Source organism: Taudactylus pleione, unplaced genomic scaffold, assembly GCF_031769625.1.
Source record: "Taudactylus pleione unplaced genomic scaffold, aTauple2 ptg000016l, whole genome shotgun sequence".
In the NCBI taxonomy this organism is placed as follows: Eukaryota; Metazoa; Chordata; class Amphibia; order Anura; family Myobatrachidae; genus Taudactylus; species Taudactylus pleione.
In genome coordinates, this window is record NW_028284418.1 from 8,135,730 (window position 1) to 8,207,818 (window position 72,089).

Sequence of the window (72,089 nt, forward strand, 5' to 3'; positions counted from 1 at the left end):
CTTCTACTGCTTCCAGCATCACTGCTGCGTACTGAACTGTTACACAGTTCTGCTACTACTGCATCCAGCATCACTACAGCGCACCACAGTGTTACACAGTTCTGCTACTACTACATCCAGCATCACTGCTGCACACTGCACTGTTATACAGTTCTGCTACTACTGCATCCAGCATCACTGCCGCACACTGCACTGTTACACAGTTCTGCTACTACTACATCCAACATCACTACTGCGTACCACACTGTTACACAGTTCTGGTACTACTACATCCAGCATCACTGCTGCGTACTGCACTGTTACACAGCTCTGCTACTACTGCATCCAGCATCACTGCTGCGTACAGCACTGTTACACAGTTCTGCTACTACTGCATCCAGCATCACTACAGCGCACCACAGTGTTTCACAGTTCTGCTACTACTGCATCCAGCATCACTGCTGTGTACTGCACTGTTACAAAGTTCTGCTACTACTGCATCCAGCATCACTACAGTGCACCACAGTGTTACACAGTTCTGCTACTACTACATCCAGCATCACTGCCACATACTGCACCATTCCTCCCGTTTTTCTGGGACTGTTCCGCTGTCCCGCCCCTGGGCCGCAGTGTCCCACAGTGTGGGGGGGGAGTTGGGGAGAGCACACCCGCTGCTCTGCCTAGCAGAGCAGCGGGTGTGCAGAAGGTGAACTGATGCCTTCGGCACGCACCCTGTCCCTCCTTCCCGTTCTGAAAAGTTGGGAGGTATGCTGACCTGTTACACAGTTCTGCTACTACTACATCCAGCATTACTACAGCGCACCAGAGTGTTACACAGTTCTGCTACTACTACTTCCAGCATCACTGCTGCACACTGCACTGTTATACTGTTCTGCTACTACAGCATCCAGCATCAGTGCCGCACACTGCACTGTTACACAGTACTGCTACTACTACATCCAACATCACTGCTGCATACTACACTGTTTCACAGTTCTGCTACTACTACATCCAGCATCACAGCTGCACACTGCACTGTTAGACAGTTCTGCTACTACTGCATCCAGCATCACTACAGGGCACCACAGTGTTACACAGTTCTGCTACTGCTACATCCAGCATCACTACAATGCTCCACAATGTAACACAGTTCTGCTACTACTGCATCCAGCATCACTGCCGCACACCACAGTGTTACACAGTTCTGCTACTACTACATCCAGCATCACTGCTGCGTACTGCACTGTTACACAGCTCTGCTACTACTGAATCCAGCATCACTGCTGCACACTGCACTGCTACACAGTTCTGCTACTACTACATCCAGCATCACTGCTGCACATTGCACTGTTATACAGTTCTGCTACTACTGCATCCAGCATCACTGCCACACACTGCACTGTTACACAGTTCTGCTACTACTACAACCAACATCATTGCTGCATACTACAATGTTACAGAGTTCTGCTACTACTACATCCAGCATCACTGCTGCACACTGCACTGTTATACAGTTCTGCTACTACTGTATCCAGCATCACTACAGCGCACCACACTGTTACACAGTTCTGCTACTACTACATCCAGCATCACTGCTGCGTACTGCACTGTCACACGGCTCTGCTACTACTGCATCCAGCATCACTGCTGCGTACTGCACTGTTACACAGTTCTGCTACTACTGCGTCCAGCATCACTACAGGGCACCACAATGTTTCACAGTTCTGCTACTACTGCATCCAGCATCACTGCTGCATACTGCACTGTTACACAGTTCTGCTACTACTGCATCCAGCATCACTACAGCGCACCACAGTGTTACACAGTTCTGCTACTACTACATCCAGCATCACTGCCTCGTACTGCACTGTTACACAGCTCTGCTACTACTGCATCCAGCATCACTGCTGCGTACTGCACTGTTACACAGTTCTGGTACCACTGCATCCAGCATCACTGCCACGCACCACAGTGTTACACAGTTCTGCTACTACTGCATCCAGCATCACTGCCGCGTACTGCACTGTTACACAGTTCTGCCTCTACTGCATCGAGCATCACTACAGTGCACCACAGTGTTACACAGTTCTGCTACTGCTACATCCAGCATCACTACAACACTCCACAGTGTAACAGAGTTCTGCTACTACTGCATCCTGCTTCACTGCCGCACACCACAGTGTTACACAGTTCTGCTACTACTACATCCAGCATCACTGCTGCGTATTGCACTGTTACACAGCTCTGCCTCTACTGCATCCAGCATCACTACAGTGCACCACAGTGTTACACAGTTCTGCTACTGCTACATCCAGCATCACTACAACGCTCCACAGTGTAACACAGTTCTGCTACTACTGCATCCAGCTTCACTGCCGCACACCACAGTGTTACACAGTTCTGCTACTACTACATCCAGCATCACTGCTGCGTACTGCACTGTTACACAGCTCTGCTACTACTGAATCCAGCATCACTGCGGCACACTGCACTGCTACACAGTTCTGCTACTACTACATCCAGCATCACTGCTGCACACTGCACTGTTATACAGTTCTGCTACTACTGCATCCAGCGTCACTGCTGCACACTGCACTGTTATACAGTTCTGCTACTACTGCATCCAGCATCACTGCCGCACACTGCACTGTTACACAGTTCTGTTACTACTACATCCAGCATCACTGCTGCACACTGCACTGTTACACAGCTCTGCTACTACTGCATACTGCATCACTGCTGCATACTGCACTGTTACACAGTTCTGCTACTACTGCATCCAGCATCACTACAGCGCACCACAGTGTTTCACAGTTCTGCTACTACTGCATCCAGCATCACTGCTGCGTACTGCACTGTTACAAAGTTCTGCTACTACTGCATCCAGCATCACTACTGCGCACCACAGTGTTACACAGTTCTGCTACTACTACATCCAGCATCACTGCCACATACTGCACCATTCCTCCCGTTTTTCTGGGACTGTTCCGGTGTCCCGCCCGTGGGCCACAGTGTCCCACAGTGTGGGGGGGGAGTTGGGGAGAGCACACCCGCTGCTCTGCCTAGCAGAGCAGCGGGTGTGCAGAAGGTGAACTGATGCCTTCGGCACGCACCCTGTCCCTCCTTCCCGTTCTGAAAAGTTGGGAGGTATGCTGACCTGTTACACAGTTCTGCTACTACTGCGTCCAGCATTACTACAGCGCACCACAGTGTTACACAGTTCTGCTACTACTACATCCAGCATCACTGCTGCACACTGCACTGTTATACTGTTCTGCTACTACAGCATCCAGCATCACTGCCGCACACTGCACTGTTACACAGTACTGCTACTACTACATCCAACATCACTGCTGCATACTACACTGTTTCACAGTTCTGCTACTACTACATCCAGCATCACTGCTGCACACTGCACTGTTAGACAGTTCTGCTACTACTGCATCCAGCATCACTACAGGGCACCACAGTGTTACACAGTTCTGCTACTGCTACATCCAGCATCACTACAATGCTCCACAATGTAACAGAGTTCTGCTACTACTGCATCCAGCATCACTGCCGCACACCACAGTGTTACACAGTTCTGCTACTACTGCATCCAGCATCACTGCTGCGTACTGCACTGTTACACAGCTCTGCTACTACTGAATCCAGCATCACTGCTGCACACTGCACTGCTACACAGTTCTGCTACTACTACATCCAGCATCACTGCTGCACATTGCACTGTTATACAGTTCTGCTACTACTGCATCCAGCATCACTGCCGCACACTGCACTGTTAAACTGTTCTGCTACTACTACAACCAACATCATTACTGCGTACTACAATGTTACACAGTTCTGCTACTACTACATCCAGCATCACTGCTGCACACTGCACTGTTATACAGTTCTCCTACTACTGTATCCAGCATCACTACAGCGCACCACACTGTTACACAGTTCTGCTTCTACTACATCCAGCATCACTGCTGCGTACTGCACTATTACACAGTTCTGCTACTACTGCATCCAGCATCACTACAGCGCACCACAGTGTTACACAGTTCTGCTACTACTACATCCAGCATCTCTGCCGCGTACTGCACTGTTACACAGCTCTGCTACTACTGCATCCAGCATCACTGCTGCATACTGCACTGTTACACAGTTCTGGTACCACTGCATCCAGCATCACTGCCACGCACCACAGTGTTACACAGCTCTGCTACTACTGCATCCAGCATCACTGCTGCGTACAGCACTGTTACACAGTTCTGCTACTACTGCATCCAGCATCACTACAGCGCACCGCAATGTTTCACAGTTCTGCTTCTACTGCTTCCAGCATCACTGCTGCGTACTGAACTGTTACACAGTTCTGCTACTACTGCATCCAGCATCACTACAGCGCACCACAGTGTTACACAGTTCTGCTACTACTACATCCAGCATCACTGCTGCACACTGCACTGTTATACAGTTCTGCTACTACTGCATCCAGCATCACTGCCGCACACTGCACTGTCACACAGTTCTGCTACTACTACATCCAACATCACTACAGCGTACTACACTGTTACACAGTTCTGTTACTACTACATCCAGCATCACTGCTGCACACTGCACTGTTATACAGTTCTGCTACTACTGCATCCAGCATCACTGCTGTGTACTGCACTGTTACACAGCTCTGCTACTACTGCATCCTGCATCACTGCTGCATACTGCACTGTTACACAGTTCTGCTACTACTGCATCCAGCATCACTACAGCGCACCACAGTGTTTCACAGTTCTGCTACTACTGCATCCAGCATCACTGCTGCGTACTGCACTGTTACAAAGTTCTGCTACTACTGCATCCAGCATCACTACAGCGCACTAGAGTGTTACACAGTTCTGCTACTACTACATCCAGCATCACTGCCACATACTGCACCATTCCTCCCGTTTTTCTGGGACTGTTCCGCTGTCCCGCCCGTGGGCCGCAGTGTCCCACAGTGTGGGGGGGGAGTTGGGGAGAGCACACCCGCTGCTCTGCCTAGCAGAGCATCAGGTGTGCAGAAGGTGAAAAGATGCCTTCGGCATGCGTCCTGTCCCTCCTTCCTGTTCTGAAACTTTGGTAGGTATGCTGCCCTGTTACACAGTTCTGCTACTACTGCATCCAGCATCACTACATCCCACCACAGTGTTACACAGTTCTGCTACTACTACATCCAGCATCACTGCTGCACACTGCACTGTTATACAATTAAGCTACTACTGCATCCAGCATCACTGCCGCACACTGCACTGTTACACAGTTCTGCTACTACTACAACCAACATCATTGCTGCGTACTACAATGTTACACAGTTCTGCTACTACTACATCCAGCATCACTGCTGCACACTGCACTGTTATACAGTTCTGCTACTACGGCATCCAGCATCACTGCCGCGTACTGCACTGCTACACAGTCTCGCTTCTACTGCATTCAGCATCACTACAGTGCACCACAGTGTTACACAGTTCTGCTACTACTGCATCCAGCATCACTGCCGCGTACTGTACCATTCCTCCCAACTGTCCCGCTTCCGCAGGACAGGCCCATTTTTCTGGGACTGTCCGGCTGTCCCGCCCGCGGGCCACAGTGTCCCACGGTGTGGGGGGGGAGTTGGGGAGAGCACACCCGCTGCTCTGCCTAGCAGAGCAGCGGGTGTGCAGAAGGTGAACTGATGCCTTCGGCACGCACCCTGTCCCTCCTTCCCGTTCTGAAAAGTTGGGAGGTATGCTGACCTGTTACACAGTTCTGCTACTACTGCATCCAGCATTACTACAGCGCACCACAGTGTTACACAGTTCTGCTACTACTACATCCAGCATCACTGCTGCACACTGCACTGTTATACTGTTCTGCTACTACAGCATCCAGCTTCACTGCCGCACACTGCACTGTTACACAGTACTGCTACTACTACATCCAACATCACTGCTGCATACTACACTGTTTCACAGTTCTGCTACTACTACATCCAGCATCACTGCTGCACACTGCACTGTTATACAGTTCTGCTACTACTGTAACCAGCATCACTACAGCGCACCACACTGTTACACAGTTCTGCTACTACTGCATCCAGCATCACTGCTGTGTACTGCACTGTTACACAGCTCTGCTACTACTGCATCCTGCATCACTGCTGCATACTGCACTGTTACACAGTTCTGCTACTACTGCATCCAGCATCACTACAGCGCACCACAGTGTTTCACAGTTCTGCTACTACTGCACCCAGCATCACTGCTGCGTACTGCACTGTTACAAAGTTCTGCTACTACTGCATCCAGCATCACTACAGCGCACCACAGTGTTACACAGTTCTGCTACTACTACATCCAGCATCACTGCCACATACTGCACCATTCCTCCCGTTTTTCTGGGACTGTTCCGCTGTCCCGCCCGTGGGCCGCAGTGTCCCACAGTGTGGGGGGGGAGTTGGGGAGAGCACACCCGCTGCTCTGCCTAGCAGAGCATCGGGTGTGCAGAAGGTGAAAAGATGCCTTCGGCATGCGTCCTGTCCCTCCTTCCCGTTCTGAAACTTTGGTAGGTATGCTGCCCTGTTACACAGTTCTGCTACTACTGCATCCAGCATCACTACATCCCACCACAGTGTTACACAGTTCTGCTACTACTACATCCAGCATCACTGCTGCACACTGCACTGTTATACAATTAAGCTACCACTGCATCCAGCATCACTGCCGCACACTGCACTGTTACACAGTTCTGCTACTACTACAACCAACATCATTGCTGCGTACTACAATGTTACACAGTTCTGCTACTACTACATCCAGCATCACTGCTGCACACTGCACTGTTATACAGTTCTGCTACTACGGCATCCAGCATCACTGCCGCGTACTGCACTGCTACACAGTCTCGCTTCTACTGCATTCAGCATCACTACAGTGCACCACAGTGTTACACAGTTCTGCTACTACTGCATCCAGCATCACTGCCGTGTACTGTACCATTCCTCCCAACTGTCCCGCTTCCAGCAGGACAGGCCCATTTTTCTGGGACTGTCCGGCTGTCCCGCCCGCGGGCCACAGTGTCCCACAGTGTGGGGGGGAGTTGGGGAGAGCACACCCGCTGCTCTGCCTAGCAGAGCAGCGGGTGTGCAGAAGGTGAAAAGATGCCTTCGGCACGCACCACCCTGTCCCTCCTTCCCGTTCTGAAAAGTTGGGAGGTATGCTGACCTGTTACACAGTTCTGCTACTACTGCATCCAGCATTACTACAGCGCACCACAGTGTTACACAGTTCTGCTACTACTACATCCAGCATCACTGCTGCACACTGCACTGTTATACTGTTCTTCTACTACAGCATCCAGCATCACTGCCGCACACTGCACTGTTACACAGTACTGCTACTACTACATCCAACATCACTGCTGCATACTACACTGTTTCACAGTTCTGCTACTACTACATCCAGCATCACTGCTGCACACTGCACTGTTAGACAGTTCTGCTACTACTGCATCCAGCATCACTACAGCGCACCACACTGTTACACAGTTCTGCTACTACTGCATCCAGCATCACTGCTGCGTACTGCACTGTTACACAGCTCTGCAACTACTGCATCCAGCATCACTGCTGCGTACTGCACTGTTACACAGTTCTTCTACTACTACAACCAGCATCACTGCTGCGTACTGCACTGTTACACAGTTCTGCTACTACTGCATCCAGCATCACTGCTGCACAATGCACTGTATACAGTTCTGCTACTACTGCATCCAGCATCACTGCTGCGTACTGCACTGTTACACAGTTCTGCTACTACTGCATCCAGCATCACTGCTGCGTACTGCACTGTTACACAGTTCTGCTACTACTGCATCCAGCATCACTGCTGCGTACTACACTGTTACACAATTCTGCTACTACTGCATCCAGCATCACTGCCACATACTGCACTGTTACACAGTTCTGCTGCTACTACATCCAGCATCACTGCTGCGTCCTGCACTGTTACACAGTTCTGCTATTACTACAACCAGCATCACTGCTGCGTCCTGCACTGTTACACAGTTCTGCTACTACTGCATCCAGCATCACTGCTGCGTACTGCACTGTTACACAGCTCTGCTACTACTGCACCCAACATCACTGCTGCGTACTGCACTGTTACACAGTTCTGCTACAACTGCATCCAGCATCACTACAGCGCACCACAGTGTTACACAGTTCTGCTACTACTACATCCAGCATCACTGCTGCACACTGCACTGTTATACAGTTCTGCTACTACTGCATCCAGCATCACTGCCGCACACTGCACTGTTACACAGTTCTGTTACTACTACATCCAGCATCACTGCTGCACACTGCACTGTTATACAGTTCTGCTACTACTGTAACCAGCATCACTACAGCGCACCACACTGTTACGCAGTTCTGCTACTACTGCATCCAGCATCACTGCTGCGTACTGCACTGTTACACAGCTCTGCTACTACTGCATCCAGCATCACTGCTGCGTACAGCACTGTTACACAGTTCTGCTACTACTGCATCCAGCATCACTGCTGCGTACTGTACTGTTACACAGCTCTGCTACTACTGCATCCAGCATCACTGCTGCGTACAGCACTGTTACACAGTTCTGCTACTACTACATCCAGCATCACTGCTGCACACTGCACTGTTATACTGTTCTGCTACTACAGCATCCAGCATCACTGCCGCACACTGCACTGTTACACAGTACTGCTACTACTACATCCAACATCACTGCTGCATACTACACTGTTTCACAGTTCTGCTACTACTACATCCAGCATCACTGCTGCACACTGCACTGTTAGACAGTTCTGCTACTACTGCATCCAGCATCACTACAGGGCACCACAGTGTTACACAGTTCTGCTACTGCTACATCCAGCATCACTACAATGCTCCACAATGTAACACAGTTCTGCTACTACTGCATCCAGCATCACTGCCGCACACCACAGTGTTACACAGTTCTGCTACTACTGCATCCAGCATCACTGCTGCGTACTGCACTGTTACACAGCTCTGCTACTACTGAATCCAGCATCACTGCTGCACACTGCACTGCTACACAGTTCTGCTACTACTACATCCAGCATCACTGCTGCACATTGCACTGTTATACAGTTCTGCTACTACTGCATCCAGCATCACTGCCGCACACTGCACTGTTACACAGTTCTGCTACTACTACAACCAACATCATTGCTGAGTACTACAATGTTACACAGTTCTGCTACTACTACATCCAGCATCACTGCTGCACACTGCACTGTTATACAGTTCTCCTACTACTGTATCCAGCATCACTACAGCGCACTACACTGTTACACAGTTCTGCTTCTACTACATCCAGCATCACTGCTGCGTACTGCACTGTTACACAGTTCTGCTACTACTGCATCCAGCATCACTACAGCGCACCACAGTGTTACACAGTTCTGCTACTACTACATCCAGCATCTCTGCCGCGTACTGCACTGTTACACAGCTCTGCTACTACTGCATCCAGCATCACTGCTGCGTACTGCACTGTTACACAGTTCTGGTACCACTGCATCCAGCATCACTGCCACGCACCACAGTGTTACACAGCTCTGCTACTACTGCATCCAGCATCACTGCTGCGTACAGCACTGTTACACAGTTCTGCTACTACTGCATCCAGCATCACTACAGCGCACCACAATGTTTCACAGTTCTGCTTCTACTGCTTCCAGCATCACTGCTGCGTACTGAACTGTTACACAGTTCTGCTACTACTGCATCCAGCATCACTACATCCCACCACAGTGTTACACAGTTCTTCTACTACTACAACCAGCATCACTGCTGCGTACTGCACTGTTACACAGTTCTGCTACTACTGCATCCAGCATCACTGCTGCACAATGCACTGTATACAGTTCTGCTACTACTGCATCCAGCATCACTGCTGCGTACTGCACTGTTACACAGTTCTGCTACTACTGCATCCAGCATCACTGCTGCGTACTGCACTGTTACACAGTTCTGCTACTACTGCATCCAGCATCACTGCTGCGTACTACACTGTTACACAATTCTGCTACTACTGCATCCAGCATCACTGCCACATACTGCACTGTTACACAGTTCTGCTGCTACTACATCCAGCATCACTGCTGCGTCCTGCACTGTTACACAGTTCTGCTATTACTACAACCAGCATCACTGCTGCGTCCTGCACTGTTACACAGTTCTGCTACTACTGCATCCAGCATCACTGCTGCGTACTGCACTGTTACACAGCTCTGCTACTACTGCACCCAACATCACTGCTGCGTACTGCACTGTTACACAGTTCTGCTACAACTGCATCCAGCATCACTACAGCGCACCACAGTGTTACACAGTTCTGCTACTACTACATCCAGCATCACTGCTGCACACTGCACTGTTATACAGTTCTGCTACTACTGCATCCAGCATCACTGCCGCACACTGCACTGTTACACAGTTCTGTTACTACTACATCCAGCATCACTGCTGCACACTGCACTGTTATACAGTTCTGCTACTACTGTAACCAGCATCACTACAGCGCACCACACTGTTACGCAGTTCTGCTACTACTGCATCCAGCATCACTGCTGCGTACTGCACTGTTACACAGCTCTGCTACTACTGCATCCAGCATCACTGCTGCGTACAGCACTGTTACACAGTTCTGCTACTACTGCATCCAGCATCACTGCTGCGTACTGCACTGTTACACAGCTCTGCTACTACTGCATCCAGCATCACTGCTGCGTACAGCACTGTTACACAGTTCTGCTACTACTACATCCAGCATCACTGCTGCACACTGCACTGTTATACTGTTCTGCTACTACAGCATCCAGCATCACTGCCGCACACTGCACTGTTACACAGTACTGCTACTACTACATCCAACATCACTGCTGCATACTACACTGTTTCACAGTTCTGCTACTACTACATCCAGCATCACTACTGCACACTGCACTGTTAGACAGTTCTGCTACTACTGCATCCAGCATCAGTACAGGGCACCACAGTGTTACACAGTTCTGCTACTGCTACATCCAGCATCACTACAATGCTCCACAATGTAACACAGTTCTGCTACTACTGCATCCAGCATCACTGCCGCACACCACAGTGTTACACAGTTCTGCTACTACTGCATCCAGCATCACTGCTGCGTACTGCACTGTTACACAGCTCTGCTACTACTGAATCCAGCATCACTGCTGCACACTGCACTGCTACACAGTTCTGCTACTACTACATCCAGCATCACTGCTGCACATTGCACTGTTATACAGTTCTGCTACTACTGCATCCAGCATCACTGCCGCACACTGCACTGTTACACAGTTCTGCTACTACTACAACCAACATCATTGCTGCGTACTACAATGTTACACAGTTCTGCTACTACTACATCCAGCATCACTGCTGCACACTGCACTGTTATACAGTTCTCCTACTACTGTATCCAGCATCACTACAGCGCACCACACTGTTACACAGTTCTGCTTCTACTACATCCAGCATCACTGCTGCGTACTGCACTGTTACACAGTTCTGCTACTACTGCATCCAGCATCACTACAGCGCACCACAGTGTTACACAGTTCTGCTACTACTACATCCAGCATCTCTGCCGCGTACTGCACTGTTACACAGCTCTGCTACTACTGCATCCAGCATCACTGCTGCGTACTGCACTGTTACACAGTTCTGGTACCACTGCATCCAGCATCACTGCCACGCACCACAGTGTTACACAGCTCTGCTACTACTGCATCCAGCATCACTGCTGCGTACAGCACTGTTACACAGTTCTGCTACTACTGCATCCAGCATCACTACAGCGCACCACAATGTTTCACAGTTCTGCTTCTACTGCTTCCAGCATCACTGCTGCGTACTGAACTGTTACACAGTTCTGCTACTACTGCATCCAGCATCACTACAGCGCACCACAGTGTTACACAGTTCTGCTACTACTACATCCAGCATCACTGCGGCACACTGCACTGTTATACAGTTCTACTACTACTGCATCCAGCATCACTGCCGCACACTGCACTGTCACACAGTTCTGCTACTACTACATCCAACATCACTACAGCGTACTACACTGTTACACAGTTCTGTTACTACTACATCCAGCATCACTGCTGCACACTGCACTGTTATACAGTTCTGCTACTACTGTAACCAGCATCACTACAGCGCACCACACTGTTACACAGTTCTGCTACTACTGCATCCAGCATCACTGCTGTGTACTGCACTGTTACACAGCTCTGCTACTACTGCATCCTGCATCACTGCTGCATACTGCACTGTTACACAGTTCTGCTACTACTGCATCCAGCATCACTACAGCGCACCACAGTGTTTCACAGTTCTGCTACTACTGCATCCAGCATCACTGCTGCGTACTGCACTGTTACAAAGTTCTGCTACTACTGCATCCAGCATCACTACAGCGCACTAGAGTGTTACACAGTTCTGCTACTACTACATCCAGCATCACTGCCACATACTGCACCATTCCTCCCGTTTTTCTGGGACTGTTCCGCTGTCCTGCCCGTGGGCCGCAGTGTCCCACAGTGTGGGGGGGGAGTTGGGGAGAGCACACCCGCTGCTCTGCCTAGCAGAGCATCGGGTGTGCAGAAGGTGAAAAGATGCCTTCGGCATGCGTCCTGTCCCTCCTTCCTGTTCTGAAACTTTGGTAGGTATGCTGCCCTGTTACACAGTTCTGCTACTACTGCATCCAGCATCACTACATCCCACCACAGTGTTACACAGTTCTGCTACTACTACATCCAGCATCACTGCTGCACACTGCACTGTTATACAATTAAGCTACTACTGCATCCAGCATCACTGCCGCACACTGCACTGTTACACAGTTCTGCTACTACTACAACCAACATCATTGCTGCGTACTACAATGTTACACAGTTCTGCTACTACTACATCCAGCATCACTGCTGCACACTGCACTGTTATACAGTTCTGCTACTACGGCATCCAGCATCACTGCCGCGTACTGCACTGCTACACAGTCTCGCTTCTACTGCATTCAGCATCACTACAGCGCACCACAGTGTTACACAGTTCTGCTACTACTGCATCCAGCATCACTGCCGTGTACTGTACCATTCCTCCCAACTGTCCCGCTTCCGCAGGACAGGCCCATTTTTCTGGGACTGTCCGGCTGTCCCGCCCGCGGGCCACAGTGTCCCACGGTGTGGGGGGGGGAGTTGGGGAGAGCACACCCGCTGCTCTGCCTAGCAGAGCAGCGGGTGTGCAGAAGGTGAACTGATGCCTTCGGCACGCACCCTGTCCCTCCTTCCCGTTCTGAAAAGTTGGGAGGTATGCTGACCTGTTACACAGTTCTGCTACTACTGCATCCAGCATTACTACAGCGCACCACAGTGTTACACAGTTCTGCTACTACTACATCCAGCATCCCTGCTGCACACTGCACTGTTATACTGTTCTGCTACTACAGCATCCAGCTTCACTGCCGCACACTGCACTGTTACACAGTACTGCTACTACTACATCCAACATCACTGCTGCATACTACACTGTTTCACAGTTCTGCTACTACTACATCCAGCATCACTGCTGCACACTGCACTGTTATACAGTTCTGCTACTACTGTAACCAGCATCACTACAGCGCACCACACTGTTACACAGTTCTGCTACTACTGCATCCAGCATCACTGCTGTGTACTGCACTGTTACACAGCTCTGCTACTACTGCATCCTGCATCACTGCTGCATACTGCACTGTTACACAGTTCTGCTACTACTGCATCCAGCATCACTACAGCACACCACAGTGTTTCACAGTTCTGCTACTACTGCACCCAGCATCACTGCTGCGTACTGCACTGTTACAAAGTTCTGCTACTACTGCATCCAGCATCACTACAGCGCACCACAGTGTTACACAGTTCTGCTACTACTACATCCAGCATCACTGCCACATACTGCACCATTCCTCCCGTTTTTCTGGGACTGTTCCGCTGTCCCGCCCGTGGGCCGCAGTGTCCCACAGTGTGGGGGGGGAGTTGGGGAGAGCACACCCGCTGCTCTGCCTAGCAGAGCATCGGGTGTGCAGAAGGTGAAAAGATGCCTTCGGCATGCGTCCTGCCCCTCCTTCCCGTTCTGAAACTTTGGTAGGTATGCTGCCCTGTTACACAGTTCTGCTACTACTGCATCCAGCATCACTACATCCCACCACAGTGTTACACAGTTCTGCAACTACTACATCCAGCATCACTGCTGCACACTGCACTGTTATACAATTAAGCTACCACTGCATCCAGCATCACTGCCGCACACTGCACTGTTACACAGTTCTGCTACTACTACAACCAACATCATTGCTGCGTACTACAATGTTACACAGTTCTGCTACTACTACATCCAGCATCACTGCTGCACACTGCACTGTTATACAGTTCTGCTACTACGGCATCCAGCATCACTGCCGCGTACTGCACTGCTACACAGTCTCGCTTCTACTGCATTCAGCATCACTACAGCGCACCACAGTGTTACACAGTTCTGCTACTACTGCATCCAGCATCACTGGCGTATACTGTACCATTCCTCCCAACTGTCCCGCTTCCAGCAGGACAGGCCCATTTTTCTGGGACTGTCCGGCTGTCCCGCCCGCGGGCCACAGTGTCCCACGGTGTGGAGGGGGAGTTGGGGAGAGCACACCCGCTGCTCTGCCTAGCAGAGCAGCGGGTGTGCAGAAGGTGAACTGATGCCTTCGGCACGCACCCTGTCACTCCTTCCCGTTCTGAAAAGTTGGGAGGTATGCTGACCTGTTACACAGTTCTGCTACTACTGCATCCAGCATTACTACAGCGCACCACAGTGTTACACAGTTCTGCTACTACTACATCCAGCATCACTGCTGCACACTGCACTGTTATACTGTTCTTCTACTACAGCATCCAGCATCACTGCCGCACACTGCACTGTTACACAGTACTGCTACTACTACATCCAACATCACTGCTGCATACTACACTGTTTCACAGTTCTGCTACTACTACATCCAGCATCACTGCTGCACACTGCACTGTTAGACAGTTCTGCTACTACTGCATCCAGCATCACTACAGCGCACCACACTGTTACACAGTTCTGCTACTACTGCATCCAGCATCACTGCTGCGTACTGCACTGTTACACAGCTCTGCAACTACTGCATCCAGCATCACTGCTGCGTACTGCACTGTTACACAGTTCTTCTACTACTACAACCAGCATCACTGCTGCGTACTGCACTGTTACACAGTTCTGCTACTACTGCATCCAGCATCACTGCTGCACAATGCACTGTATACAGTTCTGCTACTACTGCATCCAGCATCACTGCTGCGTACTGCACTGTTACACAGTTCTGCTACTACTGCATCCAGCATCACTGCTGCGTACTGCACTGTTACACAGTTCTGCTACTACTGCATCCAGCATCACTGCTGCGTACTACACTGTTACACAATTCTGCTACTACTGCATCCAGCATCACTGCCACATACTGCACTGTTACACAGTTCTGCTGCTACTACATCCAGCATCACTGCTGCGTCCTGCACTGTTACACAGTTCTGCTATTACTACAACCAGCATCACTGCTGCGTCCTGCACTGTTACACAGTTCTGCTACTACTGCATCCAGCATCACTGCTGCGTACTGCACTGTTACACAGCTCTGCTACTACTGCACCCAACATCACTGCTGCGTACTGCACTGTTACACAGTTCTGCTACAACTGCATCCAGCATCACTACAGCGCACCACAGTGTTACACAGTTCTGCTACTACTACATCCAGCATCACTGCTGCACACTGCACTGTTATACAGTTCTGCTACTACTGCATCCAGCATCACTGCCGCACACTGCACTGTTACACAGTTCTGTTACTACTACATCCAGCATCACTGCTGCACACTGCACTGTTATACAGTTCTGCTACTACTGTAACCAGCATCACTACAGCGCACCACACTGTTACGCAGTTCTGCTACTACTGCATCCAGCATCACTGCTGCGTACTGCACTGTTACACAGTTCTGATACTACTGCATCCAGCATCACTACAGCGCACCACAGTGTTTCACAGTTCTGCTTCTACTGCATCCAGCATCACTGCTGCGTACTGCACTGTTACAAAGTTCTGCTACTACTGCATCCAGCATCACTACAGCGCACCACAGTGTTACACAGTTCTGCTACTACTACATCCAGCATCACTGCCACATACTGCACCATTCCTCCCGTTTTTCTGGGAATGTTCAGCTGTCCCGCCCGTGGGCCGCAGTGTCCCACAGTGTGGGGGGGAGTTGGGGAGAGCACACCCGCTGCTCTGCCTAGCAGAGCAGCGGGTGTGCAGAAGGTGAACTGATGCCTTCAGCACGCACCCTGTCCCTCCTTCCCGTTCTGAAAAGTTGGGAGGTATGCTGACCTGTTACACAGTTCTGCTACTACTGCATCCAGCATTACTACAGCGCACCACAGTGTTACACAGTTCTGCTACTACTACATCCAGCATCACTGCTGCACACTGCACTGTTATACTGTTCTGCTACTACAGCATCCAGCATCACTGCCGCACACTGCACTGTTACACAGTACTGCTACTACTACATCCAACATCACTGCTGCATACTACACTGTTTCACAGTTCTGCTACTACTACATCCAGCATCACTGCTGCACACTGCACTGTTAGACAGTTCTGCTACTACTGCACCCAGCATCACTACAGGCACCACAGTGTTACACAGTTCTGCTACTGCTACATCCAGCATTACTACAATGCTCCACAATATAACACAGTTCTGCTACTACTGCATCCAGCATCACTGCCGCACACCATAGTGTTACACAGTTCTGCTACTACTACATCCAGCATCACTGCTGCGTACTGCACTGTTACACAGCTCTGCTACTACTGAATCCAGCATCACTGCTGCACACTGCACTGCTACACAGTTCTGCTACTACTACATCCAGCATCACTGCTGCACATTGCACTGTTATACAGTTCTGCTACTACTGCATCCAGCATCACTGCCGCACACTGCACTGTTACACAGTTCTGCTACTACTACAACCAACATCATTGCTGCGTACTACAATGTTACACAGTTCTGCTACTACTACATCCAGCATCACTGCTGCACACTGCACTGTTATACAGTTCTGCTACTACTGTACCCAGCATCACTACAGCGCACCACACTGTTACACAGTTCTGCTACTACGACATCCAGCATCACTGCTGCGTACTGCACTGTTACACAGTTCTGGTACCACTGCATCCAGCATCACTGCCACGCACCACAGTGTTACACAGTTCTGCTACTACTGCATCCAGCATCACTGCCGCGTACTGCACTGTTACACTGCATCCAGCATCACTACAGTGCAACACAGTGTTACACAGTTCTGCTACTGCTACATCCAGCATCACTACAACGCTCCACAGTGTAACACAGTTCTGCTACTACTGCATCCAGCTTCACTGCCGCACACCACAGTGTTACACAGTTCTGCTACTACTACATCCAGCATCACTGCTGTGTACTGCACTGTTACACAGCTCTGCTACTACTGAATCCAGCATCACTGCTGCACACTGCACTGCTACACAGTTCTGCTACTACTACATCCAGCATCACTGCTGCACACTGCACTGTTACACAGTTCTGCTACTACTACAACCAACATCACTACTGATTACTACACTGTTACACAGTTCTGCTACTACTGCATCCAGCATCACTACAGCGCACCACAGTGTTTCACAGTTCTGCTACTACTGCATCCAGCATCACTGCCGCACACTGCACTGTTACACAGTTCTGCTACTACTACATCCAACATCACTACTGCTTACTACACTGTTACACAGTTCTGCTACTACTACATGCAGCATCACTGTTGCACACTGCACTGTTATACAGTTCTGCTACAACTGTATCCAGCATTACTACAGCGCACCACACTGTTACACAGTTCTGCTACTACTACATCCAGCATCACTGCTGCGTACTGCACTGTTACACAGCTCTGCTACTACTGCATCCAGCATCACTGCTGCGTACAGCACTGTTACACAGTTCTGCTACTACTGCATCCAGCATCACTACAGCGCACAACAATGTTTCACAGTTCTGCTTCTACTGCTTCCAGCATCACTGCTGCGTACTGAACTGTTACACAGTTCTGCTACTACTGCATCCAGCATCACTACAGCGCACCACAGTGTTACACAGTTCTGCTACTACTACATCCAGCATCACTGCTGCACACTGCACTGTTATACAGTTCTGCTACTACTGCATCCAGCATCACTGCCGCACACTGCACTGTCACACAGTTCTGCTACTACTACATCCAACATCACTACTGCGTACTACACTGTTACACAGTTCTGTTACTACTACATCCAGCATCACTGCTGCACACTGCACTGTTATACAGTTCTGCTACTACTGTAACCAGCATCACTACAGCGCACCACACTGTTACACAGTTCTGCTACTACTGCATCCAGCATCACTGCTGCGTACTGCACTGTTACACAGCTCTGCTACTACTGCATCCTGCATCACTGCTGCATACTGCACTGTTACACAGTTCTGCTACTACTGCATCCAGCATCACTACAGCGCACCACAGTGTTTCACAGTTCTGCTACTACTGCATCCAGAATCACTGCTGTGTACTGCACTGTTACAAAGTTCTGCTACTACTGCATCCAGCATCACTACAGCGCACCACAGTGTTACACAGTTCTGCTACTACTACATCCAGCATCACTGCCACATACTGCACCATTCCTCCCGTTTTTCTGGGACTGTTTCGCTGTCCCACCCGTGGGCCGCAGTGTCCCACAGTGTGGGGGGGGAGTTGGGGAGAGCACACCCGCTGCCCTGCCTAGCAGAGCATCGGGTGTGCAGAAGGTGAAAAGATGCCTTCAGCATGCGTCCTGTCCCTCCTTCCCGTTCTGAAACTTTGGTAGGTATGCTGCCCTGTTACACAGTTCTGCTACTACTGCATCCAGCATCACTACATCCCACCACAGTGTTACACAGTTCTGCTACTACTACATCCAGCATCACTGCTGCACACTGCACTGTTACACAGTTCTGCTACTACTACAACCAACATCATTGCTGCGTACTACAATGTTACACAGTTCTGCTACTACTACATCCAGCATCACTGCTGCACACTGCACTGTTATACAGTTCTGCTACTACGGCATCCAGCATCACTGCCGCGTACTGCACTGTTACACAGTTCTGCTACTACTACAACCAACATCATTGCTGCGTACTACAATGTTACACAGTTCTGCTACTACTACATCCAGCATCACTGCTGCACACTGCACTGTTATACAGTTCTGCTACTACGGCATCCAGCATCACTGCCGCGTACTGCACTGCTACACAGTCTCGCTTCTACTGCATCCAGCATCACTACAGCGCACCACAGTGTTACACAGTTCTGCTACTACTGCATCCAGCATCACTGCCGCGTACTGTACCATTCCTCCCAACTGTCCCGCTTCCAGCAGGACAGGCCCATTTTTCTGGGACTGTCCGGCTGTCCCACCCACAGGCCACAGTGTCCCACAATGTGGGGGGGAGTTGGGGAGAGCACACCCGCTGCTCTGCCTAGCAGAGCAGCGGGTGTGCAGAAGGTGAACTGATGCCTTCGGCACGCACCCTGTCCCTCCTTCCCGTTCTGAAAAGTTGGGAGGTATGCTGACCTGTTACACAGTTCTGCTACTACTGCATCCAGCATTACTACAGCGCACCACAGTGTTACACAGTTCTGCTACTACTACATCCAGCATCACTGCTGCACACTGCACTGTTATACTGTTCTGCTACTACAGCATCCAGCATCACTGCCGCACACTGCACTGTTACACAGTACTGCTACTACTACATCCAACATCACTGCTGCATACTACACTGTTTCACAGTTCTGCTACTACTACATCCAGCATCACTGCTGCACACTGCACTGTTAGACAGTTCTGCTACTACTGCATCCAGCATCACTACAGCGCACCACACTGTTACACAGTTCTGCTACTACTGCATCCAGCATCACTGCTGCGTACTGCACTGTTACACAGCTCTGCAACTACTGCATCCAGCATCACTGCTGCGTACTGCACTGTTACACAGTTCTTCTACTACTACAACCAGCATCACTGCTGCGTACTGCACTGTTACACAGTTCTGCTACTACTGCATCCAGCATCACTGCTGCACAATGCACTGTATACAGTTCTGCTACTACTGCATCCAGCATCACTGCTGCGTACTGCACTGTTACACAGTTCTGCTACTACTGCATCCAGCATCACTGCTGCGTACTGCACTGTTACACAGTTTTGCTACTACTGCATCCAGCATCACTGCTGCGTACTACACTGTTACACAATTCTTCTACTACTGCATCCAGCATCACTGCCACGTACTGCACTGTTACACAGTTCTGCTGCTACTACATCCAGCATCACTGCTGCGTCCTGCACTGTTACACAGTTCTGCTATTACTACAACCAGCATCACTGCTGCGTCCTGCACTGTTACACAGTTCTGCTACTACTGCATCCAGTATCACTGCTGCGTACTGCACTGTTACACAGCTCTGCTACTACTGCATCCATCATCACTGCTGCGTACTGCACTGTTACACAGTTCTGCTACTACTGCATCCAGCATCACTGCTGCGTACTGCACTGTTACACAGTTCTGCTACTACTGCATCCAGCATCACTGCTGCACACTGCACTGTTACACAGCTCTGCTTCTACTGCATCCAGCATCACTGCTGCACACTGTACTGTTATACAGTTTTTCTACTACTGAATCCAGCATCACTGCTGCATACCACAGTGTTACACAGTTCTGCTGCTACTGCACACATCATCACTGCTGCGTACTGCACTGTTACACAGTTCTGCTACTACTACATCCAGCACAGTGGCGTCCCTCCCTGTGGTGACACCCAGTGCGCATAAGATTGTAGAACGAGCGGCAAATCTGCACACCGGCAAAAAGTGGGCATGGCCTCGTAGGTTGGGCATGGCCTCACAGCCTGAACCCCTGTTTTAGATACTCTGGGTGTCCCGGAAATGCAGACTGCCCCCAGGGACCAGTCTGTGTGCCATGCCAGCTCCCTCACTGTGTGAGAAGCCGAGTGCTGCACTTAATGCTACAGTGCAGAACCTGGCTCCTGTCACTGAGGAAGAGTTGGCATTTTGGTGTCACCCCTCAGGGGGTAACACCCGGGTGCGCCCTCCATACCCCTTGTGACGCCACTGATCCAGCATCACTGATTTTTCTATATGTTATTACAGAGAATTGAACAGTTAATCAAATAAGTCCATTACTTTTTATCCATGTTTGATGTTTGACCCTCTTCAGTAGTAGAGAAATCTTAGGGGTACATCAAGCAATCTATTACTCTTTCAACACAGAAGCTTCAAGGTACATGCCTGCAGTTTCTGAGGCAAATGCAGGATTTCTAGAGGGAGGCTCCAAAATACTTGATTTCAGAACAAGTGTGTCCACTTTACAAGATATAGGGGGGGTATTCAATTTGGAGCGAAAAGGTCTGTGCTGGACTTTTCGCTCCACATCGGAGATTTGACGGGGATAAAGTATCGGGCGCGTGCCCGCTTTATCCCCATATTCAATTAGTAATCAGTGATAACGGGAGCCGGCGGAAAGGTAAGTATCGCAAAAATCAGGAATTTTTCGGGAATTGTTCCTGGGACCCCGCTAAAGATGTCTAGATATGGGGGATAACTATGGGTACCCCCATTTATTCCTGCTTAAGGAAGTCAGGGTTTGTAATAGCCACGGCAGGTGCATAAAATGCGGCTTAAGAAGAAGGGGTGAAGAATAGCATCTAGATTTATTTATTTTTTTAAACTAGTTCCATCAAATTTGGGGTACATGAAAATGGGTGACAACATATTTTTAAGTCCCTAAAGTTATTTTTTAAAATTCTTCAAAAATGCACCTGTCGCTACTACCCGCAATGAAGAAAACACTTGTCGCATACATGGGGACCCCTGTGGAATCTATTTCGCTACTTTAGGATTTTGTCCACCATATTTTATTTTTTTTACCCCAAAATTCAAGTACATTTTTTGGGGTGTCCCGATTTTTTAAAAAAACTTTTTTTGACACTCATTAATTTTAGGGGCCATTCCCAGGGGTGCAGGCTATTTTTTTTAAGCCTGCACCCTTAAACCCCAATTCTGCACTTTTTTTCGCCGTGTAAAACATGGTTAAAAGTTATCCCTATTTTTTTAGCACCGGCGAAAAGTCTTTGAAATTGAATAAGGGGGTAATTAAAGTAGGGTTTTCATAGCCAAATTGAATACTGCCCTAAGTTTGCCTTTTACAAAGTGCAGTGTTTGTAATACTTCAGACATATACAGGGACAGCGATCACAGTAAGCCATTACATGTAAGACCAGTTGAATGTTTCTTTCAACATTCCACAATCCAAGTCACCTGCTCTGCAAAAGCAAGTCTGAGAGACTGGGGGAGCAGCAGAACTGCCCCTGGACATATATGTATCATTAGCCTACATCATACATGCCGACTTTCTGGCTGCCCCTTCCGTGAGGGGCTGCCAGGTCGGTGCAGCAGGGAGGGTGGGGGCGGCTGAAGTGGGTGGAGAGGGGGCATGTCCACACTATCACATCATCGTGGCCCGCCCTCGCTTTGTAATGCCAATATTACTGACATTACAAAGCAGGGTGGTGCTATGATGACGCAATTCAGCGTGAGTTGTGGCATCGCCCCCCCCCCAAACCACCCACTTTCACGTGCGGTCACGTGGGGTTGCGGGGGCTGTGGACGACATGGTGGACTTGCCTCCTCTTCCAGGGTGTCAGGAGCAGCACCCGATTTTCGGGAGGCTCCTGACAGTCCCAGGAGAGTAGGCAAGGGTCTACTTGCCTAGGTCTACTTGCAGTCCCGGGAGAGAAGGCAAGGGTCTACTTGAGTAGACGACTTGCACACTAGATTGTGTATGTAATACAGAATTAATAATTAACACTACAGTTGGTCTATAGAAGTGTTTCCTAAATTCAGAGCCGCTCGCTAGATGCGATCGCTCGCACGATGTGTATGCAAATTGCGTAGGCAGTGCCACCGCACAGCTATGCATTAGCACGCCCAGTATTTCTTAGAGAGCTATCACATAGTGTATGCAGACACCCACCAGCCTATTTTAAGATGCCCACTTGTGCACGTCATGTCCAGGAAGTGTATGCAACCATCGGTACATCGGATGCTATCACAGCGCTTGAGGTTGATCATTCCCTGCCACAAGCACTGCGAGCATTTCAGTGTAAAAACAAGGCAGGTGACGTGTACTATGATGCTGTCTTATAGTTATGCACACCTCTAAAACGCTGTTGAGATGCTCAGGCACGCCTGCGTTTGCACCTCCACGCCCCCGTTTTTAAAGGCCAGCCTTTGTTACCACCTACAAACGGCTTCCCCTGTCACTCATTCTGCTGGCCTATCTATGTGCAGCAAGCGAATGCATTGTGAACTAAGGTATGCACACACGCTCTGCGATGCGTACGCATTCGCATGCACACAATGCATACACACCTTCGGCAGCAGCGAGAGTATGTATCTTAGCGAGCGGGTCTGAATGAGCTCCTCAGTCTCTTATATTGCCACTGTCATTTTTACTGATATATCTGAATTCCAGTCTTTGCAGGTAGTAAATTGTCCTGAATTTGGTTATCTCTCCTGCTATCTGTCTTGCTCAGTACAAGTAGCTTAGTAAAAAATCAATGAGTTAATCATTAACATAGAGAGAGAGAGAGAGAGAGAGAGAGAGAGAGAGAGAGAGAGAGAGAGAGAGAGAGAGAGTTATTCACAATCAAATTTTCTGAAGATGCCATAACTGACTATTAGAGAGCTTTTGTACAATGACAAATCTCACTTGTAACAACATGGAAGTTTATTACATTTATTCTATCTCTGCTCCTTGCAGCGCATTTAAAATGGTTATCAACTTTTGGACACCATCACCTTTGCTTTTAATGTTGCTCTCTCCAGGACCCCCCAACCCCAAATTAGTTATTGGTGGTGGTAATGACTTAGGGCTCTTTTGACTACAATCCGCATTGGGAATGCAGATTGTAGTGTGATATCACTAGCAATGCGAATTCAGGCAATATTACAGGGATTTATTAAAAATCCCTTGCAGAGACAGAGCTTGCGATAAAGCTCTGACCCTGCAAATCCCCTCCGCAGCCTTATCACGGTATTTCCGCAAAAAATACAGTGACAAGTGCCCGCACATGCGCTGACCGGCCGTCGCTGCTACCCCCCCTGGTGCTAAGCCCCGCAATTGCGGACCCCTCCCCCCGTGACCCCCCCTCCCTTAATTGCACCTACCTGCATGATCCGGGCTCCGGTGATGTCCTCCATGACTCCGGTCAGCTGACATCCCATACTGCACTGGGACCCGGTCACCTGATGACTGCCCCGCAGTGCAGTATGGGAGGCCAGCTGACCGGAGGGAGGACATCACCCGAACTCCGGTCCCTGGACTCAGGTAAGTTAATTTTTTTTAACTATTTTTTTTCTTTGCAGTGTATCAGCGTGTGGTCTGTTTAGACCACACTGCTGATCACTGGGGCTGGCTCCGGGCTCTGTTCTGCATGTTAAAGCGGAGCAGGAGTCCGGTAACCGGGGGAGACCCTGTATAACGCCACCTCTAGGTGGCGTTATTATCACAGGGCCTCCCCAGGTAATTTTTTCACAATTTATTTTTAGTAACTTGCACACAGATCCCATTTCCCATTACAATTATTCGCATTGAGAATTTAGGAAATATCAAAAGGATTTATTAAAAATCCCTTACTGGGACAGAGCTTGTGATAAAGCTTTGTCCCTTTACGAATTCTACTCCAATTGCCCTTTAGTAAATTTATGTGAAACTAAAATAATGTGAAAATTGTGTGAAAACACCCTTTTTCACTTTATTTTAGTAAAAATAATGCTAATAAATAGAGCCCTAAATCTGGTTTCCATTCCACTGCACATGTGTGATCCACCTCACAAACATGGCCATTTCCCCGCAGACTGGCTCAGTGCCACCAGTAAGTTAACTCATACTACGTTGGGCCAAACCTGTCTGGGCAGCTCAGTATCGCTCAGCTACAGTGCCTGATTACATATACTTTATATATTGTGTTATCTTTAATCATTCTTACCACTATTTGCCTTAGCTTTATAATGAAATGTAGCAATATATATAAATACAGGCTATATGTCGGCTGGGCTGTTTGAGGTAATGACGGTGGGAATAAGATAAAAGCAGTAAGAGGAAATAGAATGACAGTCACTAAGCATAAACCAGCACATTTATTAAAAAAGTTGAAATGTGTAAAAATTACTCTCCATTATTTATTTACTGATAATGACCAATGTATAATAACAATAACCCTTTTCTTCCCATCACCCTTCCCCACCCTTTCCCTTATGGGAGACCATGGAAGGAGAAGGAGCCCATCTTTACTATTAGCAGTAGCAATATACAGTACTGTGCAAAAGTTTCAGGCAGATGTGGAAAAGTCAGAATGAATGGTGTCCTCAATGCTGAGAAATACAGGCAGGTTCTTATCCATCATGCAATACCATCAGGGAGGTGCCTGCTTGGCTTCCAAAATGACCCCAAACATACAGCCAATGTCATTAAGAACTATGGGGGTCATTCAGACCCGCTCGCGAGCGGCAGTATGCTCGCAAGTGGGTCGATGTTCCCCACTGCGCATGCGCACGATGGAGGGAGCTCCGTTGTGCGCATGCGCGAGACCCGGTGAGCGACGGACTTTCCATCGCTCCGGGTCTCGCACCAAAGGGGGCGTGCTGTCGATGTTGATTGACAGCACGCCCCCTTTGGTGGGCGTGCCGGGCGCGTGCCTGCCAGACGGAGGCGCTCCCATGGGAACGCCTACCGTCTGAAGCCGGCCCCACTGACATCACTAGTGATGTCAGTGGGAGTGATTTTGGCTCTGATAGAGCCAAAATCACTCCAGGGCTTGTGGCAGGAAGACCCTACCGCAGGGTCTCCGTCGCAAGTCCGATGGTCGCGATGGTCAAGACCATCGCGACCATCTTTTTGGCCGCTCGCATATGCTGTGGGTGGTCACCCACAGCTATACGAGCGGCCAGGAGGCTGCTCCATTTTCATGGAGGAGGGCCCAGAACGTTCAGCTCTGAATCAGGCCCTATCTTCGGTGTAAAGAAGAACAAGGAGACCTGGAAGTGATGATATTTGACTTCATGTGCAAAGCAGGCGGTGCCGGCACAGGGCACTGTTAAGCCTTGTTACTGCCTTGTATACATGTTTTTTTTTGGATGTGGTAGCAGGTCAGGCCTCTACATCCCTAGAGGGGACGCCGGAAGACCAGCAGCAGTGAAGATCCTGACAGCTAAAAATGTAAGTATAAACTAACCTTACTCCCCCCCCAAAACCCTATCCCTCCTTTAGGGGTGCCTAACCCTAACCTCTCCCCTGGCCCTAACCCTAACCCCCCTAAGTGCCTAAACCTAACCCCCCTGCCCTCGCAGTTTAAACCTAAGTTTCCAGAGGGGGTGCCTAACCCAAACCCCTAACCTAACCTTCCCCCCCCCCTCCCCCGTGGCTATTCGCACCCTTCGTTCGGTATGCCGGGCATTGGGCTCCCGGCGTAGGTATAATGACAGGCGTCGGGATTAGTCGTTAGTACCCTGCCGGGATTTGACAAGCGGGAAGCCGGACGTCGGCAATTCCACAGTCGGCCGTCTGACTGCATCCCCCTAGAGGAGGAGATGTGGCCTTCGGACTCCCACCTTCTTTCATGTTTCTGAAAACTTTCTATATGGATGGGTTGAAGAGTCGGCAGAACACAAGGGTAAAGGGGAATCCCAAAGCCTAAGTGATTGCTAGCAATAGGGAAGTAGGGATGTTATTATTACCTCTACTACTGTCTGGTTTTAAGATTACTATGGGAAACAAAAATCTCCATATCATTTAGTATCAGCAAGCAGGACAAGATAAATTATCAATATCCTGTATTGATGCTTTGTTGTGGCTGCATGAGAAAACACCATCTGGATGTCTTTATAAACTCCTATTATCATAATATAACATATTTACCTATGCAGGATGCACGCTGTTTGCATTCAATGGATGGTAAATAATTCTCAGATTAGATGTGTCATAAAGTTTTAATGAGAAAGTTAAAAGGGGAAGAAAATTGGATCTGATATTAAACACACATTTTGTCTAGATAAATAATTTGTACCCTAAACTAAAGCTAGCTACACACTGTCAGATTTTTTTTGGCAAATTGAAAGCCCTAATATCTGTGCTACACATTATGCAATTTTTTATTAGAAGCTACTGATTTTCGGCCACCCCACACTGATTTTGCATATGTCCACCCATAAAGATGATGACATAGTGAAAGGAGAACATAGGAAATATGAGCAGATTATTGAGAATGCACACACTGCTCTATATCGGGAAATTGAGGCCAAGATTTTCATTCTTGACCAACAGATTGTATAATAGAAGGAATGCGTTTGTGGGTGTTTTCTAAACATTTTATCGGTGAAGCGCTAAAATGATCATTCATATACACTATAAAGTAAATGAGGGCGATCACCCAATTATTTGCAAATCGACCCAATAATTATATAGTGCTAGCTTTAGATCCTTGCATAGTAAGGGCCTAATGATTTATCAACGAGTTTTATCACTCAGAGCAAGTGATGAAACTCATTGCTTATAATAAAGGGTGCTCCAGCCAATCAGCTCCCAACTGTCATATTTTACAGATGACTGTTGGGAATGGATTGGCTGGAGCACCATTTATCATACACAACGAGTTTTATCACTCGTTGTGAGTAATAAAACTCATTGATAAATGAGGCCTTAAGTGTGTAACACCATGCAAAGATAAAGCAAATGCAGTTTCAGTCTCCACTTCATCATGACACATCATCATGTCCCAGCACCCCGCTTTAGCATGCCACTAATCACGGCACTGAACAGGGGATGGGCCACATTGACGCTCCCTTCATCTTGAACATGGTTGCCCCCTTTAGGACCTTCTGTTCCAATGGTAACTATAAAACCAGGGGGTACTAATAACTCGTTCTCTGGGATGAGAACCCTTTAGGATTGCTGCTTGACCAGTTCCTTTAGATCTCCTAAAAATCAACCATACAGTCCCACTTTTTCCAGGGACAACCAATAAGCCCTCTCTCCCTAATTGCAACTCAGCCTGTGACAAACCCGACTTGAACCATTTTAAGTATATATATCCATTCTTTATTATTCATTATTCTTTATTCAATTCATTGATTATTTATTTTATTTCTCTAACCATAAAATTTGTTTGGGAGGGTTTCCATTTCAATCTCAATTCTTCTACAGTTTTCTATTTCTTTGCCCTTCCTGACTATAAAAAGGGGAGGCTGGGGGGTTTAATTAGAAAGGAGGTGTAGGTGTACGTAAGTGCCTACAGCGCAGTTCACCCATCTCTTTTTACTTCCTTTGCCTAACCTGTATAGGGCTACCTATATTACTATGTTTTTTCTCCATCTACAGGGTAAGTTTTGCAGTTTCTACTCTCACCAACGAGCAGGGCCTTCATCAGGTGGGTACGACCGGTACTAATGTACTGGGCCTAGGCTCATTGTGGAGAGCCCACAATGTCCTATAATCCTGCTTGCTTCTTATTCACATTTCATGGGAAGATGTTTGTGCGTAAGATGCAGTTTAGTGTCTGAATCATCAGCGTTCTGCGGACCCCCTGACTGTGGCATGGGCCCGCACACACTCCTGCTTTCACTGATGGAAGCAGCAACAGGTAGACACCGGCTCTATTTTAAGGCATTTTGTGACCCGGCAACGGACACTTGTTCCTCGGCGGTGGAGTCACTGGTGCTCTGGAAGATCAGCTGGTGTGAGGAGAGCGGCCGCCGGGTATGTCCCTCCAGCAACATGGTCAGCCCCTAGCCCCATTAGACAGAGAACGTGGTCAGCAAGATGGAGGAGGAGCCCCCGCTCACGGCCGGCACCCTGCTGCGGTAGTGGCACTGTATCCTATTACAACTGTGTGTGCTGCTGTGTGTGAGTGTGTGTGTACAGTTGCTAGAGGCAGGGAGCACAGCGGGTAGTGCTGCTGGCTAGAGGCAGGATGGTGCTTTCTGGGCTGCTAGGTGCAGGGCTGGTAGCAGGGCTGGCTCGAGGAGGAGCCGCGCCCTGTGCAGAGAGGGACTCCGACACCCCCTTGCCCTGCGTGTCTGAAAAGGGGCATGCCTCCCAATTAACTTCAGGCTGGGGGCGAACCCAGGACTCCTTCAGTAGCTGGGCTGCCCCCAGCATAGTTGCCAAGTCCGCTTATAACAAGCGGAATTGGGATTGTTTGTTTTTTTACTGAATGGATGCCACACGCATGCACGAGGCGTCCATTCCTCTTCTTCAGGGCCGGCACCGCCGCAGACATGCGACGGTGTGGGTGATCAACCTCCCGACCATCGGCAGGACACTTCGGCCCGCAAGTGAAACAGCGGGGCAGTGCCCGAAAAATTAGACTGTCCCGCTGAAAGTCGGGATGGTTGGGAGGGGTGTGCCCTCTATGGGGTGGCGCCCCTGATTGACTGCATTGGTTGAACATGCCTCGATGATCTCCTCATATATACATTAGGGATGTGCGCCAGACCATTTTTGCTGGATTTGGATTTGGCTCCGATTCGTCGTCCAGTTTTGGATTTGGATTTGCCAAACCTGCCGTGACTGGATTTGGATTTGGATTTTTACAAAAATTCACAAGAAAAACTAAAATCACATAATTTGGGCTTTTTTTGTTCCTAGAGTATTGTTAACCTCAATAACATTAATTTCCAGTCATTTAAAGTCAATTTAGACCACCTCACAGCTCATAATATTGTTTTCACCAGTACTGGACAAAGGATGCAGTGAGCTGGCTGGTTACTAAGCGACAGAGCAGCAGCACAGACACCGCAGTTTAAAGCACATCTATGAAACACACAGTACTTGTATACACAGTGGGCTATTGCCCAAGGAGTCCCAGTGCTTGCATACACAGAGGGCTAAGGCCCAAGGAGTTATGGTGCTTGTATACACAGAGGTCTAAGGCCAAGGAGTTACGGTGCATGTATACAAAGAGGGCTAAGGCCCAAGGAGCCACAGTGCTTGTATACACAGAGGGCTAAGGCCAACAGAGTCACGGTGCTTGTATACACAGAGGGCTAAGGCCCACGGAGTCACGGTGCTTGGATACATAGAGGGCTAAGGCCCACAGAGTCACAGTGCTTGTATACACAGAGGGCTAAGGCCCACGGAGTCACAGTGCTTTTAATTTATACACAGAGGGCTAAGGGCCACGGAGTCACGGTGCTTGTATACACAGAGGGCTAAGGCCCATGGAGTCATGGTGCTTATAATTTATTTCATACACAGAGGGCTATGGTCCACAGAGTCACGCTGCTTGTATACACAGAGGGCTAAGGCCCACAGAGTCACGGTGCTTTAAATTTATACACAGAGGGCTAAGGCCCACGGAGTCACGGTGCTTGTATACATAGAGGGCTAAGGCCCACAGAGTCACAGTGCTTGTATACACAGAGGGCTAAGGCCCACGGAGTCACAGTGCTTTTAATTTATACACAGAGGGCTAAGGGCCACGGAGTCACGGTGCTTGTATAAACAGAGGGCTAAGGCCCATGGAGTCATGGTGCTTATAATTTATTTCATACACAGAGGGCTATGGTCCACAGAGTCACGCTGCTTGTATACACAGAGGGCGAAGGCCCACAGAGTCACAGTGCTTTAAATTTATACACAGAGAGCTAAGGCCCACGGAGTCTAGGTGCTTGTATACACAGAGGGGCACAGCCCAAGGAGCACGGTGCTTTTAATTTATACGCAGAGGGCTAAGGCCCACGGAGTCACAGTGCTTGTATACTCAGAGAGCTAAGGCCCAAGGAGTCACGGTGCCTGTATACACAGTGGGGTACAGCACCAAAAAATATGTATTTTTTTTTTTACTTTTAACTTTCTTGAAAGTTTTTTTACTTTTTTGAACTTTTTTTTTGCACACACAGCCACTTGTGAGTCACTCTCGACACTTTAATCAGCAGTGTATAGCTTTACCAGCACAGCTACTTGTGAGTCTCTGGACACAGCCACTTAATTAGCAGAGTATAGCGCAGCATACATCAGCGTGCAGTGTTCTCCCTATACAGTCACTTTGCCAGCAGAGCCACTTGTGAGTCTCTGGACACAGACACTTAATTAGCAGAGTATAGTGCAGCATACGTGCAGTGTGCCCCCTATACAGTCACTTTGCCAGCACAGCCACTTGTCCCTGTCACAGCCAGTACAAAAGCAGAGCAGTGCACAGCATGCTGAGCGTGGAAGTGAATGGCGCCGAGTCTCGGTCTCGGCGCCTTACGTAGAGGCGAACTCTCGCCTCTCGCGAGAATCCGGCACTCTCGCCTCTCGCGAGGATCCAACGTCAGGAGGCTGACGTTCGGCCTCGCATTTGGATCCGAGTTGGCGGAAACACCCAAGCCGTGGCTCGGGTGGACTCGGATCCCCGATGTTCGGAGAGGTCTGAATTGCACAGAATCCGGACCGCTCATCCCAATATATATATGTTGGTATATATATATTGGGATGTGTGTGTCAGGTTGAAGGGGGGGAGGCTTTCTGTTTTATCTGTACTGAGCCCCACACTTTCTGATGGCACACTGCCAACAAGACTTCCCTCGGCATGCATAGTGGCAGCAGGACCTAAGAGAGACTCCCTGATGCACCCATGACTCACTGACTGGCTCCTCACAGCTACTGAGGGCCTGATTCAGACCCGCTCGCAAGCGCTATGTGCTCGCAAGCGGGTCGATGGCCGGGCAGTGCAGACGCGCGGCATGCGTACTGTGCGTCCGCGAGCCCCAGAGTGAGCTAGAAATCACTCGCTCCGGGGCTTGCAGCAAAACGGGCGGCTGTTGATGTTGATCGACAGCTCGCCCCGTTTTGTAGGCGGGGACGGGGGGGGGTGGTTGGCCAAACGGAGGTGTTCCCGAAGGAACGCCTGCCGTTTGTGGGCGGCCCTACTGACATCACCAGTGATGTCAGTAGTGAGCTTCAGAAGCTCATTGGGGCTTGCAGCAGACGAGACTCTACCGCAAGGGTCTTGTCGCAAGCCCAATGGTCGAGACCATCGCGACCATCACCTGGCCACTCGCAAAAGCTGTGGGTGGTCACCCACAGCTTAGCGAGTGGCCAGGAGGCTGGTTTTTAAAAAAAAAAAGCGGCCATCCTGATTCAGAGCGATCGCTCGCTTCTTGCGAGCGGCTCTGAATCAGGATCTGAGTCTGGTGAGGGTGCAAATGCACACAGCAGAGACCGCTCTTTTGGGTATTTTAGTATATCATATAACTATGAAATATTGACATAATGGAGGCATTCGAATATTTCAGTTAGTAATGTGAGTGAAAGTGCATTACAGGTGTGCGCTTAGTGTCCACCCTGCCCCCAGCTCTGCTACCATCCTGTCACTTATCTCTGTGAATGGAAACCCCGTGGAATTCTTCTCATATTTCACAAGGTCTTTAACCGCTCTGCTCAAACACTGCTAAATGAGCTAATGCCAGTGACTGTTCCAGAACCAGAGACTTTCTGATAATCAATGTAGCAGATTTTTTTCCCACACTTCTTATCATTTGTTTTCGTGCCCCTTTTCCAAGGACCATGAGATGAGGTGTTTGCTTGGCGTTTGTCCGAACGTGAGCCTGTACTGGAATGAGAGGCAGCTACTGGATGAGTGGGAGAGCAGTGTACAGTGCAATAATTCCTTTCCCTGCCAGAAACGCAGACCAATGATTTCCCTATTCTTAACACAAACAGGTAGGTTACCCCAGCGCTAAGAGAATTTACAATCACCAGTCGCAAAAAACACATATATTATTGGTATTCAGTTCTGTAATAAAACAACATTCACAACAAATGTTATAATGTCTGTTCATTAGAAGGCCCACAAGCAAAACAATTAGATAACAGAATATATAATTCACTTCAAAATCTAGCAAATTCACAAATGGCAAAAACCTGAAATAATACAAAAATTGGTATTAAATTAAGAATCACACAGGAACATCTGTGGGTCAGTCAGAAAGGCAGTGATTATACACATATTTACTAGTGCATCTCATGGGCGAGTTATAATGTTATATGCATACTGTATGTGTCTGCGCTAACAGAATTTATTATCGATTTTTTACCAGTTATTTATATAGCGCACAAATATTTTGCAGTACTTTACATAGAATATTTCATTCACATCAGTCCTTGTCCCATTGGGCTTGCAATCTATTTTTCCTATCACATAGGCATACAAACACACTAGGGCAGTGGCTCCCAAACTTAAATTTTGAATCACAGCGCTCTAGAGTTTCAGCATTGTTTACACAGCACCCTTTAAGCCAAAAGTTTGTTATTGAGAAATTCAGATTAAAATCTAGTAAAGTAGTATAGTGAAGTGAATTGTCCTTACCTGTCATCCTTAGGCTCAGTTATGTGGTGGTGGTCAGGTTTGTGCTTCTGGGCCTGATTCAGAGCCGGACGCTCTGACCAGAGCACTCGCTCTGAATCAGGGCCCTCCTACATGAAAATGGAGCGGCCTTATGGACGCTCGCATAGCTGTGGGTTACCACCCACAGCTTATGCGAGCGTCCATGATGATGGTCACGATGGTCAAGACCATTGCTACCATCGGGCTTGCGACGGAGACCCTGCGGTAGGGTCTCGCTGCCGCAAGCCCTGGACTGATTTTGGCTCTATCAGAGCCAAAATCACTCCCACTGACATCACTAGTGATGTCAGTGGGGCCGGGTTCAGACGGTAGGCGTTCCCATGGGAACGCCTCCGTCTGGCAGCCACGCCCCCGGCACGCCCACCAAAGGGGGCGTGCTGTCAATCAACATTAACAGCACGCCCCCTTTGGTGCGAGACCCGGAGCAACGGAGAGCCCATTGCTATCCGGGTCTCGCGCATGCGCACGACGGAGCTCCGGGTCTCGCGCATGCACACGACGGAGCGTCCTGCGCTCGCGAGCGGGTCTGAATGACCCCCTCTGTTTGTCCACATATTTACATTACATTGACCATTAAGAATATGATTTGGTGCTGGACCACCAAACCTGCCAGTGTCCACAGGCACCCCAGGGTGCCACGGCGCTCAGTTTGGGAACCACTGCACTAGGGTTCATTTTTGACAGGAGCCAATTAACCTACATGTATGTTTTTTGGGTACGTAGTTTTAATCCCGACCTGGGCCGGCTCTAGGGGTGTTCGACCAGTGCGGTCGAACAGGGGCTCCACCCATAGAGGGCATATCCCTCCCCAACATCCCGATTTCAGCGGGACAGTACTGTCCCGCTGTTCCAACCATGGGCTGAAGTGGCACGCGGGTGGTCAAATCGGGAGGTTGGGGACCCCCACCGCTGCAGCTGTGCAGCGGTGCCTGACCCCGGAGTCTGAATGGAAGCTGCACACATGTGCGCGCATCCATTCAGTGATGGGAAAGGGCTGGGTGAAGCCCAGCTAGTGGGGCTCCCCCCAGCCTGACGCTTTATTGTGAGAAGTGCCATGAGGGCATGCCTCCATATAACATCATGTAGGGGACGTGACCTATGGAAATTAGGCCATACCCCCATTTTTGGTCACGCTTGATGTTGGGGCGCCTTTGTAAAGAGCCGGCACAGGGTGCTCCGACCTCTGGAGCCGGCCCTGATCCCGACTGTCAGGATGCCGGCGTTCAGAATGCTGGCGCCGGAATCCCAATACGAATCAGAATCCCAACGCCGGCATCCAGACCGCTGGCATCCCGATGATAAGTAGTGGGATAAGGGGCAGGGTTAGGGTTAGGGTTTAAGTTCTAGGGGGAGGGTTAGGGTTAGGCACTGGGGGGGAGGGTTAGGTTTTGGCTGCCGGAGGGAAGTTAGGTTTATGCACTAGGGGGGGAGGGTTAGGCTTAGGCTGCGGGGAGGGAGGGTTAAGATTAGGGCTAGGATATTTACCTACAGGTGTAGGTATCTTAATCCTCTCATGATGCTAGCATCAGGATTCTGACCATAGGGATCCCGAGCGCCGGCATTCTGTACCCAACACGCTTTTTGGAGCGAGTAAACCAAAGCACCTGGAAGTTATCCACACAAACAGGAGAACTTGCAAACCAGACTGGTCATGATCTGGGTCATTCCTGCATTTCAGGGTAGTTATCTTGGACTCCCAGGAAAGTAAGACAACCTCCAAGCTCTACCCACTTCACCAAATGGGTGGTCCGTGGCCTTGATAACGTGGTTTGCAGCGAATGGTGTAATTGTGGCACCACCACCCCACTGCAGCATGTCACTAATGGGGCTGCAATTATCCAATCACATTGACATGCCCTCCCGCACTTCTCCTGAAGAGGAGGTATAAATGTAGGCAAGTAAAGTTATAAGTAGTGGTTAATATGTTATAGGCATCATGTCATATCCATGCTAGTAAATCATTTCTTGGCTAATAGGAAGTGAACACACCTTGCCACACAACTCACATAAGGATGCAGAAGTATCCCACATTATATTTTACAACATTTATATAAGTATTATACCACATGAAATTTTCCAAAAGCAGTGTACAGCATATCTGTTATACAGTTTTGCAAAATCTGACTAATAGTAATGTTTCCTCATGCTTTTTGGGGGGTTGCTAAGTGCTTTTGTAGAGCTAGGTCACCCACAACACTCCTTCCCTCACTTAAAAATATCCTTGATTTGCCACACCCACAAGAGCTTTGGTGAGCATGGTCATACCTCCCAATATACTTCTGATATGAACAAGCGTGCCAAATGGTGGGATTGTCCAGCCTAAATAAGTGTAGTTGGAAGGTATACTATGATATGTATCTTAGGGCTCTATTTACTACAATCCGCATATTGAATGCGGATTGTAGTGTGATATTACCGAGTGAATTCGCATTGCGAATTCAGGCAATATCACAGGGATTTACTATAAATCCCTTGCAGGGACAGAGCTTGCGATAAAGCTCTGTCCCTGCGGATCCCATCCGCACTCTAGTCGCTGTATTTTCGGAAAAAATACCGCGACTAAGAGCCCGCGCATGCGCCGACCGACCACCGCTACTACCCCCCACCGACGCTAAGCCCCGCCCCCCGGCGCTAAGCCCCGCCCCCGCGATCGCGGACCCCCGCGACCCCCCCTCCCTTCATTACACTTACCTGCATCCTCCTGGCCTCCGGTGGTCTTCTCCGGGCTTCCCGATCAGGTGATCTCCCATACTGCACTGGGGCCCGATCACCTGATGACCGGGCCCCAGTGCACTGTGGGAGACCAGCTGACCGGAGAGGAGCCATCACCGGAGGCCCGATCACCGGTCCCTGGATTCAGGTAAGTGAAAAAAAAATGTTTAATTTTTTTTTTCTTTTTTTTACAGCAATCAGCTTGTGGTCTCTTTAGACCACATAGCTGATTACTGGTACCGGCTCCCGCCTCTGCTCTCCCCGTTAGAGCAGAGTGGGAGCCCGGTAACCGGGGGAGACCCTGGATATCGCCACCTCCAGGTGGCATTATTATCACAGGGCTTCCCCCGGTATTTTTTTACAATTTATTTTTAGTAACTTGCACACAGATCACATTTCCCATTACAATTATGGGAAATGCGATCTGCTTTACTAAAAATAAGTGATACTGGGGGTTGGAGTAGAATTTTACTAATTCTACTCCAATTGCCCTGTAATAAATACAGGTGATACTAAAATAATGTGAAAAGGGTGTGAAAACACCCTTTTTCACTTTATTTTAGTAAAAATAATGTTAATAAATAGAGCCCTATGTCATATAAAGATTATCTGAGGGCTAAATTAGCCAGAGGGCAGTTAAATTACAAGGTTTGTATTAGAGATGTGCAATTTGGTTTCCACGGAAAATGAGCACACCGGAACCTAGGGGTTATGAGTCAAACCAAGTCATGGTTCGGGTCTTTCCACCATCTCAAATCGAGGCAAAGCAACATCTTCCTGGCATAGGATCTCTCGTGTATTGGATTGCATATTAAAGTCCCTCCCTCGTGAACGGGCGCCATTTCACACTGGAGACCGGAGGGAGAGGGTGTGGGTATAGGGGCACTTTGAAAAAAAAAAAAAGATTAGGAGCACTGTGTTAAAGGGGCATTGTAGAGACACGGGACCTGATTCAGACCCGCTTGCTAAGGTGCGATCGCTCGCAGCTACGGCGAGCGAGAAAATGCAAAGTAAGCGATCGCTCGTAATGCACTGCGCAAGCGGGTAAACACCCACCACAATGAAAACACACCTACCGGACCACGTAACAGAACGAGCGACGACTACACTCTTAGTAATCTGACGGACGCAGCCGTCACCCTACTCGGCCATCATGATTACTTGGCAGAGTCAAGTTTTCTCATCTGCGCTATCGATGGACCCTTTAATTGCTTCTGATGCGATTGCAATCAGCGTAAATTCGCACATGTTGTTTTTTTTTTTTACTTCTAATTTATATACCCTGGAGTTAGCAAATTGGACTTCCCCCAACTTCGTTTGTCAAATTATATTCTCTCTCTCTCTCTCTGTTTTTATTTAAATATTATATATATATATATATATATATATATATACATTTTTTAAATAAATATATATATATAGACTACAAAATGGTACTGAGGTAGCGCTCAAATCCGTGTATTTATGCGTAGATGTACTTTCAGTCTTAATTCACTATAATCCTGTCTTCACAGTGGCAGCTTGATATTCTCCAATAAATCACTTGTCGAATGATTCCAATAACATATAAAAGAAAAGTGAGAAAAAAGCGCCGTATAGTGTAGTAATTTAGGGCATCAGTGGCACACTCTATATAGAAAATGCGTACCGTATTAACCCAGATATATGAGCATTGGGTTATATGTATATGAGCCTTCTCTTGTTCCACAAGGAAGTTTCTTCTCAAACTCCAATGCACATCACCCTTACTCCAGAGCCATATAAAAGAGCAAAAGGAGGAGTACTCTCATGGTGTAGTAATTTTCAGAAAAGGTTTAATCATAGAATCACACACACACAGAAAAATGAATAATTACATCAGTAAGAAAGGTATTAGGCTTATCTGGTAATCGCTGGTTATAAGAAAACGGGGTACACTCTAGTCCTCAACGCGTTTCGTCCCTTATAATATCTCTGGACTTCTTCTGGAGGATATCAGGATACCTTTTTTACTGATGTAATTATTCATTTTTCTGTGTGTGTGTGATTGCTATAAATAGCAACGCCAGATTTTTTAAAATTTGCAGTCATTGATTCTGAGGAGGCCAGTGTAGACGACTGCATGATTGATATACATGAATTTCTAGATGAATTTAGTTTTGGAATTGCTTCAGAAATTGAAGTAGTGGATACACTTACAGACAGGGTCGGATTATGGTCTGTGGGGGCCCCTGGGCAACATACTTGTGGGGGCCCCTATAAGTAAATAAAAAGTACACACACATTATATATAAACATTTAAACACATACATCCTATTGGTGTCCACCTTAAAAAATAAAAATCTATACAGTTTTGTTGTATGTACTAAATAAAAAATACACCTTACCTATATGGTAGTTCCTGTGCAATGGGGAACCTCTGCTGATATTGATCCTTGCTGGGCAGACAGTGTCATACGGTATTCAATATTCATGCAGGAAGTTACATAGTCCAGAAGATGCCTATACTTGTGTAGATATATACCTAATGTCATTATCATACAACAGAGGTTCAACCAGACTCCTACTCCCTGGGTCACCTCCTGCCCCTGGGTCTCTCAAGCCGCCTGCCCTGTCTCTCCAGCCTTATCCCTCTCTGAGTCTTGTAGCATCATCCCCTTGCTTCTCTCCAACACCATACATCCTGTGACTCTCAACTGCCTCATCTATTGTCTTCCCAGCCTCACCCCCTGCGTCATTACAGCTCCACCATCCTAACATGTCTCCCTCCAGTGCCACCATCCTGCCATGCCTCCCTCCAGCGCCACCATCCTGCCATGTCTTCCTCTAGCACCACCATCCTGCCCATCTCCCTACACCACCACCATCCTTCCCTTCTCCCTCCAGCGCCACCATCCTGCCCTTCTCCCTCCAGTGCGACCATCCTGTCCTTCTCCCTCCAGCGCCACCATCCTGCCCTTCTCTCTCCAGCACCACCATCCTGCCCATCTCCCTTCAGCATCACCATCCCACACTTTAGCCTACAGTGCCACCATCTTGCCCCAAGCCTACAGTGCCACCATCCTGCCCTTCTCCCTCCAGCACCACCATCCTGCCCATCTCCCTCCAGCATCACCTTCCTGCCCTAAGCCTACAGTGCCACCATCTGGCCCTACAACCTACAGTGCCCACCATCTTGCCCTAAGTCTACAGTGCCACCATCCGGCCCTTCAGCCTACAGTGCCCACCATCCTTCCCTAAGTCTACAGTGCCACCATCCAGCCCTTCAGCCTACAGTGCCACCATCCTGCCCTAAGCCTACAGTGCCACCATCCGGCCCTTCAGCCTACAGTACCACCATCCTGCCCTAAGCCTACAGTGCCACCATCTTGCCCTTCTCCCTCCAGCACAACCCCACTCCTTACCTTCTGTCTTCTGGGCTGACAGGTGCTCCATATGGCTCCTCATGCCTTCAGCTTTTGTTGGTTCCCACACAAGAGTAGAAGGGGAAGGCAGGCTGACAGGTGGTAGCGCCTTTTCCATCTTTTAGAGGTAACTAATGCTGTGACATGTCCTACGTCAGCCTGTGTACTCAGTGCAGTAACTGACTGAGCTGAACTCTCTGTAATGTCAGCAGCAGCTGAGCAGCGGCAGCGGGCGGTATATGTTACAGTGCCCTTCCAGGTCAGGTCACACCGGGGTTTCTAACTCGCAACCAATCAGAGTCTGTGGAAGAGTGCGGGGTGGGTTCAAACCCTCATTCATTAGTCCAGCGCTGTTTGCTCAAAGAGGTGCAGCAAATGCAATAAATAAATAAAAAAATGCCAGAAAATGACAGGGGGCACATGCCTGGGTGCTCCCCCCCCCCAAATCTGTCTATGGAAACAGCTGATTAGCGAGGGGGATGGCTGATGGCAGCAGAGATAGCTAAATGCTGTACTCCGGTATTAGTTAGTAGTGTGGACAGAGACAGTGTGTGGGGGCCTCCTATGTGTGGGGGCCCCGGGACAACTGCCCCTGTCACCCCGCCTATAATCCAGCCCTGCTTCCAGATGAGGCTGAGAAAAGTGTGCCTGATCCCACACCAGGTGATCCTCCTCCAGCACCTACAAACACATCACCTCCAAATGTGGCTGGCTCATCAGATGGAACGAAACAAGGTCAAGTTAATCCTTGTCGGGTTACAGATACACTCAGCCAGTTGGCACTAACCAGATTCACTTTTGGACATAAGATTCCTTTTTGTGAGCGGAAAAAAATCTGGGTGAAATTTACATAGATCATCAATCGGAAGCACTCCACTCATTTTGAGTCCTATTTTCTTTGTAATAAGTAAGTTTTAACCATAAATGTAATATTTTGGGATACTGTCGTCGAAATGTTTTTTTTTTCTCTAGTTAACAAAACAAATAATTACTTAAACTTAAAAATGTTAGCCAAATAGTCTATATATCTATATCACTCAAAACAAAATGTTTTTGCATAAAAGTAATTGTTGCTACATTTTTCAAAAGGTGGAGTGACCTTTGCAGTCGACTCAAGACAAATCTCAATTTGTGGATCAAACACTCTAATGGGCCAGAGGGTCCCCTCCCTGACAACTTGGCTTTGACCAAAAGGCAACATCTACTTTTGGTGGCCTTAGATAGGAGGATAGTGGTGGAGGCAAAACTAGACCATCAGGAGCCTCCACAAGATGATCCACATGCTGAGTCTGGCAATTATTTGCATACACCTGGCTCGGTATCTGTCTTTTTTAATATTACTTTATATTAATTTTTATTTTTTCACCCATTTTTTAGGAAGTAACATGGCTGAAAGCCTCCATCAATTGTGCCTCCCCCATCCTCCACTGCCACCCTTACCCAAGTGGCTTAGGGTGGCAGTGTTAAGGCAATCAGCAGCCATGGAGGCTGTCCAGGCCAGCATGTTAGAGCAAAACTCCTATCTAAGGTCCATAAGACAAGATGTCAGGGAGATGAAAGAACATCTGACTGGCCCAATAGAAAGTGAGGTGGACCAGTGCCCTGCTGTGGCTGGTCCAAGCACCCAGCAGGGTCCACGACGGTCCACCCGGATCCGTAAATTCAGCTTACCGGAGTCGGCTGCAAAGAAGAAGAAATCCGATTGATGATCTTTAATTTATTTCACCCAGAACTTTCCAAATGTATTTCCAAAAATGTAATCTGGTTAGTGCCCCTGGAAGGCCCACAAGGATTATCTTGATTTTGTATTGTTCCATGTGATGGGCCTGCCACATTTTGAGGTGATGTGTTTGTAGGAGGTGGAGGAGGCTCATCTGGTGGCAGCGCAGGCACACTATCCTCACCCACATCTGCAAGTGTGTCCACATCTTCATTTTCTGTTGGTAATCCAAAACCAAATTCATCTAGAAATTCATGTATTTTTAATGAATTAAACAGTTTGTTTTGTTTTATGGTTTCAAAATATATTTTCAATTAAGCATTTTTAAAAATGAAATAGCTAAATATTCTGGTTTTGAATTTTCAAAAAAACAAAAAAAGAAAATCAATAAAAAATTTCATCTTCAATGACAGAATGTTTTTTGTACCTTCTTCCTACATAAAATATTTCTATTAAAATAGTATGGTAGAATAAATCCGGCCCTGGCCTGCAACAGTATTGCAAAAAAGGTATTTATTTACTCTGGAATGGCATGTTGGGATGTGCAGTTCCACAACCAAAAAAGCACTTTCACTTTAAAAACCACAAAAATAAAAAAAACATGTATTTGTGAACCTTAAAAATATAGGGACTATTGTTTGTGAAATTAAATTTCTTTGGGTTTGGTATCTTACTTAATATCCAATTAACAAACAACAATAGACAAGACCAAAAAAAAAAATATATATGCTAATTTACACAACCACTTTGCTATTATACAATGCAATGAGTAACACCTGTTACTCTATTAATTGACTGCATATATTGGCAGAGGAAGAAACCATCGCCTGAACATGCAGTGCTTGTGGTAGACCTTGGGCTACCACAAGCACTGCAAGTAGTTCCATCGTAATGGATGCGAACTGACGTGTACAATGACACGGCCTTTAAATTATGCACGCCCTTACAACTCTGTTTTGACGGTCAAACATGCCTGCATTAACAGCACCACTCCCCTGTTCACAAGCACCTTAACCTGTTACCACCCACAAACGGCACAATCTGTCACTCAAAGCAGTGACCTGATAGTGGCTTATGAGCAACCAAAATCAGATCGCAACGAATTATACGCATGCACAGATGGGCAAAATCATTCAGAGCGAGTAATCGTGCCTCTGAATCAGGTCCACTGTGTGCTGCTGCAGCATTGTGATGCACAAAAAATGCCATAGGAGTGGACTTCAGCACTGTGGGGCTGATTCAGACCTGGACGCTAAGCCGTGAATGTACGCTGTGGCCAATAGTAACCCGTCTGCGCATGTGTCGTAGCCTGTCACTACGATTGGGAATCGTACGCTCGTAGTACACAGACTGAGCACTAATTTGAGTAACAGATAGTGCCATTTGAGGGTGGTGTCAGGGGATGGTCTATGAAAATGGGGGTGTGGATGTGTGAACACAGGCGTGCCTGTGTGTTCTAACGGCATTTCATGGGCGTGCATAATTAGCATGGAGGCGTCATTGTACACGTCACCTGGTTGTATTTCAGCCTGCAGTGATCGTAGTGCTTGTGACAGGGTAGGGTCTACCTCAAGGGCTACGAGCAGCTCCAATGGCTCTCGATGTTACTGATATTACATACACTTCCTGGAGATGACGTGTGCAGCAAAGAGGGGCATCTTTAGACCGGCGTGCATTCGCTCTGCCGTCGCTCTCTAAGACATAGAGGTCATCCTTAAGCCTTGCCGTGCGATCGCAGAATTTGCATAGCCTACTGGGGCACTTTAAAAAAAAAAAAAAATAAACTATAATATAACCTCCTAATTACTATTAGGGTGCCACCATTATAGTAGGAGTGCTGTGAGGCAGTTTGTTGTGTGTTCAGGTCCTTCATGCACTTACAATAAAACTTGTGTGTTAAAAAACATAACTTCATTATTAGAGTGCCATTCGACTTATATAAGGGGCACTGCGAGTCGATATGGATCAGTTGATAGAAGAGCAGGAGCAGCAACCCAGTACTAGTGCTGCGGCTACTGCCAACAGTCATGATAGTACTTCAACATCTACTAAAGGTGGTCCAGAGAAATAAAGTTTAAGAAAGGGCACCTGAAATCCAATCAATAGTTCACAATGTTAAACATCCTCTCTAATAAGAAAGGGAAAAATTTTTGCTGAAAAACATTAAATTACCAACATTCCATATACCACACGCAGTGGTAAGGAAAGGCTCAGGCCAGGGCCTGTCTTTGCAAGTGATGGTCCTGATACTGATGTTTCATGTACTAGAATGGCTATTGTGGAAGCCAGGGACAAACACAGTCAGGCATCTTCTGAAACCTCACATGTAACAACTTCTCACTGTAGGGGGTTTTGTTACTAAAGGTTTTTTAAAGGTTCAAAAATCAACGATTTTTGAGTCGATTTTTATAGACTGAAATCAACACAAAACACAAAATCTACTCTATAAGTCACTGGCCAAATCTCTCATTTACAAACAATTTCAAAATCGAATGCAATGCGTGTTATTTTCAAGAAAAAAATGGTCGATTTGGAATGAGCTCTTCAAAATCACCTACAAAATCACATACAAAATCTGCAAACACTTCCTTAAGTACTCTTATTGGCCAAAACAGGCTAGCACACACTCAAGCAAATTGAAAGGTAGTTTTGTGGAAAGACAGATGGGAGGAGTGTTTAGTAGAAGAGTAGTGATTTAATATAGGTGCTTAAAAAGTGATTTCTGAGAGTTTTGTCCTGTCAATTTCTATATTGTTATTGTCATTTTGAAGTTTGTCATATTGTCTTGTTTAATATTTTTTATTTAATCTTTGTCAGTGTTTCTGTTTGTGTGCCTGGGGAATGTGTGCTTAAGTTTTGTGTTACTTTATAAATGTAGTTTGTGTATTTATTTTTCTATTTGTTATGGAGGTTGACAGGAGTAGGGCAAGAGAGTATTGGGATAGTGTGATAGAGGAGGAAGAGGGCCAAGACTCTGATTTGGAGGAGAGGTCTCAAACTTGCAAAACTAAATCTGCTGCAATGTCAGGTTTAACTTTGAGAAGAATTGTGCATTGGTAAACTCCTTGTTGTCATCTGCAAAAAGAAAGTGGGCCATGTGTGCATGGGAATTTAAAACTTGATAACCACCAGTGTGTGAATCATTTTTCAGACATCAGACATCCTCATACTCAGATTCTCTGGTGCACCTCATAAATGTAATACAGGGGTGTGTTACCCAATTACGAAGGAGGGAGCGGGATGGGGGGCAGTATGGCCAGGTTCTCTTGCAACCCTTGTCAGTAGTTTTTGGCTATTATCATTGTATTATTTTATGGCATTTTCTGTTCTCAGTTACTGCTAAACAGCTCTCGCAAGGCCACATCTCAATTTTAAGTTTTTTAATAAATCAGTCGAATTTTACATGCCTTTCACTACATAACTACTCCATATCCATTTCCCTGTACTACCGTCAGGCCTCTGAATTATTTCCCCTCATACTCAGACTCTCTGGTCCACCACCAATGTACTACATGGGTCAAGTCACGCAAGCGCAGTCGGCCAGCACGTCACCGGTAAGTAACACTGTTACTTCAGTAGCAGTGTTAGAGATTAGGGGCCTGCTGCTATTTCGGAGCAACTGTCCCCACACAAAAACAATACTGAATTACTCTGCTAATTAAGTATGAATAGCCGAGACTCGCTGCGAGTGATTAAGCTCCTGCCAGTGCAGATGTTACCTCTTATACAGTATATCAGATGAATAAATGCAGGGGCGTATTAATAGCAAGTTTGCAGATAATCTGGCTGTTTCTTTCGGGAAGAGGCAGCCAGCTCGGCACAGAAAGGGGGGAGGTTGACACAGTTTTGGGGGTGGAGTGGGGGAATGACAGCGCAATCACATCATTGTGGCCCCGCCTCCACTATACAATGCAGAGATTACCGGAACTGTGTAGCTAGGGGCGATGCCAAGATGATGCGATTCAGTGCGAATCACGTCATCAGTTCCCCTGGGCCAACCACCTATGCAAAGCAGGGAGCAGACACCGTCAGGGTGTGAGGGCAGATGGTACCATGTGGGAGAGTTGCCTACTCTTCCGGGGGGGCCGGGAGCGACACCTGATTTTAGGAAGGCTCTCGATCATTTCGGGAGAGTAGGCAAGTATGATTAATAGAGGAGGGGGTCCTTGTGCAGTCTCCATCCAGGGCCCCATCCTCTCTCTCTGGCGGCCAGCAGCACACTGAGCGCAGCTGCGCAGTAGTAGACTCTGGGCACTAGTCTGTGCCCAGAATCTACTGTGCAGGTGCAGTATGCGATTTCCCTACTACGCATGCGCAAAACACCAGGAAAATAGCCGCAGCGCCCATTTTGCAGGCGATTTCTACAGCACTGATATTGACGACGTGGGACTCTAGAGAGATAATTATAAAAATATGGGTGCTGGGTGTGCAGTGTGGACCCCGCTAGACCCAGGGGCCCGTGTGCCGTGCACACCCTGCACCCATTATAGATACACCTCTATATACATTATTATTTTCACTTATGTTATGCGATTAGTCACTAAAAGCATGTCCACACATATCTATAACTACTCATGGACAATGCAAAGGTCTAGTAAGCAGACATAAGATTTATTTTGGAAAATAAGAGCACATAATGCATTGCAATTACATTAGTGCACAAAGGGGGCAATTCAAAGAACCACAAATAGCAGTATTTTCCACCTTGCGCAAATGTGTGTTTCCTGTTTGTGTGCAAGTAATTGCAGAACTAAAATTAAAAAACGTTTGCAAATTAACTGGGAGGAGAAGAGAGAATAATGTAGTATACTTGCAAGTAAGGGCTAAGGGCTTTTCATGTTTTGTTTTTTTCTTTTTGTTAATTTCTATTTTTGAAAGCTCTAGTAAAAAAAAAATGTTCCCAAATATTTGACTCATTTTTAAAAGTAAACATTTCCTTTGGAGGACATGACTTCAGGTGAGTGTTCTTCCTGTCAACTATTTTAAAAGCCAATCATTTGCCCACTTTAGATTAACCTTTTCCATGCCAGTGGAGTTGTGGCGTGTTTAGGGGTTAAGAATAGAGTAGTGACAATCTCACCCACACATAAAGGATCTCACATGTCCATCCTGATTCCAAGTTTAAATTCCTCCACTGTTGTGTGAAACGGTGGAGTCTTGTGTTTATCTTCTGCAGCCAATAAATCCCTGCTTGATGTGGGAATGTAATACATATCTAAACACAACGCTTTCTCCTGTATACCTCTACTACATTCCATGGCATTACTTGTTTCTGTTTTTCGTTGGTTGGTTTGTTTGTTTGTTTGTTTTTATAATGTTGCTGGCTTCAACTACAAGAGAGGAGGAAGGAATTTCTGTGGCTTTGATGGCCATGAATAATATACCTCTCTAAGTAAAGAAGAATATTATTAAAGAAAATAATTGGTAAGTTGCTGTAGGTTTAGTTATTAGCTTAGTTGCACAGTTTTCACTGTTTAATGTATTTATTAGCCATCTATTTATGAAATTGCAGTTTTGTCCAATTAAGTGTCATCAGATGACTCTTTGGAGTATCTGAACAAGAAAATCTTACCGGGACAGTGCCTGTCACTATCACTTCTCTTCCAGGTTTTGACTCAGCTTTCTTACTACACATGCAGGTTAACCCACAGACAAAAACAACCCCAAAGAGGTGGTTGTGACAGATGAGATAGCAGAAATTGCAACTTTCTTGCCTTTAATTAAAAAAATTAGAGTACCCACCCCCCCTCAACCAGCCTTGCTACTTAGCATGGTTTTCAGATGTAGAGATGACAGCTCTCTTATCTTGAGACATTGTAGAGTCATCACCAGTAGGGGGTTCTGGAGCACACGAGGAAGAGTTTCACACAACATCACTCCACCAGAAGAGAAGATTTACCTAAGGGTTGGAACTGAGCGGACTTTAATGCTGCCCATCCACTAGGCGATTAAACCTAGCGATTGAGCGATAACGACCGTCATTATCACTCAATCACTTGGTAATTGCCCGCAAATCGGGCAGTAAAATGTTAAAAACGACCAGCCATGCGCACCCACTGGTCGTTATTAACATCAATAATCACCCGAATATCACGGTCAACCTGACGGCCGGCGTCAGGTTGCCATGTTCGGGGATGATTGATCTGCATACACTGAACAACTGAACGTTCAATGTATGCACTTCACCCCACGGGAGACGACGGCGTCGTAATCGTCCCGCATCTAGTAGTGGATGGGCAATGATAACACCCGGCAGTGTCAAGGTTGTTGGAATTGGCAGAACTGTCTGGACACGACCTTTTCTGCTGGACCCTCAGGAATAAGCACTGTGCATTTACCACTGTGGATTAAAGAAGTTCTGCACCTTCTAGAGCTCTCCATAGATCTATTCCAGTGTGTGTGACAATGTGTACATAGCGTCGGTGGGGGGGTAGCAGCCACTGTCGGTCGGCGCATGCGCGGGTTCTTAGTCACGGTATTTTTTCCGAAAATACCGCGACTAGAGTGCGGATGGGATCCGCAGGGACAGAGCTTTATCACAAGCTCTGTCCCTGCAAGGGATTTATAGTAAATCCCTGTGATATTGCCTGAATTCGCAATACGAATTCACTTGGTAATATCACACTACAATCCGCATTCAATATGCAGATTGTAGTAAATAGAGCACCAAGACTTAATACATCTCCCCCTCTGTTGGTGTGTAAATACTTAATTATGACATAGTACAGGAGCTGTGAGATATATTTCCAATAGTGATGGCACTCATTACTAGTTATATTTATTAGCAAAAGCTTGACAGATGTCAGCGAATGTCTGATGGATGTGATTCCACATGAAGACGCACTTACCATTTATTAGCTGGTAGGACAGTTCTGCAGGTAACAAAGGGTTAATGCAGTGTACTACAGTGCAGATGCCCAATATACAGGTACAGCAGATGTAGCCAGGAGCATACAGGCATAATGCATGTGTATTGTGCAGTGGTGTAACATACTTGTCTATAGCCAGTGTATACAGTCTCCGTACAGGGAGACGCTCAGGGAATGTACTGTCTCAATGGAGGACAGACAAAGAAGATGCACAGAAAAGCTGCACATTTGCAATAGCGCATTTTGTGTCAGATGTTGCGCCTGCGGTGGTGGCATGGTTACAGCAGTCAGTGCCCGAAGGTGAGCAAAGAGGGAGACAGTGCAGAGCGCTCCCCTCTCAACAATATTCAGGTGCATTTTCCTCCAGTTGGTGTTGGTGCATTGTGACCAGCCCCTTTATCCTAAAGCAGACTTCAAAGCAATGTAAGAAATGGCAGAGGTGTGGGTGAGTTGGGATTGAAATGTATGAGAAGGGGAAGGTTGGGTGATCATTGTTTGTACATTAGAATGCTATCTGTGTTATATATCAGTCACTAGAATACACTCTGCATTTAATACTGGTCAGATGAGGCTAGTTTATAATATATTTACTTACTGACATATATTCATATATCTTACTGGTTGTACGCATCCACACAGTTTTTGTCACAACCATTTTTCTGTTGTGGAGCACAGGTTGAAAGCCTGGGTAAGTTGATTGTGTTAGCAAGCTCCTGCACTAACTCTATGGCAATATTACCCATTAATCTAGCTTGTTACCTCTTTATAGTTGTATGCATTCATCCAAATGTTTCTGTTTTTTACTTAGGGATGATATGGGCTCTATATCCGCGAACTGGCACAGTACCACGAAAAAGTAGCATGGTGACTATTCATGGGGTCATAGTTACATCAAATTGAGAGCAGGCTACATCCTTCCAGGGGCGTGTCAAGCACGTATGAAAAGGTGGGTCACACCCTGCTCCCTTCGTCTCTCAGATCCCTGATTATTGTGCTGTGATCATCTCTGGTTAAAATGAAAGACTGTTGGTTCAGTATTATAATGATGTGCCCCTGATGAACTTCTGCCTAGGGACAAAACGCGTTGGGTTTCCATCTCTTGTATGCATTAACTTTTAATGTAAGCAACTTTATACAGAAACTACTGTTTTTATGGAACAAAATATAATTTTTTATAATTCTGAGAAAGTTTTATATTTTACTGATAGTGGCCATTTTGGCCCTGTTTTGGGGTGTATTCTGGTGTGATGGTGTCTTTCAGTGAGACTGCAAAGGATTATCGTATACCCATTACCTCCATGTCATCTTTGAATCATAAAAGATCACCAAGGATTCAGTAATAAGAACATTCTTGAGAGAAAAATAAATCTACCTTCTACCTCTCCATCTGGGACTGTTCATTTGAGCACTTTCATATTATTTATTATTTTTTAATATTTTTTAAATTGTACCATATTTGGTTCTATAAAAAAATCTTTATATTCAAATGTGTACATAAGTGCCCTTTTTCTCTTTTCTATTTGTATATATATATATATATATATATATGTGTGTGTGTATGTATATATATATATGTGTTGTGTGTGTGTATATATGTATATATATATATATATATATATGTATATATGTATATGACAGGGCTCTGGTGTTATGCACATGCGCGACGGTCTGTCTGCGCATGTGCATAACACGGTGACCTGGCAGTGCCTGGAATGCTTTGCTGAAGCCGGAAAGGCACTGCTAGTCTCCATTGCTGGCAATGGGGACCGCATTGCACTCGCCATCTAAAATATATTGAGAGTGATGCTTGACAATCAGCGTTAATCTTTGATTACTGCTGTTTGTTAAATCCAGAGAAGATGACATAACCCCTTTAGTGAGCACTAAAGGGGTTATGCTTTGTTGATAAATCGGGGCCTTTGATTGGTGGTGGGATTATCTGCTAGGGCGCCCCAGTCAAAATTTTTCCTAGGGCACCAAATTGGCTAGGGCCAGCTCTGCTTTTCGGGGAGGGAGTCAAAGGCTCCCTCTCCATTGCCCAACAGTGTCACATGTGCTGACCAACGATCGTGCATGGGCAGTGTGCACCGGGGATCCAAACCAGGAAGACGTGTGATAGTGTTCCCCTATCACACTGCTTTCAGCTCATAACCAGGACGGTCTCTTATCGGACCCATCTCCTGACAAAAGATTGTAAAGTAAATTGGCGCAAAGATATTCATCTTCACTTTGCGAATTTACGCAAAAAATATTTATCACATCCACATTAAAAATGCATATTGTGATAAATATGCCTCCATCCTGAGCAAGGACATACCTCGCAACTTCTCATAAGCCGGGACAAACATGTCAAGGTGGTACAGTCCCTTCAAATCTGAACTCTCCTGTTGAAATCATAACAGTTGGGCAGTAAGAGTTCATGAGAGTCCTAGACCCTCCTCCGTAAATACAGAGGACCTTCTAGCAGTCATTTAGCGTTCAACCAGGGTACACACAGATGTTGCACAGCACAGACTCATACAAAGGGCAGAAAATATGCAGGGGTTTGGTGGATTGCATACAGCACTAACAGGCTTGCAATGCTGTAATCTAGGACAATTTATTAATTTATTCATTTCTTTAAAGGGAAAATAAACATATGATGGTAGAGAATGTCTTGCAATGAAAAGTATTTAGTCTTGCAATAGAATACATAACATTACCTTACAGCAAACCAATCAGTCGTACGTTGAACTGGATAGCACCAGGCCGTACCCTCTTTCAGTTTGTTGGCTCCTGTGTTTTGAAAAGCACAGCCTTCGGCCTTACTGTCAATTGTGCAGAACTCTTGTGAAAATGTATCCATCTGAGCCGTCTTCCTATATCATTGCGGTTGAGCCAAATGTTGGCTAATTGGCTTGACATGGTATTGAAATGTAATGCATACGCTGGGTGCAGTTGTGGCCTTAGAAGGTAAACACGGCTGATGTGAAACACCAGGCGGAATGTTCAGCTGGGATTAGATTCTTGTTTCATGGGACAACCACTGCCAGGGAGGAGAAGTGACATTTAAGATTAAATTTCATAATCACTTTTGGTTTTTGGGGCCTTCAAAGACGTGGAGCAGACATCCTGTGCCCCACAAGTACTCAAGGCTGTTAACCCATTATGAGCTGAAAACACTTTTTCCTAGTGAATTAATAAACTTAATAGTGGCTTAGTTCACATAATGGGGACCTGTACATAGGTAACAGGTACACTTTATGGGACATGTACCACCAGGGTTCCACTGCAATTTATCATTTGTTTTTGTTCAACATGTTAAACTGGGGGTCCTATTTAGCAAAGATTCCTAGACGATAAAGAGTCCATACACATCCATTTCTGCATGATTCTGGCACTATTTAGTACTATAACACTGCTATTTACTGTAGCAATACTGTAACACAGGAGATATTGGATGTATGCTCAGTAGTCTGGCATAGGACCCGGATGTAAAGTGATAGCAATAGGTGTCACATTACTATGACTTTGCCAACCTCTTACTGGCATTGCTGTCCCTGGCTCTAATGATAAATTGGTCCAAAGTATCATCTCTTCATCACTGTGAATAGCAACAAAAAGAGATGATTTGTAATGGCATGTTTAGTTACAAAATAACTTTTTACTATATGAAAGAATAACATATGTGCAGAGAGGACACAGGAAACTGAAGGTTAGTTGCTAAACATTTACCTGGGCAAGTGTACCAATTAAAAAGTCTATAGACAAAAAAGATGTTTGCATATTCTACCTGTCCAGCTACGAAAAAAACAGGACGCATGAAATCACCTGCTGAAGGTGTTATGAAGTGGTATACACCTCATTTTGTGTAGTAAATGCTTCATAGCAGACAGGCATCTGGATCACCTAGTATGTGCCCTCTGTAAGTTATACTGCTGTAATGTAAGTTACAATGAGCAGCACTCTACCAAGCTCTAATGAGACCCAGGACTTCAGCTGCAGTTATGACCATTTATTTTGTGTTGTATTTATTTTCACAAAAAGACTCTTTAAACAAACGTACCCAGCTCAACCACTAGGTTTTGCTTAAGGGGTTTAGTTAAGAATAAACATTATTTTGCTGCTATGTAAACATTTGCCACCTGAACTACCTACAAAGTGGATCTCATTAACAGTCAAGGAGTTAATTTGTGTTGTTCTGTGTCATTTTAGAAACTAGATTGCCCTAATGTCTTGTTCTATGGTTTCCAAACAAAATAATTCTCCAAGGCAGACTCGTCTGCCTGTGATTTAGGCCTGTTTAGACAAACCTCAAGTGTCCCATTTTCCTTACCCCACGTCTCGCCACTAGTTGGTACCTCCAGACTTCCCAGCAGAGAGAGACTAAACATGAAGGAGGGAGGGCTGGCTAAGAGAGCTTTCAGCCCTAGTTATATTGACCACACGGCTATATTGTAGCAAATTTCCATTTTAAAATAACCCGGCAGGAGAATTAAAGGCTCTTATGAAACTGGTTGGTTTATAACACTACCCTAAACACTAAAATAAAGTTTGTTGTAAATAAAAAATAAATATCGAATTAAAGTTTAAAATAAGAATCATTGTTCACTATAGTAAAGGCATTGTCATTATGCTCTGACACTTTCCAAATGCTTCACAGATCAATAACCTTGAAAACTGTCTGCCTATATGGATAACAGAGTTACTGTAGGAATCAATCATTGTTCTAGCTGTGGTAAAGCAAAAGGAACAACGGGGAATTGCAAGAGCAATTGTGTTAGGTGAAATGGTTTATGTACAGTTTGGGTCCTCTATCTCTCAGCTATGTTAGGACATACAATACTTGAGAGATAGTTGTGAAAGATTTGCATATGGCCTTAATGTTTGTTCCATACTTTACTTTCATTTTACAACACATGCAACCAGGGGTAGGACAAAATATCAATGGGCCTAAAGCGAGTGCCTAGCAACAACGATCCAGCCTCCCACAACCTTCTTGAGATGAGCAGCACCACATTCACGCACTATAGTGGCCATAACCCTATAGCCAGAGTCCCACCACAGCATACAATAGTGTGTGCAGACTGTAAAATGCACATTTTTTAATGTGATAAGAAAGCAGCGTTTACTGATTTGTTGCGCCTTAAATCTGTGTCGACTGTATACTTTCGACTGGCAGTTTTAATTCATTTAAAACTCATTACAGATTTGCAAATAAAATGATCAATCAGTGATTGTACCAGCCAGGATATGGTAGTCTATATATCACATAGCAATGGGATAAGTGTATTTAATATCAAATGACATGATATGTGCATCATGTAAATATGTTCAGAGATGCTGATGGAGAATGTACAGTATTTGGACATTTTCATTTGTAGTTTTTACAATGGGAATTAGTTTGGGAATATACATCTCAGCAACTGAGCATCTGGACAAGAGGCAATAGCTGCCATGTGGTAATTACTTCTAATAAACTTTTTGTCTGTGTTTAAGAAGGAGGTCTAATTACATTACACTATGACAGCGCATATACTTTTCTAAGTCATAGATGCACAAAACTGAATTCTGTCTTTATTTCATTCAACACAACTGCAGTACTAACCACTGAGGTCAATTATGGTTTTCTACCCCATTTGTATGTGTATGTGTGTATGAGTGTTTATGTAAATACATTAGTTTCAACACAGAACTGAATGTTGATCTAAGATAATTCATTTCCAGTTACAAAACAATGTTTCCATCTGTTTGCGGCACAATTCATAGGAGTTTCATTGAGTTTTCCACCATTGTTAAAATCACAATGATAGCGGTAAAAGGTAAAGAATATGTCACATGATAAATATACATTTTATGTAAATATGCTAATACTTGCTATACTTAATGAAACATTGGGAAAGAGCAGGATAGCACTTAGGACTTTGAGCACTAAATTAAGACTTTAACACCTTTGCATCAAATTGTTGAAGTTAAACATCTGACAAGGGTGTGTAAGTCCTGGGCAGGGGGCTTAAAACATGATTTAGCAGTTTGCCTCCAACGTTTGTTCTGAATTCTTACAAAGTCACTCGAATTCGAGCTGAGAAATTTCCCAAGCTCCACACTGGACACAGAGGTCCGGCATGCAAACAACAACGATGAATCTGGCTCCGCCGTAGGATGCTAAGAACGTAACAATATCCATCTAGGAATGTGTCCAAGACTTGGGTTGTCTTTGAACTCATTAATGCACCAGAATACTATTTTTTCTATAGATACCATGATCTTTGCAGCACATCTGCCATGGTCTTCTATGTACATGGTAACAGGTTGACCTCTCATTATTATTACTGCCTCAAAATCAATTGGACTCACAGTTTCAGCACAACACATTGCTCTCCCCATAGACAACTGCTATCACACGTAATATTAATAAAACTAACAAGAAATGGGGACATAGTAACAAAGAAAGCCGGTAGCACAATTTTTGCTTTCTGTTCAGTGGGTGCCAATGCCAAGAGCTAGTCTGAGCCCTCTAACAAGATTGCTAACCACTACAAGCAGAGCAATCTACTACTGCCCCAATACACTGATAGCATGCAATTGATTGTCTGAATCTGTCAAATGGAAAGAACGATTGAACGACATCGTTGCTGTACAATCGTTCATTATACTGCGCAGTGGAAAATGTGTCCACACTGAACAATATGTCGTTCAGTGCACGCACCCTCCCCTCATCCCCGAGCATGCACAACCTGACGATATCGTCAGGCTGGACAGAATGTTCAGGCAATGACAGATGGCGACAACGACCAGCGGGAGCGCATTTCGCTGGTTGTTGCCGGCATAATCACTGCACAATTAATGAACGATTGAACGATAACAATGTCGTTATCAGTCAATCGTCCAATTATATTGTGTAGTGGATATGCGCCTGTAGAGTTGAATCCAGATTTTGTAACCTGACATATTCTATACTACAGTCGTCCATTAATGGAAACTGAAGCCAGATAGCTAATACATCTCATGGCGGGGATAGTGACTACATCCCATGACTCTAACTAATAATGACAGCATATTCCTAGTCCATGCAATTCATGCGGTGGATGATCCCAGGTTTCAGCCACCTACAATTATCGAGTGAGCAACAAAACTCAGGGCCTGATTCAGAGCCTGACGCTCTGAACGAGTGCCCGCTCTGAATCGGGGCGTTGTTTTTTGTTTTTTTTTGGTACGTCCTCCTGGACGCTCGCATAGCTGTGGGTTACCACCCACAGCTTATGCGAGCGTCCATGATGTTGGTCGCGATGGTCAAGACCATCGCGACCATCGGGCTTGCGACGAGACCCTGCAGTAGGGTCTCGCTGCCGAAAGCCCTGGAGTGATTTTGGCTCTATCAGAGCCAAAATCACTCCCACTGACATCACTAGTGATGTCAGTGGGGCCGGACCCAGACAGTAGGCGTTCCCGTGGGAACGCCTCCGTCTGGGCAGCCACACCTTGGCACGCCCACCAAAGGGGGCGTGCTGTCACTCACCATCGACAGCACACCCCCTTTGGTGCGAGACCCCGAGCGACAGCTTTCCCGTCACTCGCCGGGTCTCGCACATGTGCACGATGGAGCATGCGCATTTGGGTACCATCGACCCGCTTGCGAGCATCCTGCGATCGCAAGCGGGTCTGAATGAGACCCTCAGTCCGTAGGAATCTGTCAGGATAGGATATTCATAAAAGGGGAGTTAGATCATTTGCATTTATATTAGTTTGCAAAATTGTTTTTTTTACAATATTTGTGCATCAGTGGATGTATATTACACTTGAATGTATTTATATTGGCAGGGCCGGCTCCAGGGGTACCCGTGCCCTGTGCCGCCTGGGTAACTACCAAAAATGGGGGATGTGGCCTAATTACCATAGGCCACTCCCCCTAAATGATGTCACTTGGGGGCATGCCTGCACGGCATACCTCCCGTGTATCATCAGGCTGGGGGCGAGCCCAGCACTCCGTCACTAGCTGGGCTTCCCCAGCCCTCTCCCGGCACTGAATGGATGCCGTCCTCTCCTTTCATCTGCTCTGGAGTCCGGCACCACTGCACAGCTGCAACCTCCCGACTAGACCACCCACGGGACACTTCGGCCTACGGGTGGAAGAGCGTGACAGTGCTGTCCCACTGAAATCGGGATGTTGGGAGGCGTGCACCCTCTATGGGGTGGCGCCCCTGTTCGACCACACTGGTCGAACATGCCTCGAGCCAGCCCTGTATATTAGTTGGTGTTACCCACTTCTAAACTTTTATCACATAAAGTTTTTCTTAGTCCTTTATTGCAGGTCGTGTACCAGTCTTAATTGCACATATTTAGAAGTTATGATCATACACAAGCAGACAATCCTGGGTGGATTGGTTTAAGAAGAGAGAAGTTTGACAATGGGAGTCTCTGACATTATATGAAGGGATTATTTATAACATGTCTCTTCACACATTTTCTGTCCTGTAATTAATAAATAGTTAAGTACATGCAACATTTACATATATTTTAGTGATTTTTATTATTAATATATTTAAAGAGGCACTATAATTTTAGCATTATCTTTATATTTTAAAATGACCTGGGTTGTGATAGCCCTAGCCATACTTCTTGAATACAGTTGGAGGACCATTTCATGTAGGCAATTTCTTGCTCTTCATGTGAAGTGTGTGTGTGAATGTGTCTGAACTTTGTTGGTATGTCTGTCCAATAAGAATCCTTCCCCTAACTATATAGTGTTGCTCAGCAGCGCAATTATCAGTCATCCAGCAGTAAAGTATTAGCCTAAACTCACCCAGCTCCTAACATTAACCCGTGTGGTGCCTTATGCCCCCAGTAGCCTATGGGCTACATTTAATAATGAGTGATAAGTGATTTATCACTTATTTCTAATGCAAAAGTGTTATCTGTATACCTTTCTGATATCTATCAAGGTAGATACTGCAGTTTGTCCTAATGTAGTGAGCAGCACTCGACTCCTATCTCCCACTCATAGGGGGAGATGTACTAAGCCTTGGAGAGTGATAAAGTAGAGAGAGATGAAGTACCAGCCAATCAGCTCCTAACTGCCATTTTTCAAACACAGCCTGTAACATTACATTAAGCAAAAGAAGAAAAGATTCCCTAAATGAGTGTACAATGTCCTGCGGTGTCTTATCACTCGTTATAGGCAAAACTCACCAGGTAATCCTGGTGTCTAGCTGCGTCTGCATGTGGTAATGTCCCAAAGAGAAGCCGGGGATGTAGTCTTGTGACCACAATCCCGACAGTGGAATGCCAGCTAGGGATTTATGATAGGCATCAAAATACCGACTCCTATCATAATCCCAATGCCGGAACGCAAAGGACTCCATCCCAAAATAACGTAAGTCCGGGGCGCCCTTAGCATTAGCTGCGGGGGGGTGGGTTAGGATTAGGGAGTCTAGCTGGGTTAGGGTTAGGTTTGGGGGGGTCATTAGGATTATGCACCCCTAGGGGGAGGGGTTAGGCACCTCCAGGGAGAGCTTAGGGACAGACACCCTCCGGGAGGGTTAGGTTTAGAGAGCGGTAAGGGGGGTTTAGGGATAGACACCCCTGGGGTAGGTTAGGGTTAGTCACTAAGGGGGGAGGTTAGGGTTAGGTACCATTAAGGTAGGGTTAGGGAGGGGACAGGAGGGATTAGTGTACTTACCTGCCCCTCAGTGGCGTAACTAGGGTATTTGGAGCCCAGGGCAAATTTGAAAAGGGATCTCCCCCTCATGTGGGCGGGTTCACTTAAAACTGGGGCGTGTCAACATGACACACTCCTTTATTTTCACACTGAACATTCCTATCCATATGCACCTTAACCCCAGTAGTGCCCCTTATACAGTACCCCCAGTATGCAGTTGTGGTCCCTCTTATGCAGGCCCATAGTAGTGCCCCTTATACAGTATCCCCAGTAGTGGTCCCCCTTATACAGCCCCCAATTAGTTCCCCTTACTCAGTACCCCCAGTAGTGGCTCCCCAAATGCAGTGCCCCATGTAGTGTTCCCCCTTATGCAGTGCCCCCAGTAGCAGGCCCCACAATGCAGTGCACCCAGTAGCGGTATCCCCTTATGCAGTGCCCTTTATATAGTGACCCCAGTAGTAGTCCCCCCTATGCAGTGCCCTTTATATAGTGCCCCCAGCAGTAGTCCCCCCCATGCAGTTTTCCCAGTAGTGGTCCCCCTTATACAGCCCCCAATTAGTTCCCCTTACTCAGTACCCCCAGTAGTGGCTCCCCAAATGCAGTGCCCCATGTAGTGTTCCCCCTTATGCAGTGCCCCCAGTAGCAGGCCCCACAATGCAGTGCACCCAGTAGCGGTATCCCCTTATGCAGTGCGCTTTATATAGTGCCCCCAGTAGTAATCCCCCCCTATGCAGTGCCCTTTATATAGTGCCCCCAGCAGTAGTCCCCTCCCCATGCAGGTTTCCCAGTAGTGGTCCCCCTTATGCAGGCACCCAGTAGTGATCCCCCCTATCCAGTGCCCCCTGTAGTGGCCCCACCTATTATTGCCCCCAGTAGTGGTCCCCCCAGTGCAGTGCCTCTAGTAGTAGGCCCCTTTTATAATGCCCCCAGTGGTAGTTCCCAGCCCCCAAGTTGTAGTCCCCAGTAGAGGTTCCCCCTCCCGATTAAGTGCCCCCAGTAGTAGCCCCCCCAGTAGAGGTCCTCCCAATAATGGTGCCCCCAGTAGTAGCCACCACTCCCTTGTTGTGCCCCCACCCCCAGTAGACGTCCCCCCAGTAGTAGCTACCCCCCTCCCCCGTTGTGCCCCCAGTAGTGCAGACAGGTTTAAAAAATATATATATAAAAATATACTTACCTGAATCCACGCTGCTGCTGCTCCGGTCCGCGACACCGCTCCCGCCGCCGCCGCCCGCCAGTCCTCCCGGGCTGGCGCGCTCAGCATTATGGGACAGACGTCATGATGTCATTACCCCATTACCCACTGCAGGAGCCGGACGGAAGCCCGGCTATTGCAGTGGGTGCTGCAGCAGTCAATGAGTCTATCTGACTCTCATTGGCTGCTGTTTAACACACGCATCTCCACCACCGCTGGTGGCGATGTGCGTGTTATGCACAGCCTGAGCCCGCCGCCTAGCGCTATTGGGCAAGCGCTCAGGGGGAGGGAACGGGATCAGCTGTGCAGCACAGGTCCTGTGTAAATGTGTAGCGCTGACCGCACTCATTGCGGTCGGCGCTACACTGGCTAACTATGGCGGGTGGGCCGGTACCGTGGCCAGCGGCGCCCCCCCTTCGCCGCCAGTCCCACGGCACCCAGGGCACGCACCCCGCTCGCCCTGCCCTAGTTACGCCACTGCTGCCCCTGTCGGGATCTTGATCCTGTTGGGCATCCGCTGTCAGGATTTGAACAGCCACCGGCATTTCAATCCCATTCCAGAAGCCGGCATCCTGGACATTTCCCACTATATAGTAGAGCAGCTCTGTCTCCTGGCTCTGCTCTCTGCCCCCTCCCAATCACTGCCCCACTGTCCTGCTCTTGGTCCCCTCGTGCCTTCTACACTCTCCCTCTTCACTCATCAGCATCCATAAGAAAGAATAAGCGCTGCCAGGTAAAATAACATTACCGCTTGCTGCATTGTAAGGTAGTGTTAAATACCAGCAGCAGTTAGCTAAATACCGCTGCAAGTGGGAGCACAATCGGGTGATATATTCAACCCGTTTTTTATTTTCATGTTAAATAGGGCCCTAAAATTCTAACCTTTTTTTTACCACATGCCACTTGACCCTAACCTTCCTACTGGACCGGCGTGAAACAGGAGGTAGCAGTATTAAAAACTGTTGGGTTATTCAGCTTCGGACAGAATTGCAAAGCTGCTCGCAGGAGCTGTCTGATACCCCCTACTGCATTTGCGATCCCAGCACTGCAACTTAGGTTGCAGGCTGGGATCACCATTGCGACCATCGGTTGCGAAGGTGGACGACAACGCCCAGCTAAGTAAGCTGAGGCTTACTCAGGCTGGCCAGGTTGCAAGGCCAGAAAATTGCATCCGTAGACGCAGTCCCTGGCTTTGCCACCCCCAAAAAACGGGGCCAACGCTGCCCATCCCACCCCCCTCATCACCCCTTAAATGCCTCTGCCTGTCGATCAGGCAGAGGCATAGAAGGGCCTGTGTACAATCATGCAGATCCTGTTCTGCACATTCATGCAATGCTGAATCAGGCCCTGTGTGTGGTAGTAAGAAAAAAAAAAAGCAACTGAGGAGAGATGCACTATGCCTTGGAGGGAGATAAAGTACCACCCAATCAGCTCTTAACTGTCATTTTACAGTTAGTACAGTATATCTCCCCAGGGGCAATTTTAGAGAGGAGGGGGCCCGTGTGCAGTCTCAGACATGGGCCCCCTTCTCTCCGCCCGATAGCGCACTGAGTTGTGCGCGGTCAGCACCGGAGTTATAGACTCTGGGCACTAGAGTGTGCCCAGAGTCTATAGTGTCTGCACAGGTCACCGGGAAAATGGTCGTGGCGGCCATTTTCCCTGTACTGCGCATGCCATTTTCCAGTCATTTTACAACGCCGGACGTGGGACTCTGGAGAGGTAAGTAATATTATGGGTGCAGGGTGTGCAGTGCGGGGCCCCCCTGGACCCAGGTGCCCATGTTCCCCGCACACCCTGCACCAATTATTGATATGCCCCTGCATCTCCCCCCTGGTGGTTTTGCCTACCAGCAATTTTAGACCATTACATTTAAGTCTGAGCTGACATTTTAAGCTTTCAGGCGGCTGGCAAGCAATTAACCTATAGGTCAAACCAGGACCTGGAAACACTGTTCATCAAGGCATCAATGACACGTCCCATCTTATCTGCTCTGTGCATAACTGCTGTTAACTACCAACAGTTTAATAACAATAATGTCCACAATTTCTTTATTCTCTACTGTATTAATGATAATATATTTATTATTATTATTATTATTATTATTACTACATTTTATTTATAGGGCACCACAAGTGGTCCGCAGCGCCGTACATTCAGTAAAGCACATTACATTACAAGACAGTAACCAAATTCTAAACAGAGCACAAGTAACAATTAGCAACACAATTCTCCATACACAGTACAGCTCTGAAGGTGAAGGCTGTCATATAAGTGCTAGAGAAGAAGGCTGTGAGACAGTGGGGAGGAGGACCCTACTGCTAGGAGCTTACAATCTACAATTTGTAGATCAGAGAAAAGAATACTATTAAGTTATAAATTGGACTAAGGATTGCTCAGGTGGCACTCTGGCACTGTTTGGCCCATATTCTATACTCTGCAATGTTCGGACTTGGTTTTCAGCTGTGTGTTCCGCTGTAGAATATGGTACGCTAACATCAATAGTTTTCCTGCAAGGGAAAATTGGTCATCGCAAAGTGCTGCCGTTCCAATTACACTTGCCATCACTGCTAACGGAAGTGCCCCCGAGAACTGGTTAAAAAGATAATAATAAGAAGAACCCATGGTAAAGAAGGTTAAGATGTTATAAATTAGTAGATCCACATTACCTTGTCATGCCTGTTCTCTGTCATACATGATGGCTAAGCCGCAATCATTCTAATGCCCCATTCACATAGTAATGCCAGGTCGCACACGGGATTTTGTTTACACGTCTATCCTGGGTGCGACCCAGCTGAGACCCCTTTCAGACTGGCAGCCCCGACCCGGCTTATTGCAGGGTCGATGACATCACCATCATCACGTGCCGAGCCAGCGCTTTAAGATGAAATAATCTCCAAGCGCCGTCTCTTCCTATGCAGTGAACGGGATCCGGGTCACCCATTCACCCTGCACTGTGAGCCGTGTTGAACACGGGTTCAACCCTGCTCGTTACCAGGTTTCAAATGCCAGGTCGCTCGACCCAGTTTATTTCAACCTGGCCCTTTCACACTGCACAGTAATCCGGGCTATTGCAGCAAGTGTGAAAGGGGTATTAGAAGCTCAAGCATCCCAACTACCTATGTTCCATCAGACATATGGATGAACAGTTCTGTCATTTTGCACCATCCCACTGCCCCTACTATTTCCCTAAAGTTTAATGCCAGATTATATTCCACACTGTACAACTGCAAAATGGTATAGCAAATGTGAAGCGCTTTTGTTGTCTGCAGCAAAGGGGTTAACACAATATATAAAATTGTTCTTTACAACCTTCTGTCCGAAACAATTCTGTTCCCTAATCCTTTAACTTTGTTAAAAATATTCTCAATGTCTCTCAGTTTCTTAGACTAATTGGTCTATGTTTATATTTGAAAAGGGATACCAAGCATTGAGGGTAATTCTCTCCAGTTCTTTGTCAAGCATTCCAAACGACCTGGGACATAACATGGAAATCAGCGGCTGATTAGACACAACTCTACTGCAATCACACCTTTCAAGAGTAATTATCCCAGCCAGGGCTCTGATGACATGAAACATCCGGCCTTTGCCCCACGCAGGCGTTATTCCATGCTTTCTGTCATAGGCTAAAGACAGTGATTTAAAGGGACAAAATAACCCAGCAAGGCTTTCTTTCTTAAGCTACAGATGAAGGAGACTTAGGAGGTCTGATTGGCTCATGAACAAAGTTTATGTGCACATGTTAAAATGCATCACTAAACCCATGTGACATGTGAAACTACATATTATATGTGTGTGTGTGTGTGTGTGTGTGTGTGCGCGTGTGTGTGTTGCAGCGCATAGTTAAAACATACATCAATTAATATTTGACAAACCATTCCTCTGTGTGGTTGATCACCAATATTGTATTATTATTATTATTATTATTATTATTATTCTGAGTCACATTCTCTTTGGGGCGGCACCCAGTCAATGATCCTGTATCTCAATGTTGATACCTGGTTGCCCAACAGCAAAAAATTAGCCACCACAGGTTTATCCGACCCATTGTTGGAATACGCCAACCACATGGAGGAATGATGTTGCGCCATCCATTCCCAGAATGTTTGGGACGTCTTCCCTGCATACATTAAATCACAAGGACACTTCAAAAAATATACTTAATGGTCCTTCTGGCAGGTCAGTTGATGGATAAGTATCATTTTTCTGCCACTATGCAGATGGGTAAAAGACTGTCCTGTAATCAGATATCTGCAGTTTGTACAGCCCAAACAGGCAAAACAGGCCTTCCTCCTTGTCAACCAGTTACGCGATTGCATTAGTCCTGTTTAATCCTTTAGGTATGGACCTCGAGTATACTCAATAAGGGGGGTTTCTTACCAAGGTTCCCAAACCCGGACCAGTCGTCAACAATGGTCAGTGCTTCCTAATTGATTTCTGTCCCGCCCCCATATTTGTACCGCATTTGATCCCCAAACTTATTCTACTTTCAGAGGTGGGGTGAACTGGGGGTGAATTCTCCTTCATAAGGATATTTCTTGCCCTGGTGAGGCAGTTAGCAATATTCCTTTTATTGTAGCCACTCTCTTGAAAATGCTTTGTTGTCTCAACAATCTGCAACTCAGCCAGATCACTTTCTGAGTTGTTTCTCAGTGCTCTCAAAAATTGTGAGATTGGTAAATGGCTTTTCAAAGTATCTGGATGGTGGCTCGTTGCGTGCAGTAGCATATTTCGATCGGTAGGTTTGCTAAATAATGTATATGCTAGCCTACCATTCTTCTTAAAAATCATCAAATCCAAAAAATGCATTCATGAGTCACTGATGGTCGATGTAAAATGTATTAGGCTGTCCAATCCATTGAGGAGCTTAACCATTCATGGAAAGCCTCCTCACCACTATTCCAGATCATAAAAACGTCATCAATAAAGCACTTGTAGTACAGGATATTCTGTGCATCCAGGTATAATGTTACACCTTTTGTAGTTATCCATATATATGTTGGCATAAGCTGGTGCCAAATTCGAGCCCATGGCCATTCCCTTTAGTTGTATAAAGACGTCATGCTGATAAAGAAAGTGGTTAATCTCAAGCACTTTCTGTAGCAGCAACATAACAAATTCTATTGGTGGACCATCATTAGGACTTTTATTTAAAGTCTGGTGGACTGCTTCCACACCCTCTTTATGTGGTATCACCGTATATAGGGAACAAACATCCATGGCTGCTAAAAAAAATCTTTCAGGTAAATATTTCACCAACATTAAACCCTCCAAAATATCACCTGTGTCTTTAATATAGCTGTCAGTACTGGTAACACATGGCTGTAGATAGAAGCAAAAAATCTGAGCAATTGGCTGTAGGACAGAGCCACAGGCCGATATTATCGGTCGACCTGGTAGGTCCACAAGTGTCTTAATCACCTCCAGGAAAGTGTATAAAATGGGGTAAATCGGACAGTCTACTGTCGAGAAATTAACCAATGTTTCCTTAATCCATAACTGGTTCACCACCATATTAATCAGCTGGTCTAACTCTCACTTAATCCTAGGGACTGGATTATAGTCCACCTGCAAATATGTCATTGAATCTGCCAATCTATGTATTTGATTCTCCTAATTTCTGAGTCAAACACAGAAGCATCCTGCAGCACAATCGCTCCTCCCTTATCCGCCTTTCTGGCAATGATTGAATGGTCCCTTCGTAGTGAGTTTAAAGCCTTTCTTTCATCCATGCTTAGGTCTGAATAGGGTATAGTGATGGTTTTAGCAACTGTTTAAAGTTTTGACTAGTCGGTGACATCACTTCCAGTGGCATCTCACGTGGCCAGACCCTGCAAGTATTTAAGGAGGGTGTGTGAGGTATTTAGATCTTGAGGAAGGTCACCCAATGTGACCGAAACATCGACCATGTTTGTATCTGCAATGTGAGTAATAAAGTCTATGTCTTGGCAGAGTGCTCTCAAATTTCTTTTGGATTATAAATGTGCTGCCTCATTTCCCTGTTGGAGGCACTGAGGTTGCACCCCGGGCGTTAGAGGCAATGGAAATGTGAGTGCCATCCCATCATTGTACTATATATGTATATATATATATATATATACATACACACACATATATATTGCCTTATGTACTTATCCTTCCCTTACTTATACCATCATCTCCTCCCCACTGCTAACAATGGTGGCACCAAAACTTTGGGTTTTGCTGCCCTGCTGCTTATTTAAGTATTATGACTGCTGCTGCAGCAATGTTTATACACCTCTATATCCTGCAATGTTTTGTACTGTAAAGCTGGGTACACACTTAACGACGTGTGTACAAAGCGATGCGGCACACGACCTGGCTGCCGACGGGCCGACATATCAGGCAGGCCCGTACACCTTGGGCGATCCGATGCCTGACCCTCGATATGTCGCACCCCCACGGCATAGTGCTGCATGGGATCGCCAGCCGCATCATCTGATCTTGCTTCATGTACAAAAGATCAGACGATGAGGCTGACAACCCCACGGGAGCACGCACTACATGATGTAGTGCATACACTACACATTTTTAATGATTTGTTGTTCCAATGTGTCAAAATTGGCCAAATCGTTAAAAATATAATGTAGTGTGTAGGGGCCTTAAGTCACTTTTTTCTTTTTTTGTCCATACTGGTTCTGTATATGTACTTTGTAAAGCGCTGTGGACCACTTGTAGCACCATATAAATAAAGGATAATGATGATGATGATGATAATAATAATAATAATAATAATAATAATAATAATAATAAACAAAGTTCATACATCCAATATGTTTAATGTGAATAAAAAGTATCAGATTGACAGACAAGTTTTTGTGTAGGTTGAATCATCCAGTGAATGAACAACTGAGGGAACTCTCTTGTTTAAGAGGATGGAATATGTAGAAGGAGAAACGTTCAGTATCCTGGAGCTTAGAATACCGGCACCGGAATCTCGTCACCTGTCAGAATCCTGGTGCTGGCATCCCGAAGGTAAGTAGCGGGGTTGGGGTAGGGTTAGGGTTTGGCACTAGGGGAAGGGTTAGGGTTATAAACTAGGGGGGAGAGGCTTAGGTTTAAGGTGCAGGGAAAGGGAGATTAGGTTTAGGCACTAAGGGTAGGTTAGGTTCAGGCACTGGTGGATTCCGAGGGGGGGCACCCAGGCACGTGCCCGACCCCTGTTGTTTAGATTTTTTTTATTTTACTTTTATTGTAGCTGCATGGCTACCACCAGGATGAAGCTGCTGCTGTCAGCCCTCCCCGAGCCGTGCAGCTACTGATTGTGATGTGCGCGACGCACCCGTTGGCATCGTGCAATCAAGTTGTTGGTTTTTTTTTTAAAGGCCCGGCGCGCGTGATGTTGTCGGTGCCGCTGTGAAGAGACTGGGTACTCAGAGGAGGTGCTAGCAGCAACAAGGTAAGTGTGGGGGGTGCTTCTGGGGCTGGCTTTGTGGACACAGAAGGGATGCTGCTGGGGCTGGCTCTGCGGATATAGAAGGGGTGCTGCTGGGGCTGGCTCTGCAGACATAGAAGGGGTGCTGCTGGGGCTGGCTCTCCGGACATAGAAGGGGTGATGCTGGGGCTAGCTCTGTGGACATAGAAGGGTGCTGCTGGGGCTGGCTCTATGGACATAGAAGGGGTGGTTACCGACATATACTGGAGATGTTTGTGGAGTGGATGGGAGTGAGTTTACAGAGTTCCAGAACAAAATTCGGTCGATGTTCTGATTGTACCCGTTAACTGAACAACAACAGGTGGAAATAGTGATAGGGCAACTTAAAGGAGCAGTAACATCATGGCCCCCGGCAGAACAACAGAAGGTGGACCAGATATCTCAACGTCTTGCCACTACATTTGATATGCGAACTGCGCCCGAATTGAAAATCCAGTTTTATGGCCGGAAACAGTTTCTTGGGGAGACTCTGCAAGATTTTGCCTTAAGTCTGCAAGAGGCTCTACGGGATATTCAGGTGTTGGAGGAGGAAGAGATTTGAAACATGGAGAAAACCCTGGTAGCTCAGTTCATCCAAGAATCAAGTCCCTGATTCAACTGAGCCTTGTGGACACACTCAGAGAAGAAGAACCTCTACTGATTGGTGGGAATCCACACAAAGAAATGGAGGAAGGCCAAAAGATCGATTTGACTCCAGAGACCGACCCATTTGCCGGCGATGCCAGAAGGGAGGACACACAGAGAGACATTGTATGTATAGTTTAAACTCCAATGCCCAGAGGATGGAGACCAAGCCTCGGGGAAGTACAGCAGGAGTGGATCCTACCACTAAAGAATGGTGGCTCTGTTATGGCAAACAATGTCATATAAGTGGGGATGAATTGACCACCACATTAGACATTGATCCTCTGGTCCATTCCGGGAAAATTTCTGATGAAGTTGTCTGGTTCCATGTGCAACATGGGTATGGATTCATCAATTGTGAAGACACCAAGCGAGATATCTTTGTGCAGTACACGGCCATCCAGAAGAACAAAACAGAAAATATCAAAGAAACATGGGAGAAGGGGAGACTGTAGAGTTTGATGTGGTTGAAGGAATGAAAGGTCTGCAGGCAGCTAATGTAACTGGTCCTGATGGTGTTAAGAGTTCAAGGCAGCATATATGCTGCCGATTGTAAGAGTTATTGGCACTATTCACGACACAGAGGCTCTCCACGTAATTACAAGTCAAATTATCGGTATCATGAATATGGAGAGGAGCCCAACGAAGTAGGAAGGGTGAAACAAAGTACAAATCAACGACAACCTTATCAGATGCCGTACTATTTACAGAAACCCTATGGATGCAGACAACCATGCCTCGATGACCATGTGAATGGTGAGCCATCAGAAGGAACAGATGATCCAGTTGGGGACAGACAAAGAGAAACAGTGCTGCGGGGTCGGCAGAGCATAGTCAAGCCACAACTTTCACCAGAGCCAGTTCCTGACAGTGAATCCAGAGTGGAGAACATCAAATCTAGAACAAATTGCTTCAATCAGGCAAATTAAAGTGCCACTGAACGAGAAAGAGACACTGAATGGGTGATACACACGACCATGGCAAGAGAATCAGAAACTCCTACCCCCCCAATGCCCAGATTCAGTTAAATTGAAGTCAGAATCTGATATCCCTACCAACATTCCTAATACAGATAAGAAAGGAGCGAAATATCTGTTTCCCGAGTGTCATCGACAAGACTGTGAATACATAACAATAGGCTATATAGAGAGGTAGCCTCAATTTTGCAACAGGCATGTAACCAGTCAGGAAAGAGATGCAAGGGGAACTCTACCCATTAGATACAGAAAAGAGAGTATACAGAAGTAGTTATTGTGATTAAAGGTTGAGTGCATGAAAGTATCCAACTGATGTTACTTAAAAGAAAAAAATGTAGTCAACCATTGTTCTGAAGGCAGAAGTTATATTGTAACTGAGCTGTAACGTTATAGTGATGTTTGCCAAACTTGTTAAAATGGTGAGATGCGTGAGGACTCGCATCATTCTAGCGGGGAAGTATGTGGTACCCCAGAACCTGGGAGCACCTCATGTTGTGTACCCTTATATATGTGTTGCTGGACATTTGAATGTATTCATTGGTGACAGTGGACAATGTAGCCAGCTTCAGGAGCTAGCATATGGCTGGAGAGACTGGACTTCCAATGCAATAGAGAAACAGTGCCCTGTGACCAGAGGAGCTTGTACTGACAGTTGGGCGGCAGTTGTTGTGTGCAGTTGGTAGGTGAGCTGTGAGATCTGTGGAGGGCCGCTGATGGAGCTGCTGGAGAGTGCCGGGAGCTCAGTGAACTGAGTGCTGGCAGCCATTATAGCCTTCTGACCCGCCTCCCTTAGTGAGGAACAGCAGCCGGAGGTGTTCCTGGGTGGAGCCGCAATTAGATGACTGGAGGCGGACCCGGGTGGAGCCAGAGCAGAGAGACAGTTTGGTGAGACAGTTATGACAGGAAGGGAACTTGCACTGCTGCAGTGACGGGCAGAGAATGATCCGGAGGTGTAACTATGGTAAGGCGAGATAAACACCAAGCAAAGCAGTCACAGACAGCTACGAGCAGACAGATAGCCTTAGCAGCTCTAACAAGTGCTGCACCATCTATCACACTCACCCCTTCCATTGTCTCGGCTAGCAGTTCCCTCCAGTAATAAAAGTTGAGATCGAAAGTTAGTAATCTGTCAACTAGACAATATTATGTCACTCACCTTCAGAGAATAACAACACAGCAGACTAAAGTGTTCACAGATAGAAGCAGGGCTGCAGAAACTATACACAAGTGTGGATTGAAAGCAGTCAGGACCTCATTCAGGATCGGTCATTGTGGCCGCTCGGTCATATGCCACCGATGTTCGCTAAACTGCGCATGCTTAAAATTCACAATGCGCATGCGCAAACTAGCTATTACGATCAGAAATTGCTCTCTCCTTGAACACAGCCAGGTCGTTAGTTTGAGTGACAGGATGAGGCGTTTGTGGGTGGTAACAGGGGAAGGTGCTTGTGAACGGGGGAGTGGAGATCCGAATCCAGGCGTGCCTGACTATGCAAACGGCGTTTTATGGGAGTGCATAATTAATTAAAGTAGTGTCATGGCACATCTGACATGGGAGGTTTTTAGACTGACTTGATAGTAGTGCTTAAGAGAGGGTATGGTCAACCTTAAGCTCTACAACCAGCTCCGATGGTTCCCGATGGTCTCGATTAATCCTTATATGCCCGGAGATGATGTGTATTGCGAACGAGAAGGGGGCATATTTTTAGTCTTACGGCCGCATCCTCCCCTCGCTCGTCCAGCTAACGATCCCATCTTAACGACGCAACTTGCGAGCGCTTCATTTGCATATCCGGCCCCTATTACCTTACGACCGAGCGGCCGCAACAACCGACTCCGAATGAGGTCCTCAGCCCTTTGAGTCAGCAGTCTAGTAAAATCACCACCTTTAGCTACAGGATCATACAGCAACAACAGGGTTATTTAAATTGTCTCATCAGCCTCTTAAACCCAATTTATTACCATAGCAGGAGTACCTGTAATAAGGGAGGAATTCAGCCAGGTCCAGTGAGGTACGATTGTGCTTGAATAGTCAGAGATAACGTGATCTCTCATTGCTACAGTGCGGTTACCTATTGCAATCTACCAAGTCTGCTACAGTTGTAACAAGTCAGCCAGTTAACCTCATCAGTAGGATAATTTAGTTAAAGGAAACTGTAATTAAAACAGAGCAAAGTCAAAGGCCCTCATTCAGAGCCGCTCGTTAGCGGCAGTACGCTCGTTCCGAGCGATGTTTGCACATCTGCGCATGCGTACGGTTTTTAGTACGCATGCGCGAACCAGTCAGTGCGGCCAAAAATCGTTTGTACGCTATATAGCGAGTGCCTGCTATTTTGAGTGACAGAATGAGGCGTATGTGGGTGGTAACAGGGGAAGGTGCTTGAAAATGGGGAGTGGAGATCCGAACGCAGGCGTGCTTAAAGGTCAAAACGGGCGTATTATGGGTGTGCATAATTAATACAGCAGCGTCATTGACCACGTCACTGGGTTATTTTATAGCCAGAACTGCTCGCAAATTTGTGGTAGCAAACACCAACCACAAGAATAGCGAGCAGTTCATACGCTGCTCGATGTACTCGATTAATCTAATAAATAGCGGACATGACGTATGGTGCGAGCGGCCAGGGGGCGTTTTTAACAAATAAACGAGCGTATGTTTTGCTCGCTCGTTCAGACTTAGAGGTGTGAACAGACTGCAATTTGCGAACGGATCATTTGAATAGCCACCCCTTGTTTTTGAACGAACGACCGCAAATAGCGAACGGCTCTGAATCAGGCCCAAAGACTGGTGAACAGGATAAATCCCAGCCGCAAAGCAGACTAAATGGATAGTGTACACACTGGTCTAGGTTACCTTAAATCACCCGGGCAACGAATTGTGCATCGACAGTAAACACAGCGCTGAACCTTTAAACTTGGACATAATTTCCTATCTAGTGGGGACCGATAATAAGTTATAAGGGAAGTTAGTTCCTTTAAGGGGTGGGAACTACAAGTTAATTGGGAGTAATTTGCATACCTGTTACTGTTTTGGTATTCTTTATGCTCTTAGTTGATGACAGTAATTCAATCTGCTAATGTGATGTGTTAAATGCACTAACCTTTAAAAAAACTTAAAGTTTTCCTGTCAAGTGTTGCGGTTTTGGTCGACATCAAGTTCAAGTGTAATAAAGAAAGTGTAATCTGGTTCACCGTGTGCATCACTTATAAATTAATTGTAAAACTATTATCTATTGACATTGCATGATCTTATCTTATTTACTTGTTTGTCTCACGTTAGCCCTTACCTCGCTATATAAATACCAAGAACCTATCCTCGATATTATCTGAGACTTCTTCATGGTACCATGATTTACCAGGGTATTACACTAGGGATAGCTCTGTGGACACAGAAGGGGTGCTGCTGGGGCTGGCTCTGCGGACATAGAAGGGTGCTCTGCGGACATAGAATGGGTGATGCTGGGGCTAGCTCTGCGTTCATAGAAGGGTGCTGCTGGGGCTGGCTCTGCAGACATAGAAGGGGTGCTGCTGGGGCTGGCTCTGCGGACATAGAAGGGGTGCTGCTCGGGCTGGCTCTGGGGACACAGAAGAGGTGCTGCTGGGGCTAGCACTGTGGACATAGAAGGGTGCTGCTGGGGCTGGCTCTGCGGACATAGAAGGAGTGATGTTGGGGCTGGCTCTGTGGACATATAAGAGTGCTGCTGGGGCTGGCTCTGCGGACATAGAAGGGGTGATGTTGGGGCTGGCTCTGTGAACATAGAAGGGTGCTGCTGG